Source organism: Toxorhynchites rutilus, chromosome 3, assembly GCF_029784135.1.
Source record: "Toxorhynchites rutilus septentrionalis strain SRP chromosome 3, ASM2978413v1, whole genome shotgun sequence".
In the NCBI taxonomy this organism is placed as follows: Eukaryota; Metazoa; Arthropoda; class Insecta; order Diptera; family Culicidae; genus Toxorhynchites; species Toxorhynchites rutilus.
The window spans coordinates 303,276,715-303,348,803 of record NC_073746.1 but is presented as its reverse complement, the minus strand read 5'-3'; the positions used below and the strand labels follow the sequence as shown (position 1 = coordinate 303,348,803).

General features: G+C 38.4%; 2 protein-coding genes across 2 annotated transcripts; both read right to left on the bottom strand.

Annotated features, from left to right (window-relative positions):
- Positions 1-26,940: 26,940 nt before the first annotated feature.
- On the bottom strand, positions 26,941-49,285 carry LOC129774376 (uncharacterized). The gene is made up of 3 exons (XM_055778110.1): positions 48,391-49,285; positions 27,122-27,143; positions 26,941-27,079 (listed from the first exon to the last, which is right to left on the bottom strand). Exons 1-3 carry the CDS (start codon positions 49,283-49,285, stop codon positions 26,941-26,943), a joined length of 1,056 nt encoding a protein of 351 aa, XP_055634085.1.
- Positions 49,286-49,298: 13 nt separating this feature from the next.
- LOC129774372 (uncharacterized) lies at positions 49,299-50,118 on the bottom strand. The gene is made up of 2 exons (XM_055778105.1): positions 49,567-50,118; positions 49,299-49,496 (listed from the first exon to the last, which is right to left on the bottom strand). Exons 1-2 carry the CDS (start codon positions 50,116-50,118, stop codon positions 49,299-49,301), a joined length of 750 nt encoding a protein of 249 aa, XP_055634080.1.
- Positions 50,119-72,089: the final 21,971 nt, after the last annotated feature.

Genomic DNA, 72,089 nt, shown 5'->3' with positions numbered 1-72,089 from the left:
GTCGAACGAAAAAGAGCGCCGTGAATTAATCCTGCGCGCTCATTTCGAGAATCCGGAGTTGTCACATCGGGACATCGGTAAGATGCTGGGAATCGTCCAATCCACGGTCAGCAGAGTACTAAAACGATACTTCGAGAACCTAACCATCGACCGGAAGGTGATGAACGGCAAAAATGGATGCTCCGTCAGTGAAAAAGATCACAAGCACGTAGTTAAGCAGTTTAGACGTGATCCGAGAATTTCGGTCCGGGATGTCGCCAATAAGCTGAATTTGTCAAGTTCATTCGTCCAGCGGACCAAGCAGCGGGAGGGCCTTCGTACATACAAGGTTCAGAAGGCTCCTAACCGCGACGAAAGGCAAAACATGGTGGGGAAGACGCGAGCCCGGAAGCTGTACACCGAAATGCTGACGAAGCCGCATTGCCTGGTAATGGACGACGAAACCTACGTCAAAGCGGACTTTCGTCAGCTGCCGGGCCTGTTGTTCTTCTCCACAGAGGACAAATTCAGCGTTCCGGAGGAGATTCGCAAGCAGAAACTATCCAAGTTTGCCAAAAAGTACATGGTGTGGCAAGCGATCTGCTCTTGCGGAAAGCGGAGCGCCCCCTTCGTGATGACCGGCACGGTAAACGGGCAAGTTTACCTTAAGGAGTGCCTACAGAAGCGCTTACTACCACTATTGAAGCAGCACGAGGGCCCGACCATCTTCTGGCCGGATCTCGCTTCGTGCCACTATTCAAAGGATATGTTGGAGTGGTACGAAGCCAACGGGGTCACCTTCGTGCCAAAGGAAATGAACCCGCCCAACGCGCCGGAGCTTCGCCCAATAGAGAAATATTGGGCGATTATGAAGCAGGCCCTCCGGAAGAACCCAAAAGTTGTCAAATCGGAGGCGGACTTCAAGAGAAAATGGATTTCTGTTCAAAAAAAACTACAACCTGACGTTGTACAGAACCTTATGGACGGGGTAAAGAGGAAGGTGCGAGCATACGAGTTGTTTAATAGTTTTTATTTTACTGTCTAAAATTTTCAAAAGGATCGGTCTACTGGGCGAATTTCTACAGCGTTTTTTCCGTGATGCAATTTGATGTGACACACCCTTTACAATCAAACAAATTGACCTATTGACCAGGCTAGAAACAACAGCCACAGCAACAGCAGCAACGGGTACATCAGCAGCATCTGCATCAGCAGTAACATCAATTAGCTTTTAGGAATGGAGTCATGGGACCAGAAGGATGGAATACATAGGAGTAAACAGAAACGTAATAGGAATCTGCAATCTGTCAAGAAACAGACGAACTATAAGCTATAAGCGAACTATAATCTCTCATTATTTCGTTACATTTTCAATTTTTTAGATTTTCATTTCTTATTCAGCCATTCCATGCCAAACCAAGTGTAGCAGCTCTCAGATTTCCATGAAAGGGCCTGGCGGGTAAGGGAGTAAAAGTGCCCCCAAACCAAATCACTAGCTGTATGGCAAATATTGTATAGGATATTAAATAAGAAATTTTGACGGTTTATTTGAACCCCTATGTGGTTTAACATAGGATCTATAGTGAAAAACGTACTTTTTCGTTTATTTCACGCCATCCTCAAAAGCTTCGAGATAAAAATTTGACAAAAATGTGCATCTTACTACGGTGTATCAAGAAAAATTTCATCATAAATTTTAGCACAAAAAAAAATATTGAAATTTTGAAAAAAAATTATTTTGGATTTAGAGATTCAATACTACTCTAATTCATATTTAAATGTGTTCCTACGGCTTTTCTAGATATGTGTGATTTTTTTCAGATTTTTTTCAGTGTTGCACGCTACAATTTTTTTTTATATTTCCAAAGAGTCTGAGTGGATAAGGGAATGAAAAGTCCCCCAAACCAAATCACCAGCTGCATGGGAAATATTGTATAGCGTACTAAATAAAACATTTTGGCAGTAGAACCATATATTTAAGTCCTTATACGAGGGTCACTATTTATATTTCGGGAATAGGAACAAAACAAATAGTTAAGCTGCGAATATATTTTTATTGTTTTTCAAAGTACTCGCCACGATGATCGATACACTTTTGCATGCGCTTAAACCAATTTTCAAAGCATTTAATCCAATCGACACGAACCTTTTTTTGAGCGATTGTCAAATTATGTGGGATCCAACGTGAACATAATTTTCGCACAACTAAGTGTTCATGTAAAATCGGTTACATGACGATCTTGCTTAATCATTTCGTGCACAGCATCGATATTTTCTGGCACTACAGTCGATTTTGGACGACCTTCACGAAACTCGTCGGACAGCGAACTACGACCACGATTGAATTCACTATACCAGCGATACACAGTGGTTTTTGATGGAGCTTCATCGCCAAAAGTCAAATTAAGTTGATTGACGCACTCTTGTTGTGATAATCCACGTCGAAAGTCGTAAAAAATCATCGCACGAAAATGTTCACGATTCAGTTCCATTTTTTTGCCGAGACCAAACTTTCAACTAAATATAAAATAAACAAATAGCATCCGTATGACAAAATGTTCTGAGTACGTATATCGTCAAAAATGTCAAACTTTACGATGGAACCGTCAGATGGACTCACATGACATCAGTGTTGCCAATTCCCGAAATATAAATAGTGACCCTCGTATGATACACCATAGGTTCTATGGTGAAAAATGCACCTTTTCGTTTTTTTTACGCCATTCTCAATAGCTTTGAGACAAAGATATGAAAAAATACTCTAAGGTATATCTTACTAAGGTGTATCGATAAATATCTTCAAACTATTTTTTCATCAAAAAATCTAATAATAAAAAAAATAAATACGCAGTACAAAATATTTTTATATATTTTCTGGCATTTCCAAATTTTGAAAAAAAAAATACTTTGAGACCAACTTCTGCTCTAATTTTTATTTAAATGCGTTCGTATGTGTCTTTTTTTCTACATGTGGCGCAATTTCCCTAAATTAATAAGAGCATTGCTAGACACATTAGACATTATTATTTTTATTTTCTTGAAATCGATTATTATATTGTATTCGTGGTTTTCAATTGTGAGATTGAAATAAAAAAAGTCACAGAAGGGTTGTGTCCAAGACACGACCGCATAGTTGACGTAGGATTCCATTAGGTTGTCTGTTGATTTTGGATATGTTCGAGAAATTACATCGTTAAACTCTTTGATAATGATTTGGTGACCCTCAAAAGGGTCGTTTTGTTTGGTTTTTTGGTATTGTTTTCTCACTCCACCAATGTTTACCGTGTGATGATGACAGAAGGATGGTGAACTGTCATTGGATGGTGCCAATGGACCAATACCGAACACAATTATCAATTTTTCTCATCAGTAAAAACATGTTACTTTAATATAGAGAAAACATCTTTGAAATGGAAAATGTATTTTCATTTATAATTTTTACTTTCTGAGTGTTTATTTAACCCAATGCGAATTTTAAATGCACTAACAATACCTAATACTATACGTAGAGCATATGGGAAATCACTTTTTCTAATATTTCTTCACTTTTCCATTAATTCTCGCGGTATAAACCTTCCTTGGGTGAAAATGAACACAACAAAATACAGCTTAAACCAAACGACCCGTTCTCGAGCGGGAACACACCTTGGTTTTTATTTATGAACATTGGAGTAAATCGTTTGATATATCAAGGCATTTTCAACACAACTGCTACCATATACAATTTTACAATTACACTTGTATTAAATTTTTCACAATACACGATCGGCCATTGATATGAAATTTCACCAAGCAACCAACGTTAAAGTTCCAAAATTAAATTTTATTTGCTAGAATTATTCGTATTACTCACCTTACTTGCAATACAAAAATGCCCTCGACTTGCATATATTTGCAATGCCGATTTCCCCAGGCAGCTTGGTTTTGATGTCTCTGTTAGGGACCCGCCGCATGTGTCATCAATTTCGACCAATCAGAAGTGGGTATTTCCGTTAGGATAGGGGTTGAGATTTTTCAATTTTTCGATGGTTAGTTTCAAGACATATATTATTTTCTTCCATATAACAAATTGTTGTAGAGTGCCGAAATCGATTGACGCAAAAATTTCATCAATACATCATTAAATGACTGAGTAATAAGCGTTTGAAATTGGACAATTTTCACGATGTACTCGATTTTCGATTTTTAATTTGTACCCTAATATGTTCCCGAAAGACGTAATCCTACGTCAAAAAATAAAGAGCAAATTCGGTTTTTTAAGTGTTCTTCTCATTAATCCGAATGATCTTTCCACAAGGACTTTATTTTTTTCTCCATGAGCTCTATTGTACTGCTGACACATATGAATTTGGTAAACCATCTAAATCCGATGTAAAGATAATCTCATATATTTTACGAGAAAAACAATTGTATAGCGCAATGCTCTAAATATACCGACAAAATTTAGATGAAAAACAAAATTTAAAAAATATTAGAGCAGTAATGAGTCTCTAAATTCAAAATAAATTAAAAATGCCCTAAGGCCAAAAAAACAATTTTTTTTCGCGCAATCCTTTTAAAAATCCAAGAAAAAATTACGCTATATGTGGAAAAAAACAACACATACGGACGCATTTAAATAAAAATTAGAGTAAAATTGGGTCTCAGAGTAATTTTTTTTTCAGAATTTCCAAATGCCTGAAAATATATATAATTTTTTTTTGTACCGTGAAAAACACTCTAAAAAATCTGAAAAAATCAATCATGCCCAAAATAGACGTAGGAAGAAAATTTAATACAAACTAGAGTAGTATTGAATCTCACAATAAAAAAAAATAAAATTTAATTTAAAATGAAAATAAAAATTAATTTAAAATTTTTTCAGTGTTTGATTTTCTGATGGAAAAATTGTTTGAAAATATTGATCGATACACCTAAGTAAGATGTACTTTCAGTATTTTATTCATATATGTCTCAAAGCTATTGGCGAATGGCGTGAAAAAAACGAAAACGTGCATTATTCACCATAGATCCTATGGTGTATCATATAAGGACTCAAATATATGGTACTAGTGCCAAAATGTTTTATTTAGTACCCTATACAATATTTTCCATGCAGCTGGTAATTTGGCTTCGGGGACTTTTCACTCCCTTACTCAGCCAGACTCTTTGGAAATATAAAAAAAAATATTTTTTTGTGCCGCGCAACACTGAAAAAAATCTGAAAAAAATCACACATGTCTAAAAAAGTCGTAGAAACACATTTAAATATGAATTAGAGTAGTACTGAATCTCTAAATCCCAACAATTTTTTTTTCAAAATTTCTATATTTTTTTTTCATAATTTTTCTCGATACACCGTAGTTAGATGCACATTCAGTATTTTTTTTTCAAATTTTTATCTCGAAGCTTTTGAGGATGGTGTGAAATAAACGAAAAAGTACGTTTTTCACTATAGATCCTATGTTAAACCACATAGGGGTTCAAATAAACCGCCAAAATTTCTTAGGATATTAACACATTAAGGACCGTACGTTTTGGGGCACACTTGTACGCTTCATTTGTTCGGATTCCACGAATGAGATCGTTTTCATCGGCGTGGATGAGACGAAGACGAGCCATCGGTAGGCCTTGTTAGATTCTTGGCAGACCAAGGATTTAACCATCAAGTGTAGAAAACACGGATTATATCGTGATCCATCCGGCATGCAAAACACGAGAAATCTCGTGAGCGGTCCGCAATGTGTTAAATACAATATTTACCATTCAGCTAGTGATTTGGTTTGGGGGCACTTTTTACTCCCTTACCCAGCCAGGCCCTTTGGTCGTTTGGATTCTTATCGCAAAATATGAGACCCGTTTTTCTTCATTTTTTCGTTAGGGAGACCATTTTCATTTAGGGTGGTCCAAAAAATCATTTTTTTCCACTTTTTCCAAAAAATAACTTTTTCAAAAAATCATAACTTTTGAAACACTGAACCGATTTAGGTGATCGGCATATCAAATTGAAGCCAATGAGCCTTTTATTAAAAAATATTGAACTTGCAAAAAAAATTGATTTTATTTTCCTAATTATTGATTCTACTCATTTTTTACACAAAATATCTCGATATCAAAGATACAATTTTTTTCGTTTTTCAGATATGATTTTTCAAAGTTAACTGGTGGTCCGAAAAATTATTTTTCCCCTTTTATCCAAACATGACTTTTTGAAAAAATTAATAACACTTGAACTACTGAACCGATTTAGATGATCGACATATTAAATTGAAGCCAATAAGCTAACCTTCTCTGAAAAAAATATCACACTTGCGGGAAGATTGGATTCTAGTTGGATAGGTTTAGTCTAGCAACATAGGAATACTGAATTAATGAACATATACCTACGTCAAATGATGTGACATATTTAAAATAAGTAAAAAAAAATGAAATTACATAATTGAAAATAATAGAATATGTACCCATTTGGTATCCTGAGTATGCAATATGGGTACCGTAAAATTCCACTAAATTCATCAGCTGTTGAACGTCAATAGACATTCAAGCAACTAGGCTATAAAGAACATGAAATCATCTAACTTTTTTTTTTAATTTTTACTTACTTACGTTTTGTTTTTAATGTTTTCATGGTGTACTATATTCTATTAGTCAAATCATTTAATTTGATACCGATATTGAGAGGCTTGCAAAAAATAAATAGTTGAAAATCTTGTGGTGGGAACTTTTTTGGATTTATGATGTTCATAATGAGTTCTCCAAGTCAATTCTGTTCATTAAATAAACATTTCCCAATTAACTGGAAAAATGACGAGTAATCTGATCTGCCAAATTTGGTAAACAAATGCCCAACAAATGTTTTCAATTAAATTACCAAAATGGCGAGGTAAATTGAAATTGATTATTGAAATCTGAAAATGAGTGAACTCGATTTAATTCTAAATAATGTATCAAAACATTGACCAAAAACACTTATTACATTTGACACTATGGAAGTTATTCTGAAATTTGGATTTCTCAATTGAAGATCCAACAAGCAAAAAAAAGTAATCTAACTTACGGCATAAATGTGTTCCCCGACACATGGTTACCCTACCATTCACAGTTTATCCCATATACAATATGACAAATCACCAACAGAAGCACACTTCGCAGACACGGACGGAACGCACATGGCGCGCAAGAACCTGTTACATCGCCGTGATTGATCTAGCTGTAAGGCAAGCAAGCAGAATACTCCTCAACTGGTCCCGAGCGGACCCCGTTATGAACACATTATTGATCGATTGATCGGTGGACCGAGGTCAAATATATACACACACGAAACCTAATTACAAACATTCCACCCGCCGACTGCGCGGGAATGGTTCCCTTCGAGAGCCAATCAAGAATCAAACGTTTTCTAATATCCCATATCAACCGATGTGGCATTTTGACACATTTTGCCCCGCTCGACCGCTGCGAGAGGGAAAAAAAAAACAACGCCGGGAATCACGAATCATATTCGTCGTTCGATATCACATCTGAAGGGCTGGAACTAAACGCAGACCGGCCGGCGTATCATTTCTTGATTAGTTTTTGTCAGTCAACAACGTCTTGCCACCGCCGCTTCTTTCCCCCGGAATCATAAAGTTCAGCTGACTGACATACCATCGATCCGTGTGAGACCGATCGTGCCATAATTAAACTGTCGAAACTGATTTCAAATCCAAGAGATTTCTCCTCCTTTTCTTGTGCGAGATTTTCTCCCGGGGATGGATTGATACATTGGAAAATATATCCTCCGGCGGACTGTGTTCAATGACGCGGGGGTGAACCCACCGATTGTCGACCAGATGCTGGACGAGACCTCGGGTTGCTCGGCGGATTGGCGATAATGGGTCACGCTGCCACATGCGGAAACAAATGATACTAAACATACGAAGATTCGCGTTGAATTAAAGCTCAATCGAGTGCGCGGCTTTGCAACGCCTCAACCCGCTGTCGGTGATGAGGAATGGGAGACGCGGCAGAGGCTGGTGCTCGAATTGGAAACGTCAATCACTCGCCGGGACAGAGATTGGATGGGATCGGATTGGATGCTGGAACGAAAGACCGATACCAAGAAGCGCTGGCCGTTCGGATATGATCCGATTTTTCTCATGATTTTTTTTTTCTGGTGCCTGTATCATCACACGAGAACAACTTTTGATTGACTTTTCATTAAAAGCGTGTAACGATCCTCAAATGAGTCGCCGATTGTAAAATACTCACAGTCAAATTACCGTCCCAGCGGACATTTGATTGCATCCAGAAGCGCCACACTGTCGTCACCTGGCGTGGCATTAAAATGCACTGCTAATGGTCCATTTGTGTCCCAACAGGCATCGATCAATTATCGGCTATCGAACGTCGTAAATCAACCGGCGATCGTAAATTAACCGACAGCCCGAGGGAGTGATTTAAGGCAGGATCCTCGAGTGGAATGGGTCAAAGCAAACGATCAATAAAATGGTCTTACATGTACAAGGAACAATTTTATGGCCCGGTTCGTCAATGGGACGCACATCTCGCCGCTCGAGTTCAGGTAATTGATTTACAACTTCTCGGTTGAGGCCGCAGTCCGAAAGGATTTGGGCTTTGAGTTCGTTACAAAAAAAAGTTTATTACTCCGAAGCCGAAGCCGAGACAGCGCAATTGAAGTGGAAAAAATGTGTTCTCCGAGTTGAATTACCGCCTCGATCTAATGGAGTTTTATTTCGTTCTAGATTTCCGGCCTCGTTGACGCCAAAGTGGGTTAATGAATGATCCTAATGGTGTCTCGGTTCTAGATTAAGCGCGACTTTTCGGCGAGAGCATCGTTGGTTTATAATTTTTCGAGAATTTTGGGGGCCTCTCGAGCGCAGCGGCGGTGCCAGTGCCAGTATCCATTTGTTTGAAAATCAATGGCCATAAATTAATTTTATTGCCCATTAACCCGATATTTGATTATAATCATTTGATTTATTCTATTTATTTATGTTCACTCACTCGCCGAGGCGCGATCCGTGCGAGATTCTCATATAAATTACGCGCTCCGGTTCGGCCGATTGTGGATCCCCACCTCCGGAATTATCAGTGAAAGGGGTGGGGGGGTTAATGGAGAGCATAGTGGCGAGAGTAGGACTAAATTATTGAACTTTCATGTTCTTTCATTTTTATGTGCTGATATAGATACCACAGCTGTTGAAAGTATCACCACATCAATATTTTCACTTGCTCAATGTTGTGTGAGCCACCGTGACCATCAATTTCAATTAGGTTCGTTAATGGCTGTTCTTAATGAGTCTTTCAGGAGAAACTACTAGAATATGCCGAAAATAACGCAAACCTCAATTCTTCCAGCTATATTGAGTCGGAAGGTTTTGATGAGATTTATACAAAGTTGGTTTCACTCCACAAATGAGCTAATTCATCAGATCGCATGTGAAGTCTGAGGTATTTCTAATCGTGGGTCACTGATAAGTCTAAACACGAGACCATTCCAGTCGAATAGCTCTGTGTGGTTAAGAAATCTTGATATTCAAGAAAAAAAGTCAAAGAATTTTCATACACCATTTGAGATATTTTTTGAATTTATAATGCGCAAACAGTGAATGATTTTTGGAAAAATCCGCGTCATGCTCTTATTTTTTAGCCTACTTAATAACCAATTTGCTTATTTTATTGCATCAGCAATTCGCTATTTTTCATTCATAGATCGCTAATGTTTTGGACGCTCAGATTCCAAGATATCGTCATTGACCAACTTACCCCTATGACCAACTAGCCCCGCCCTACCCTACATGTCTTTATCTTTTTGGTGTATTTCTCTCTCTCTCTCTCTCTCTCTCTCAACAGAACAGAACAAGGTGGAATACACCTCTACCGCTATCATGATGTCTCGTCATTTGTTATTGTCAATCTTTTTTTTTGCTTCTTCTATGAATAATCCAAATGATAACAATAAAAAAAACTTCGGGTTCCGGCAGCCTCTCTCTGTCGGAAAAAACCTCCATAGAGATCGACTCTAGGAGTTTTGAAGAGGATGAAGTACTAAGTGACGCACCTGTGGATGTTCAGTCATGCTCCTCTTCCATCCTCAATACTCCGACTCGTTGTGAGTCGCTAGAGGATGATAGTGACGAATGTAGCGTCACTACAAAAACTGAATCTAAAGTTGTAGATTCAGTCGAGGTCCAGTCTTCGTGGAAAAAGAACCTCACCAAGGGTCAGAGAAGGAAACTGAAGAACTTGGTCGCAGCTGGGATTCCTGCAAAGGAAGCTCGGCTGCAAGCACTGAGTCAGCATATCTCTGGGCCAACAAAACGCCCCCGAGGATCGGAGCTAGCTAGTAGTGATGAAAAACCGATTCCTAAAAAAATAGAAGCAAAATCTCTGCCCCCGACAAAGATCGGGGCAAAATGAGCAGAAAAAAGTTGCACATAACACGCTTCAAAACAATACCACAACAACCACTATCGAATCTGGAATGTCCTTCAAAGAAGCCTTAGAGCAGATCAAAGTTGGTATTCTCCCGGAGAACTATCCCAACACTGAACTGTCTACAGCTCAACTAGATTCCATTCAGAGTGCTCTACTCACTGCAATAGAGCAACAAAGAAATGAACCAGTGAAACCCAAGTTTTTCAACTGCTCATATAAGTCGGTTTATCTAACCCTTTCTTGTAAAGACCATCAAACTTCGGAATGGTTGAAGAAAGTGGTTCCCATGATATCCCTAGAAGATAACATAAAACGGGTTGCTCTAGACGCAAAAAATATTCCGCGTCCAGAGATTCTTCATGCCTTTTTTTCCACAAAGTGCAACATACAGCGACGGGAGACTCAAAAGCCTCATTGAGCTTGAGCTTGAGCTTGAGCTTGGGTAGACTGTACAATTCGTAGTTGCTCTACGTGATTGACCTGAACCAACCAAATTGCACAAAGAACACACAGAATGACGCTTGGAACTAGCAAATCATTCTCGTTGTGCAATTTTCGGTGATTCGAGCTTTAAATGGTCAATAACGACGCCGGTCACGTCCTTACAGTCACCAGGGGAAGGGAAGAAATGTTAGTATGATACTCGCCGCCCGAAGGCCAGAAGGGTCGCCTCTATAGCGTGGTTCCCTAGCGTTTATCGTGGGAGGGATAGTTGTTAGTGGAGAGAGGTAAAAATCAGGATTCACTGAGGTGAGTAATATGATTATGTAAACGCAAACTATCGACCACTCGACGAAACAAAAATCCGAAAACAGCATGTGTTACAATTCGCGGCAAAGATTATGGTATCCTGAGATGGAAAACCTGTCAAAAAGATTGGACCAGCTTTCATTGTAGTATTCATCGCACGTTCTTTTTATCGAAATTCCATCACTCCGGCGGAGATTTAACTGCGGGGAACCTAAGAAGGTAACCGAGAGAATTCCTCTAAAGCCAATCGAGCCGGCAATATGTTCCTATTCTGTATCGAACTCAAACCGCGACGACGGATTGTTATTTTTCGGAAACCTGAAAAGGTCACCGAGAAAAAAACAAAACACATCGAGTAAGAGAGGCATCGAGTTAGAGAGGTATCGTGTTATGGAGAGAAGAATGCTTGTAAAATCGAAGGTGCCATGAAATCCATCGAGTTAGGGAAAATATCGAGATACAGAACATCGAGTTAGGGAGAGTTGACTGTAATTCCATTTGACACCGATATTGAGTGGATTGCATTGCAAATACATAGTGTGTTCTCCAAGTCCAGTTCGTTCGTTTGATACACATATCTCAGGCAACCTTTTTTCTCAGATGATATGGAATCAGCTATTTTGTAGCGGCGGCCAAATTGGATTTTTCAAGATAAGTAGTTTTAAAATGACAGCAATAATAAAGGTGTTTTATAAATTCGGTCAGTTCCTATTGGTGAAATTTCTATTTATGAGGGACTATCCTACAGACATACAAACAGTTCAAGCTTAATAAAACGGTTTAATAAAGTAATTTGTTATTCTGGTGATTGCGGCCATCTTGGATTTTGAATTATCGGGTTTTGAGAAAATATGTAGCCCGCCATTTGGTAGTGACAGCCATCGTGGATTTGTATTTATCATAAATAACTGTGTTCTAATAATCAAGTCCTTTCATTTGATACCCATATTAATGAAGTTTTGAGAAAATATATAGTCCGCCATTTTGTAGTGGCAGCCATCTTGACTTTGTATTTTTCATAAATAACTGTGTTCTACTAGTGAAGCCACTTTATTTGATACCCATATTAACGGGGTTTTGACGTGATATGTAGTCCGACATTTGGTTGTGGCAGCCATCTTGGATTTGCATTATTCATAAATAACCGTATTCTACTAGTCAAGCCTTTTCATTTGATACCCATGTTGATGGGGTTTTGGAAAACCCATATCAATGAGGTTTTGAGAAAATATGTGATCCGCCATTATGTAGCGGCCGCCATCTTGGATTTTCAAGATCACGAAATACGCAGTTTTATAATTACTACCGAGATAAAGGTGTGTTCCAAATTTTCGATCAATCGGTCAACAGAAAGGGGGTCAAATTTCTATTAATGTGGGTCAGCGCTACAAACGAACATGTTACAAACATACAAACATACAAACATACAAACAGATTACAGGGCAAGCTAAATAAAACCGTTTAAAAATTACTCGATAACAATGAGAACCTTATTTTCTGCAGACGAAAATTTGCACCGAGCTGCTCTTTGTAGATTATTGTTTCGTTTTTATTTACAGTTTTAACAGTAAGGTCATCTACACACTAGGCAACTTAGGTTGGAAACCAACTTAACGAATGTCGCAAAAAAGTTGAGAGCATGTTTAATCAAATGGGAGCATGCACACTAAGCAACTGGCAACTTAGGTCGGACCAACTTTTTTGATTCAACCTAAAGGGTGTGTCACATCAAATTGCATCACGGAAAAAACGCTGTAGAAATTTAATTTTTAGGAATTATATCTTCAGCTTTCGCTTATAATCAGATAAGAGTGTATAGATCACGTTGGCCCTGCTTCACTGTCAATTTTTCGTAAATTTGGAAAAATGTCGTCGAACGAAAAAGAGCGTCGTGAATTAATCCTGCGCACTCATTTCGAGAATCCGGAGTTGTCACATCGGGACATCGGTAAGATGCTGGGAATCGTCCAATCCACGGTCAGCAGAGTACTAAAACGATACTTCGAGAACCTAACCATCGACCGGAAGGTGAAAAACGGTAAAAATGGATGCTCCGTCAGTGAAAAAGATCACAAGCGCGTAGTTAAGTAGTTTAGACGTGATCCTAGAAGTTCGGTCCGGGATGTCGCCAATAAGCTGAATTTGTCAAGTTCATTCGTCCAGCGGACCAAGCAGCGGGAGGGCCTGCGTACATACAAGGTTCAGAAGGCTCCTAACCGCGACGAAAGGCAAAACATGGTGGGGAAGACGCGAGCCCGCAAGCTGTACACCGAAATGCTGACGAAGCCGCATTGCCTGGTAATGGACGACGAAACCTACGTCAAAGCGGACTTTCGTCAGCTGCCGGGCCTGTTGTTCTTCTCCGCAGAGGACAAATTCAGCGTTCCGGAGGAGATTCGCAAGCAGAAACTATCCAAGTTTGCCAAAAAGTACATGGTGTATCAAGCGATCTGCTCTTGCGGAAAGCGGAGCGCCCTCTTCGTGATGACCGGCACGGTAAACGGGCAGGTTTACCTTAAGGAGTGCCTACAGAAGCGCTTACTACCACTATTGAAGCAGCATGAGGGCCCGACCATCTTCTGGCCGGATCTCGCTTCGTGCCACTATTCAAAGGACGTGTTGGAGTGGTACGAACCCAACGGGGTCACCTTCGTGCCAAAGGAAATGAACCCGCCCAACGCGCCGGAGCTTCGCCCAATAGAGAAATATTGGGCGATTATGAAGCAGACCCTCCGGAAGAACCCAAAAGTTGTCAAATCAGAGGCGGACTTCAAGAGAAAATGGATTTCTGTTCAAAAAAAAAACTACAACCTGACGTTGTACAGAACCTTATGGACGGGGTAAAGAGGAAGGTGCGAGCTTACGGGCTTGGGCTCGAAGTATGAATAAAAAGAAAATGCCAAAAGTTGTTTAATAGTTTTTATTTTACTGTCTAAAATTTTCAAAAGGATCGGTCTACTGGGCGAATTTCTACAGCGTTTTTTCCGTGATGTAATTTGATGTGAGTAGTGAGTAGTTTTTTTTAACAGAAATCCATTTTCTCTTGAAGTCCGCCTCCGATTTGACAGCTTTTGGGTTCTTCCGGAGGGCCTGCTTCATAATCGCCCAATATTTCTCTATTGGGCGAAGCTCCGGCGCGTTGGGCGGGTTCATTTCCTTTGGCACGAAGGTGACCCCGTTGGCTTCGTACCACTCCAACACGTCCTTTGAATAGTGGCACGAAGCGAGATCCGGCCAGAAGATGGTCGGGCCCTCATGCTGCTTCAATAGTGGTAGTAAGCGCTTCTGTAGGCACTCCTTAAGGTAAACCTGCCCGTTTACCGTGCCGGTCATCACGAAGGGGGCGCTCCGCTTTCCGCAAGAGCAGATCGCTTGCCACACCATGTACTTTTTGGCAAACTTGGATAGTTTCTGCTTGCGAATCTCCTCCGGAACACTAAATTTGTCCTCTGCGGAGAAGAACAACAGGCCCGGCAGCTGATGAAAGTCTGCTTTGACGTAGGTTTCGTCGTCCATTACCAGGCAATGCGGCTTCGTCAGCATTTCGGTGTACAGCTTCCGGGCTCGCGTCTTCCCCACCATATTTTGCCTTTTGTCGCGGTTCTAGGAGCCTTCTGAACCTTGTATGTACGCAGGCCCTCCCGCTGCTTGGTCCGCTGGACGAATGAACTTGACAAATTCAGCTTATTGGCGACATCCCGGACCGAAATTCTCGGATCACGTCTAAACTGCTTAACTACGCGCTTGTGATCTTTTTCACTGACGGAGCATCCATTTTTGCCGTTCATCACCTTCCGGTCGATGGTTAGGTTCTCGAAGTATCGTTTTAGTACTCTGCTGACCGTGGATTGGACGATTCCCAGCATCTTACCGATGTCCCGATGTGACAACTCCGGATTCTCGAAATGAGTGCACAGGTTTAATTCACGACGTTCTTTTTCGTTCGACGACATTTTTCCAAATTTACGAAAAATTGACAGTGAAGCATGGTCAACGTGATCTATACACTCTTATCTGATTATAAGCGAAAGCTGAAGATATAATTCCTAAAAATGAAATTTCTACAGCGTTTTTTCCGTGATGCAATTTGATGTGACACACCCTTTATATAGAACATTCATTGAACTTACCCTGAGGTTTTGAAGTTTATTTCAATAAATGTGAAAAATATATATTTTGCGCGACAACGAACTAGATTTTATGAGTTTAGAAATGAAGTAATAAATGTGCTATGAGGGTGGACTAGATAGATTTAAATGGCAAAAAATATAATGGATAACTCTAATTTGTCAATTTTTTACAAATAACTCAGTTTGTTTATTTCAGCTTTGAAGTTTTGGCTAATTATTGTGAAACGGTACGTAACCAGAAAACCTTTTATTTTTTTTACAATGAACTTCTTTTTCCTTTATTGATATTATCTTTTACAGTTGTCAGTTTAACAATAATATCCGTGAATCAAAGATCTTACTAATTAACTAAAGTACTATCCTAACTTAAACCTAAGGTTAGCAAATGCCGTTTACCTGCGGCAACCTCAGGATTATTTACAATAACATAAAACCAAGTACAGTCTCATTCACACTTACCCACACATGCATCCATTTATACAGTCACTGAATGGTTTTTTTAACAAATATTTAAATATGTTCTAAAATGAACATCAAATGCTTGTCTCCGGTTCCATTGTTCTTCACGAATAAAGTTTTTAAAATTTTTTAGACTTTCAATGCCAATGTTCTCAAAATTCGTTAGATTGAACGCCATCGCTTCTACTGTAAGCCACAATGCAGCTTTGCTTTTACAATCTCTATCGCCAATATGTAAGGATAAAATTTCATCAGGACTATTTATTCTTATTTTCATTCGAGTACGAATAATCATTGCTACCCAATTCCAGACATTACTTGCGAAGCCACACGTCTCAATTCGATGTTGCATTGTATCGCACGCGCCACACGCCTCACAATTTGAATCGGAAATACCAGCAATTCTATGTCTGAACATTTTACTTTTAGTTGGAACCAAATCATTCAAGATAACAAACAATGATGTTTTAGCGGATGTTGACAGAACATTTTTACTTATATTTCGCAATATCGTTTCCCAATCTACATTTGGCAAATCGCTTTGAATTCTAGGCACAGTGTTTAATTCATTGATCAGATCCCAATATATTAACTTAGTTGAGTTTAATGTTCGTTGCTGTTTTAATTTGTCTGCAATCTTCAGCCATTCTCTTGTGTTTCTAGTGACATTGCTGTTAGGCATTTGATTCAGTATAAAATCGTCGATATTCAGATTTGGATTTTTTTTCGAATACAGTACATTTTTTATGAAGAGGCTTTTTGCTTTGCACTCGACATCTTCTAAGGATAACCCTCCTTTATAAACTGGGAGATAGAGTTGATTTTTGGCAACACTATAGAATTGTCCTTTCCATAAGAATCTAAAACAAATTTGTCTGATTTGAGCGATATGCTTGTTGTTCGGTGGATAAATTTGTGCTGTATACCAGAGTTTTGACAGTATTAACGTGTTTAAAATGACTGTTTTTTGGAAGAGGTTTAAATTCCTTCTGCAATTCATTGAAATTGAATAATTCAGTTTAGCTATGAGATCGTTGTAATTACTGTCAACTGTCAAGTTGAAATTCTTATGAAACTTAACTCCAAGAATTTTGAGTCCGTCAACCTCCTTAATCAAATGTGGTCCTGAACTACAATTGCTAAACCTCAAAAATTGTGATTTAACAATGTTCAACTTTATTTTAGCATAATTACTAAAGTAGTTGACTAGTTCTAAAACCTTGTCGAACTCGTGATTATTTCTAATTAGAACGTTGATGTCATCCGCGTACGCAACTACCTTGACAAAGTAGTTACTAATCAGACAGCCATCAACAGCGTCGTGGAGCATACGTATCAACGGTTCTATGTATAAACAAAATAGAGCCATGCTTAGGGGACAACCTTGCCTGACAGAACTTTCTATTTTAAAAGAGTTTGTCAAAAATCCATTAAATAATACCTTTGAGGTAGCGTTTTTGTAAAGTCTTTTTAGACAGTTTACAAACATTTCAGGAAATTTGAATTTCTCAAGAACCTTCCATAAAAAATCATGATCTACACGGTCGAATGCTTTTTCTAGATCAATACTCAGAAGCATTACTTTGAAGTGTTTAGATTGTTTAGCTTTCAATACAACATTTCTCAAGGTACGTAGGTTATTAATACACGATTTCTCTGTAATACATGCCGATTGGCCAGCACCAATGAGCTTACTCAATAAAGGTTGCAATCTTGTCCATAAAATTTTTGTGAACAATTTGCAGTCCGTATTAATCATACTTATAGGACGACGATTGTTCAGATCGTGGGTATCACCTTTTTTAGGCACCAACGTTATGATTCCTTCAGAAAACGGTTGAGCTGGATATTCACCCTGAGAAAAGTATTTGTTAAAAAGAACCAGAAGATCGTCTTTAAGTACATCATAACATTTTTTATAGAAAACGTATGTCAGTCCATCCGGTCCTGGCGCAGAATTTTTCGTTGCATTTTTAATAACAATGTCAAGTTCTGACAACTCTATAGGTTTAACCAAATTGTTGCAGTCTTCTATATTTACATAGTTTAAAACGTTTTGAGCATTTGAATCTGAATCAATTTGTTTTTTGTAAATATCAGAATAATATTCAAATATCGCGTTTTTCAAAATTCGTGGGTCCGATGTTAGGACACCATTTATTTTTAGGGTCGAAGCATTCGAAGTTGTTGATTTTTTTATTCTATCTGAGATTTGAAATAAGCTTAGTTTTTCATCCTCCAGTATATTGCGACTGTTTATAGTATATCTATAAAACAATAGTTTCCTCTGTTCTATTTCCATCAGTTTTAATTTAACTATTTTCATTTCGCCGTCAACCGATCTATTTTGTTTTTGTTCAATAAACAGTTCATTCAAGCAACTGTAGTAAAAGTTCTTCTCTCTATTTATTTCATAATTTCGCACAAACGACTCGTTTTTAAAGAATTTTTTAACACCAGATTTAAAATCCTTATTCCACCAAAGGTTCAGATTGTTGTACGAGTTCCGTGTTTTCAACCGATTAATCATTTCCACAAATCTCTGCATAACATCTTCATCATTTAAAAAATGTGGGTTCAGTTTCCAATATCCTCGACCTGAACAAACTATACTTTGATTTTGACAATTAGAAACCTTCAAAATCACACTGTGGTGATCGGAGAACGATAGCGGAATTGTTATAACACTTTGAACATTTTTTATGAATTCCAACGAAGCATAAAATCGATCAATACGAGACTTTGATGCGCCTCTGACAAAAGTGAAAATAGTTTGTTTCTTCAGAATAAATTTTTCTACGTCTTTTAATTCAAGAGAATCGGTTAAATTCTTCAAGCCAGCGGAAAAATTATTTCCTGAACCAGTCATATCATCCGCGGTTAGCACACAATTAAAGTCGCCAACAAGGACATTTTCTTTGCCGTGAGCCAAGTGGATTAGAATATCTTCAGTGAATAAAATTTCTCTATCCTTCTTGAACCCACTTCCTGAATGGGCATAAACATTAATATAATTGGTCGAATCTATGGTAACGGAAGAGATTCGTCCATTCACGTTTAACATAACGTTAGAAAATACTAAATTATTGCGCAGAACTATCCCTGTACCCTTCCCGTCTTCACTTATGTTGACAATCGCAGTATGAGTGGTCAAAAAGGAAAAATTTTCGAAAGCTAATTCTTGCAAAAATATTATGTCCAAATCATATTTCCAAATAAAGTCCTTGAGAAGCGACCTTTTTACAGAAGAGCTGATGGCGTTCAAGTTGATTGTGGCAAGATTACGAACAAATGGCATGAGTTTATAACAATTCGTTTCTTAAATACACACAAATTCGATCTATGTATGATTTCGTTTCCCTTTACCTGTATGCAGACTCCGTGATCTCTCTCTACGAGATAGCTGCGAGAGCAGGTTCTCCATCTTTTGTGCATCGTTCGTTGTTTTGGTCCGACAGCGTCCTCTTTCTGGTGATTGTTTTTCAATCGGATTTTCTCGTTCGGTCGATGGCTGTTTAGAAAACTCCATGCTCTCTTCCTTACCCTCCTTGCTTCCATCTGCTGGTAACACGCTTGAAGCTGAACCGGTCGATTTACTGTGGTCCTCAGGTTCATTGTTAATGTTCGAAGATTTTCTATTGTTTTCCAATGGTAGTGGTGTCATGTTCAGTTGTGGAGAACTATTGTTTAAGCTTTTTGAGTTGTTCGCAACTGCACCCGCAACCATAGCACTATACGAAGCAGTATTTGTAGCTGGATTGAAACTGGCTGCTTTTGGACACTCGGCCTTGAGATGACCTTCCATCTTACAATGGAAGCACCTGTTCTTTAATCCCTCGTAGAATACACGTGCCTTGAAGTGTCCAATGTATAAACTAGCCGGAATTTCTTTGGCTATTTCCATGTGAACGCCGCGTATTCCACTGTACACTGTGTAATCGTAGCTTGTTGGATACCTTTCACGCACATGTTGTCGTATTGCGCCAAATTGGCTAAGCACAGCGGCGATGTCCTTATCATCGGTTTCGGGGGGTAAATTAAAGATTCTTACATATCTGAAGAGTCGGCTCGCCACCTCCAGTCGCACAACTGTTCTTCCTCCATCATTATATTCGAACGGGTATTCTTCTTCGATTCCAGAGACAAAACGCTCAAAATCTGGCTCGTCGAGAAACTTGATATAGAAACAACGGTCGTATTCATCCTTGTAGATCGAGTGCACTTCTGAGGCTGGAACCTTAAGAGCATTTGCCGTGAAACGGATCACATCTAGATGGCCAGGTGCCTTAACACCGCTCGAGAAAGCTATTTTCACTGTATTCTTACGAGCTTTATTCATTTTCCTTTTATCTATTCAATGAATAGATTCCGCTTATTGTTAAAATAGGTGCACTGAATGTGCTACAAAGGCTTTTTGTGGTCTTCCAATAAAAGCGTGTTATCACTTCAACGTTCGAGCGATCACTGACTTCGATTGTGAAAAACAAGCGAGTTAATGACACCGAGACAAAAGTCCCTAAGTCCCTAATATATACACCCATTTCATGCTAAACCAATATAGTGGTTCTAAGATTTTTGTGAAAAGTGTTACATGATATATCGATCATCTAAATCGGTCTAGTTAAAAAGTTATGAATTATTAAGAAAGGTCATCTTCGGAAAAAAAGGAGGAAAAGTTGATTTTTCGGACCACCATAAAATGAAAATGTCTAATATTTTACGATGAGGAATAAAACTACCAATTTTCATGAAAATCTGACTATATCGTTTTGGCATGGAATTCAATTTCGTGCTTGACCCATTCTCACCCCCGTTTTGTGCTTGATTCATTCTCAGTGTACATAAGAGATTATTTCGAAAATATTGAAATTGAAATGGAAAACAATTTTTGATGTTCAAAATCAGTAATGACTCATCTGGCAAGACTTTAAAGAAATTCTATCCAATATTTACAATTTTCGTAGTTCTGTATAATGCTGAGCATGAGATTTTTTCTGAGGTGTTATATGATGGCTATTTAAACTTTGATGAATTGTTAAATAATAACTATTTGTACTACAGTTAAGTATTATGCATTGGAAGTTGTGGAGATATGTCTCCTATTAAACGGCTCACAGCTTTAAAAAATATTCGCAATATTTGTCAAGATACTACTAATAGTAATTTCCTCCATCTTTGACCCAATTTCACCCCCATCGACGGGTGAAATAATATCTTCAAAATGTCTTCACAAAATCGAATGTTCTCGCAGTAAGTTCAATGTCTTCAAAATGGAAACATGTCTTTAATCCTTGCATCTCGGGCTGCAGCACTTCCGGAAAAAGTACATCAAGGAATGCCATACAAACAGATTTTAGTGCAAATTGTATTTCAAAGGTTCCGTTTTGATTTCATTGTAGAGTTTTAAAAAGTTGCGCATACAAAATGCAAAAATAAAATACTTTTGTTTTCTAATTTCGCTCATATTAAGGAAAATCTCATGTTAAGTTGTATTTTTTTTAAACATTTTTCATAAATTGTCCTCATATGATTTCATTCAGTAGTTGAAGAAACGGCATCACTGCCAGTGTATGATGACGGCTGAAAACTTAACGATTTCATCACGTTTGAGTTGCCTCAATGTGCAGAGCTGAGTTGGAGATGCGATTGATATCGCCAACATATGTCGGGTTGCAGTTGCCCAATGTGTAGATGGCCTAAGGTGTTGATACACTGTATTTAAGGTTTGTATATCATTAAAATTCTAATAAAAATGTAATTTATCAATTGTACCCTCTTTCCTACCCTGTCCGTCTTTCCCGACTTTCCCTAATTTTAAAGCAATCATTTTTGGCATTGCGCGTTGTAGAACAAAATCCGACACACAAAAAATCGCATGAGTGAATTGCATAACCTATATCTGTATGAACTCATCTCTCACCTGGCGAGCAAACACGCTTTTGCCTTTTCTTTTCCTCTTTGGCCTCCTTCGAGACCCAGGAGCATCTGATCTTCCAATTCCACCGAGGATACAACAGTGGAAAAACGACCGAACACAATAAACCGATGATTAATAGCGAAATCGGTTCAAACTGTTCGGAACCGGGTACAATCCCGCAAACCCTTTGGGACGGGTGCCGCGGGAAACCCGCCGATTTGAATAACAACCGAGGAAAGTCATACTGTGATCCGATGGCACTTTACATATTAACAATGAAGCGAATAGCTGCTACTGGAAACAGCACGGCGTTGGCCCCCCGTCCATCCGGAGGAGTCCAAACCAAACTCGGCCGTTTGTTCTGATCTGGATCGACGACGACGACGGTGACCAGGGGGAACCCAAGGAGGTGAAGAAAAATGTGATCCCGCGGACATAATGCGGTCATTATAGCACTGTGTTCTCTTGTTTTCCCACTCTCGGTCGTTGTTTGGTTTGGTCGGAGGACCCCCCACGTCGGGTATAGATTTTAGGTTCGGTGAATTGTGAATTATTATTGACCATTTTTTACGCCACCGGAGGTTTGGAATTCCCGCGCGTGAGCGGAACATGCCGTTGACCTGCTGCTCGATGGGATCAATGAAAAATTGGAACAGTATTTAACTTTGAGTCGGGAACGGGGGAGTTACCACTGGAAACTCAGCGTGTAACTCACGTGCACTCAACTATCCCAAGCTGACTTGCATTCCCACATGCTTACAAATCTATCAATCTCCACATACTTTGTTCGAATGTGTATTCACCGTTTCCACAAACGCCGCCACCTTCCGAACGTTTCCACCCATCGGCGGACCGAAGTATGCGTGTTCGACCTGGACCGTAAAACACACATCGAACCTATCCATCCGATTCGGTGCACGCCTTTCTCTTCAATCTGCCATCCATCGATTGCCCGATTGGTTCCTTCGCGTGGTCAGTCTCGGATCGATTAAATTTAAAATCAATCCCCCATTTGGTGCCTCTTCTCGCTCTTCGTGCTCTTTGTGTCGGTCGACGGCGAGGGCATGGCTTAGTTCGATCCGATTCATCGCGCACCGGTCGCAGTTACTCGTGTGTCGTGTCGTCGTCGTCTACATGTATTCCAGCGGCCAACAGACTTCGATCCGGTTCGATGTGTTCGATTGGTCGTTCCCTCCACCGATGAGCGATGGGCAATGATGGGGAACACCGAACTCCCTCTCTTTCTGTCCGGCCCTTTTCCATCATCTATTCAACAAGAAGGGGGAAAAACGATGCCGCCGATGCGTGGAGAAGTCATGTAAAAATCACAAACGTCGTCTGCATTCATTAATCTCTCTCTTAATGTGAGTATGTGTGTGTGTGGTCTTTTATCTTGACGCCATGGGTTCTCCCGAAGAAAGATAGTTCCAGTCGAGCGCTCATTAATGGCTTATTGATTTTCGCGTGCGCTATTAGCATACCCATTCCATTACGCCCCCTTACAAACGAAACAAAAAAGCTTAATCGATAGTTGGTTGGATGGCGTAAATCATCGGAAATTTATTGGAGTCCATTAGTCGGCGAGCCGAATGTTTTCTTAGTTCAGAAATGATAATTGTCTATTAATTACATTGATTTATTGTAATGATGTCATTAACAACGTGCACTTCGTGCCAGATTCTCCACGATCAAACCAATCTGTGGCGATATATATACTTTTTGTATTGATGCTGGGAACGTTTGCTCTGCGTTTATAAGCTGACAAAGTTTTGGACTATTCGGAATGTTCGCGACGATTTTTGACGTGGGACTACGTCTAACCGGAGTATATGAGGGGTAAAATGCAAACCTAAACACAGAACATGCAGGAAAAAATGAAAGATTCCGAATGCTTATAACTCTAACATTTCTTACTGGATCGGGAAGATGTTTGCATCAACTGATAAGGAATATTTCTACGCATCTATCGCAATTAATAAAATGTTATTTTTCATTAGATAAACATTTGATTAGCTGTAAAATGTTAAGCGTTATCTAAACGCTCCAACTACCTCGTTTTGATTTGTCCGATTTACGGTTTCTCCAACACATCCATCATAACCAAGCAGTCTTGGGCAGGGTTGCCAATAATATTTTTAAAAAAACTGGAAGATTGCTCTTAAGAAAACTGGATCCCGCGAAATCGTTTTACTTTAAGAAGTTCGGTTTTGATTTATCTAAAATCATTTTTTTATACTTATTCCAATGTCCGAGAAATACTATTCCCTTCAAAGCGTATAGTAGATCATAAAATAGCAAAATAACGTTTTCCACCACTCGAACATTAATGTGAAACAACATTTGAGGATCTTTTCTTCTAAAACCTCTAAAAAACATGGTTTTATTAAAACTTAAAAAATTTCGTTTTTATTTGCTCGACAATGAGATTAATTGACGTACACGGTTTGTGGTTATAGATTACTGCATCAAACCTAACCTGAATTTCCTGTTCTTTTCCTTCTCGAATGTTTACATTTCTGTAGTGCTTTTTGACCATCTTCATAGCTATTGTAAGTTGCGGCTAGCTCAGTGGTACTGGTTTGTATGTATAATTACCTCAGGGTCGGCTCTTACCTAGGAACGAGGTGGACTCACGAATACAACGGAAGCTGTTGGTGATGGATATGATAAGAATATGATCGTAATAAGAACAGAATGGTAAGTATATTTTTTTAAATTTATTATATATTTTTTCCTTTCTTTTCAGGTTAGTAGGTTAGAAAATCGTTGCGGCCGAACAGGAACAGGTTGAATGCAGGTAAGTATGTTGGTTGATAATAGAGAGAGAGGGTTTCTGTGGTTTTTTTTTTATTCTACTCACAGTGCCCGTACACGGAGATCGGTCTCATCGGTCCAAGTGACGATGAGCGGGGGCTTGGCACGACCAGACCTCACCGCACTGCAACCTCCGAAACGTTCGACCGACTCACCCGTATACGTGTGGAGCAGCGATAACGTTGGGGGCTCGCTGACCACCGGCGTTTTCTCCGAGGTACCTCTTCCGTCGTTTGAATCCAGCGAGGAGGGTGAATGTCGCCCGACTTGTGCGGTTCCTAGGACGTGCAACTCCTTCTTCCCTTATTGTCACTCGCACTTCACTCAAAAAGTACAACTTTAATTTTGACGATTTTTCGGTATAATTTCTTCGACGGTCGGTGAGTTAAGACCGATTCGAGCCTTCCAAATCTTCCTTTACGGCTCGAATCCCTCTTTTACCTCTCTCCTCCTTCCTATCTCTCTATCCGCTTCCTCTCTCTCTCTCTCCATATGAATCTTAAGCTCCTTTTATCGTCCTTTAGGACTAAAGATCTCTCTGTCGATTGTGAGGAATCATTGTTAAGGATTGTTAATTTTTTTACAAAGATTCTTTTTTTTAATTCGCGATGCAGCATGCAATGCCTTACATGTAGGTAGGAAGTCATGGGATGTGAGTAAGTGTTAGTAAGATTAAGGGATTTGAACTCACTCTTCCATTCTTACCATAGATTCAATGGTTCGTTTTTTTGTGGCGGTTTATTTTTATTTTTAAACCGTAACACTATCTTTATCGCACTCACGAAGAATATGAAATAAAAACTTTACCTGCGAATGACGGATCTCTATAGTAGCAAGTCCGAATAAGAACATCCCAAAGCCCATAAGGAGAACGGTTGTAAGTTGCTATTCGTGGCTACTACCTAGAGAAAGATAACTCTCCGTTGCGATTGAAGTTCGATGCAGAGTACGCGCGATTGATAACGGACCATATTGCAGGGAATATTGGATTTAGAGGAGTTCTCAGGTTATCAAAAAATAACTCTCCTCCGTCCCGATGAGACTCCTATAAAGCGTACGCGCGGTGCATAATATCTTCAGGTTCAGGTTTCTAGAGGAGTTCTCTCGGATTCTCAGGTTTCCAAAAGATAACTCTCCCCTTCCAGATTAGAGTTCGATATATCGCCGGTCCGATTAGTTTTAGAGTTCTTCTGGTTATCATTACAGGTTTCCTAATAATAACTCTCCGCCGTCGCGAATGGAGTTCTATAAAGTGTATACGCTATGAATAACACCGGGATGATTGATTTTCGAGAAGTTCTCTCAATTACCTTCTCAGGTTTCCCACAATTAATTTTCCATCTTTGCGATTGGATTTCGATGGCCGATGTATAGCCGATCCAATAAATTGTACAGGTTTTCCTTTTCAGGTTACCTAAGAATAATCTTTCCCGCATATTGTAACACATGAGATTTTCGGATTTTCATTTCCTCAAATGGTCGATTGATGTAAACGGATGTAAACGGAAGGAAGATTATTTGGTTTTTATGTTCATATCAAATTCACCCCGCGTTACGCGGGACAGTCCCGCATTTCAACAAAATGTCCCGCGTAAGATTACGTCCCGCGAAACGTCCCGCATTTGGCAAAAGGAACGAAAATGTCCCGCGATATTAATATATTTCAATATTACAATTTGATCTTGTTGATTTTCTTAAATGGATGAACCTCAGAATAACACTTTTATATGGCAGATTGATCAAGAGCGCTTCCGATACATTCAACGATTAATACGTTGAGTTGGTTTCATCACACCGACAGTGGACTTTAGAGAGTTTAAAGAGTATCAACTGGAAACGACAGCAACAAAATTGGAAAATGATTTTTATCAATGCCCCCTATTGATCCGCAGGGACCGACGTGAGCCAGACGAAAAGTACATCTTTGGTCCCTTTTGGTTAGGACTTAACGAGTTAAATAAGCCGGAAGAACTAAGTGTATACTGTATATATACAGGAAGAGGGTTGTTTGATGAAATATCGCAAATGAAGCGCCGAGCGGCCTTACGGAAGTCATGGCCGATGAAAAGACCATTCGCCCAAAAGTTTTCTATCGGTCGCAGCTGAGGGATGTTGGAAAGGTTGGAGGTCTTCACGACAATGTTTATCTCCAGCCGATCCATTATCCATTCTCCAGTGATCTTTTGGCATAATGTTCCGATCCCAGGTTCGGCATAAAGGCCACATCACCTTCGCCACTTTCGGCAAGGACTTCGTACTCGATCCCCGTTTACCATATGACTCGGAAGAAGAGCGGCTTGGACGTTCCCTTCTCGTCTGTCAGAGAAGGACCTTCTTCGAGAACTTGATATTCGACGTCATCGCTTACCTGGGGAACGTACCCGGTCCCCTGTCATTCGTTGAATTCTAGCATCAAGTACGTCTCGTCTTTCATTATGAGCACGAAAAGAAATTTTTCACCAGCACCTGAAGCTACTCATTCTGGGTGACTGCCTGCTGCTCAGATACGGCCGGTTTCGTCTGAAGCTTCCGCAGAAAAATGTTTATTTTGGCCAGCTTCTCCAGCCGGTTGCTTCGATCTCCCGGCTCAAGGAGGGACAGGGAGAGGATGCTGTAAATACCAGATTAGTTATATCTGGCGGCCATAAAGTGCCTCAGGATGTCCAACTCCTTTGCTGTGGGGTGGAACAGGTAGATTGAAAAAATCATCAAGTTGCTTGTTGTGTAGTAGGCTTGTTTTGTTGTAGGCTTAATGAACGTAATATTTAAGGAAAATTTGTTCAATTAAATTATTTTTTGTTTTTTTATATCGCCATCCGAAAATAGTCCATTATTTTTAATACATACGATAACACTAAAATCGATGAAAAATGGATTGGGATTTTCGAGAAAATTGTAGAATTTGAATCTTGCTTGCCAGACTTAAATGCTCTGTCTGAGCGAGTGATTTTCAGGCGTAAACAAAATCCAAATCACCGAAAAATCACAACTGAATGACGATACTTAGCAAGAAATAACACAAACCAGGTTTAATTGCAAGGGCACATGTTAAGAGTTTCATAAAAAAATGAGACTCTCTAAACTATGTTTTATTTTCACATAACCTATATATGTATATAACGTATTGTTTTTTGTGTCCCGCGTTAGACCTCTGACCATCTGGTCACTTTAATTTTAGGTATACTTTTTATTGTTATGGACATTGTAGATCAATTGGTCTGAACTTCAGAATGTTTTGGAGGACCTAGAATATATAATATTTATATAAACTTAAAGATATTGTAGCACATTGCTGCTTGGTAAGGCACCACACGCACTGCGCGCTAATCGTATTGATTTTCGGATGTTTAAGCAGGAGAAAAATAACACTGAGAGTGCGTAAGAAAAGAAAAGAAACACTTTGAATCGATCGAACGAAAAATGTAAAAAAACAAAATTGGCCAAGGAATAGGAAGGATGAGGAAGGTATAATGTTTATGCATAATGAATATATTTTACAAAAATTTGGTAAAATGAAGCAACCGTAGAGAAAAACTGGATAAAACTGGACAATATTTTAAAAAACTGGGAGATTTCAGAGTTTAACTGTTTAACTGGATCAAGGAACATTGGCAACGCTGGTCTTGGGGAAATCGGCATTGTAAATACATGAAAGGATGGGGACTTTTGTTCTCACCGAAATATGTTCCCTGATACAGATTTCAAAACCAAGCAGTGTTGGAGAAATCGGCATTGCAAATACATGAAAATGGGGGAAGCTTTTGTTCCCATCGAAATGTGTTTCCCTAACACAGACTTCTAATCCATGGAGCATGTGGAAATTGGCATTGCAAATTCATGCAAGTCGGGAGTATTTTTGTTCCGATTGAAATGTGTTTCCCCAACACAGACTTCAGAATAAAAGTGTCTGAGAGAATCGGCATTGCAAATTCGTGCAAGTCGGGGGCATTTTTGTTCCGACTGATATGTACTTCCCTAACACAGACTTCAAAACAAAGGTGTCTGGGGAAATCGGCTTTGCAAATAAATGAATACTGCGAGTACTTTTGTACTCGCTTGCCTTTGTGCAGACTAGACACGGTTTTCTAAACTTAGGAACCTGGGATAATCGTGCAGACATTAGAGGCGAATGAACTTTCAAATTCAAAGCTTCTATAGTATAAAAAAGTCACAGGAGGGTTGTGTCCGAGACACGACCGCATAATTGACGTAGGATTCCGTTAGGTTATCTGTTGATTTTGGATAATTACATCGTTAAACTCCTTGATAATGATTAGGTGGACCTGAAAAAGGCCTTTTTGTTTGGTTGTTGGGTATTGTTTGTTCATTCCACCAGTGTTTACCGAGTGATGATGACAGAAGGATGGTAAACAGTCGTTGGATGGTGCGTATCAGATAAAAGATACCGAAGCGGAACGAGATATAATGAGAATCGCCCTCTATGATCCTAGACGAGATGCTTCTTGTGATATGTATTGATGAAATAAAGAAAACAAATTCACCAATGTAATATAAGATAATTATTAATACCGAACACAATTATCAATTTTTCTTATCAGTAAAAACATGTTACTTTAATATAGCGAAAATATATTTGAAATGGGAAAGGTAATTTTCTTTTATGATTTTTACTTTCTGATTGTTTATTCAACCCAATGCGAATTTTAATTGGACTAACAATACCTAATACTATATGTACACCTAATACTATATGTACTACTAGCTAACCTGGCAAACTTCGTCCCGCCCATTTACTTGATTAATTCTCGAGTAATGCAGAAATTTGTGTTTTATTTGCATGGCAGCCACCCCTAAGAGAGGGGGGAGGGGTATCTAACCACCATAGAAACATTCATTGCACCCTAAAGTTTCCATATGCCTAATTTGGTTTAATTTGCTTGATTAATTCTCGGGTAATGCAAAAATTTTTGTTTCATTTGTACGGCAGCCCCCTCTAAGAGAGGGGGAAGGGGTATCTTAACACCATAGAAACATTTATTGCATCCTAAAACCTCCACATGCCAAATTTGATTTCATTTGCTTGATTAATTCTCGAGTAATGCAGAAATTTGTGTTTCATTTGTATGGCAGCCCCCCCTTTGAGTGGGGGAAGGACTGTCTAACCATCATAGAAACATTTATTGCACCCTAAAACTTTCACATGCCAACTTTGGTTTCGTTTGCTTGGTTAATTTCCGAATAATGCAGAAGTTTGTGTTTCATTTGTATGGCAGCCCCCCCCTTAGAGAGGGGGGAGGGGTCTCAAAATATCACGAAAACCTTCCCCGGCCCCAAAAACCCCTACATACCAATTTTCATGTCGATCGATTCAGTAGTTTCCGAGTCTATAAGAATCAGACAGACAGACAGACATCACTCCATTTTTATATATATAAATAAATAGATATGTAGTGAGACTCTATGTTGTACGGGAAAGGGTTAACACAACGGCTATCGTATACAATTTTACACCTACCCTTGTGCTAAATTTTTCACAATACACGATCGGACATTGATATTGAGTTTCACGAAGCAACCAACACTAAAGTTCCAAATTTAAATCTTATTTGCTAGAATTATTCGTATCACTCTTCTTATTTGCAATATAAAAATGCCCCCGACTTTCATGTATTTGCAATGCCGATTTCCATCAGGCAACTTGGTTTTGATGTCTGTTAGGGAACCGCCGCATGTGTCGTCAATTTCGACCAATCAGAAGTGGGTATTTTCGTTAGAATAGGGGTTGAGATTTTTCAATTGTTTGATAGTTAGTTTAATGATATATATTATTTTATTCAATATAAAAAATTGTTATGGAGTGCCGAAATCGATTGACCCAAAAATTTCATCAATCCGTCATGAAATGACTGAGCAATAAGCGTTTGAAATTGGACAATTTTCACGATGTGCTCGATTCTTGATTTTCAATTTGTACCCCAATATGTTCCCGAAAGACGTAATCCTACGTCAAAATAGAAGTTGAAGTTGTTGATTCATGCAAGCCGGAGATACTTCTCACACGGAGTACAAAAGCGGGTACGAACACAACGCTTTGGCTCGGTTATTCAAGATTGCATTGAAGGATATGCCTTCATATCTTCTGCTCACTGAATTTCTACGCATACCATTTGATGATTAGGTAAAAAGTTGATAAACATTTGCTGCGATAACGCCTATTGATTAAACAATAAGCGTTCGACGTAGGGTAGGGCGGGGCTAGTTGGCCATTTTTGAATAAATTTGGTTATAACTTTGTAGTACGAAGTTTTGCGTTAGAATGTTATGTACCACAATGAAGCTTACCTTTTACCCTTTCAATGAAAAATAACCAGAGAAGCAATTATTTTACATTTTTCTTTTATTTAACGTCTATGTATTTCAGAATGCCAGGTTTGAAGACATTTGATTTTGTGAAGACATTATGAAATATGTGAAGAAATTTCAGTATAATAGCGTACGTGGATTTTTAAAAGATATTATTTCCATGAAATTCTAACTATTGGCCGCAAATATCGTCAAAAAAGTAGGGCTATAGTCTCAGCGATCGAAACGGTCCGAATACATATTCTCTCTAGAAGACATTAGATCATTTGCGCTCGAAAATTCGAATGATTTTGACATTGAACTTCTATTATTCTGGCCCTACTATACAATAGATTAACCTAGATCTTTCAAACGTCCACTTCACAAATCGAAGGTCTTCCGGTTACATGCCTTTTCTACAATTAGTTTCATGGATATGGTTTGAGTTACCACCAAAATTTCAGAGCTTAAATAAACAAATAGAGTTATCACAGTTCCGTTTTTGTGTGAAAAACTTTCCTCCGATATTATGATGAAGACATTTTCTCGTACCATGTCAAGACTTTTGAAAAAAATCACCTGGCATCCCTGCGACGCACAACCGCTTGCATTCTTGCTTGCATTTGTTTTGATGACATTTGTACGGTTCGCCCCAAAGTATATAGAAATAGCCTCCAGGTATGCTACATTACTCAATGCATTATTGTAAGTTCTGATATTCAATGTTAGCGTTTATTATATTCAATGAAAATTTTACAACAAAACATATAAATATGACAATTATATTGCAAGTGGTTTGTGTGGCGTTTGTCTCGTTTCAAATACACTGCGTTTAGCAGTAAAAACATATGCCTTCTATATTTGTTTATAGTTTATAACAGCATACCTGAAAATTTTATTTGCGTTGCTCTCAAACGATCAATTTGTGTGACCAACTAGCCTCTATATATAAAAAAAAAGTCACAGGAGGGTTGTGTCCGAGACACGACCGCATAATTGACGTAGGATTCCGTTAGGTTATCTGTTGATTTTGGATAATTACATCGTTAAACTCTTTTATAATGATTAGGTGGACCTGAAAAGGGCCGTTTTGTTTGGTTGTTGGGTATTTGTTCATTCCACCAGTGTTTAACGGGTGATGATGACAGAAGGATGATAAAAAGTCGTTGGATGGTGCGTATCAGAAAAAGGATACCGAAGTGGAACGATATATTATGAGAACCGCCCTCTATAATCCTAGACGAGATGCCTCTTGTGATATGTATTGATGAAATAAAGAAAAAAAATTCACCAATTTAATATAAGATAATTATTAATACCGAACACAATTATCAATTTTTCTTATCAGTAAAAACATGTTACTTTAATATAGCGAAAATATATTGACGTAGGACTACGTCTCACCGGAAGATATAGGGGGTGAAATGGAAATCTAGGCACTGAACAAGTAGGAAAAAAATGCAAGATTTGGAACGCTTATAACTCGAGGATTTCTCAATAGATCGCAAAGGTTTTTGCATCAATTGATAGGAAATATATCTACGCATCTATCATAACGAATCACATTTCATTTTTCTTGAGATAAATAATTAAATATTTGTTAAATATCAAGCATTGTCTGGGCAACGGGCAACCAGAGCAGCAGCGAAATAGAATGAAGCACAATTGGAAAGGAAAAAGAAAAAAAATAAACGAAACATTGGTCGCAGTCTCACACATGCGTAATTCTCGAGCCAGCCAGTCAGCTTAAAAATCCCCGCTCCGCTGCCGTAACGATCATTCTTTGTGTGGACACCGACTGGACAACATCGTTGCTGGACGAGCTGGACGGCGAGGGATCGAGTGCCTTTCTCAAGGCAAGAGGGTGGAGGTGGTAGCGCTGGAGTAAAAGTAGAGTAGAGTTTTCAAAGGGCCTTTCTCAAGGCTAGAGACGAATGAACTGCAAAAGTTTAAAGTCTCTATAATACAAGACCTTCCTTACCTTCTTTCCGTAACGATCATTCTCATTCAAACCGTACACCACATCAGTTCGCATCACAACACATCAACAAACCAACCCAAGCAGCCATGTCTGGATATGGCAAAGGAGGAAAAGTGAAGGGAAAGGCAAAATCCCGCTCGAACCGTGTTGATCTGGAGTTCCCCGCAAGGGTAGCTAGGCCGAGCGCGTTAGTACCAGTGCACCAGTCCACCTAGCCGGCGTTATATAGTTTCGGCCGCCGAAGTGATTGAGTTGGCTGGCAAAGCTGCTCGCGACGATAAGAAAAGCCGCATTCAGAACAGACCACATTCGATTCGGTGGACATCAAGACAACAACAGGCAGTTGCAGCGAGTGGCGAGTGGCAAACGCAATCGCAAAAAGGCAGTTGGCAGCAGAAGAAAAAAGTTTGTTCTTTTTACAATCTGCTTTGGTGGCAAATCCTGAACAAGGCGACATCGAGGGCGTTTGAAATGGTTTTTTTTCAAACCCACGAGTACAAAGTTTTCTAAATTGGAACTATTCCATAAAACACGGTGCTGTTCAGGGCCATTAAATCTTTCAAAAAAGAGTTTACGAAATACAGTTCAATGCATTCTTAAATATTATCCAAAATAATAATAAAACACAAATTGATTTTTTCATAATTTGTTTACCAGGATATGATGAGTATGAGAATTTGGCAGTTGTGCTGAGCTTATTGATGGTTGGGGACTTTCTCGATTATTCAATTTTCACCAATTCTTAAATTGCTTACAGATTGAAAGTACAGTAATTTACATTTAGTTCGACATTTAGCTAATTGGACGGACCTGTAATTTTTGTAAACATAGAGTTCGGGGTCCAAGATATGACCCAACATGTCCCAAGTTGGATGGGAAGAAATTTTCCAACTGTGAATCCTGTGGCGAGTGGCAAACGCAATCGCTAAGCAGGAATGTTTAGCTGAACAAGATGGGTATATCGAGTGATAACAAAAGAATAAACTCTTTAGATTAAAGATGATTTTGTGGTCCTGAAAAGGACCCTTTTTAGTGTTTGCTTCCGAATCAGCAGTCGGAAAACGCTCTTTATTTGGAGCTGGTACACTTCTTCACCGCTTTGGTACCTTCGGAAACCGCATGCAAGTTCACCGGGCAGCAACAGATTGATTGCGATCTGAATTTTCCACGCCGTAATGGTTGACCGCTTATTGTAGTGGGTCAGACGCGGGGCTTCCGCTACGATACGCTCAAAGATGTATTGACGAAGCTCAAGACGCTCATCGCCTTCGATGAGAAACCGGTGTCGGAATGATCCTGATCCAGCACCTTATGATGTATATAGCATATAATTCCTTCTCCTCCTTCTTGTCGGTTTCCGAGATATTCTTCTGCGCCGTGCCGAACTTTTTGGTGGCTTTTCCATTATTCCACTAGTCTTCGGTGCCTTCGTGTTTGTTAGAAACAACTGCATGTGAATCTAACGAGCGAACAAATCGTAATGAATGTATTTTTTTTGCCATCGCTGCCTTTTAACGCTCATTCGTTCGTCTGGTTGGACTCGCCCCTTTGGCTGAGTCTGCTGATTTGTCTCTATCCCGTGAGCGTGTACCGCCAAAGTAGAAAACGCGCGGACCCGTTGAAAAATATATCATTCTCTTTCAAACTGTAAATCAGTGTGGTTGTATAGCATCGTTTCACATCACATCGCATCAATCGATTGGTGTCGGAGCACCAGTATACCTAATAGCGGTTATAGAATTTCGGCCACCGGGGTGCTCGAGCTGGCTTGCAAAGCTGCTCACGACAATAAGAAAACCCGCCAACAGAACAGAGCACATTCGGTTCGGTGGCAACAACTAGTTTCAGCGAGTGGCAAACGCAATAGCAAAACGGCAGCAGGTAGAAGAAGGAAAAAGTTTGTTTATACAGACTGCTTTGGTGGCAAAACCAGCCACCGTAAAACACGGCGCTTTTCAGGGCCATTAAACCTTTCAAAGAAGAGTTATTAAAAGTTTTACACAATACATTTCACAATGCATTCTAAAGTGACATAATATGACATATAATATAAACCGATTTATTTTGTTTATGCTTGTTCTTGAGCTTATTGGTGGCTGAGGTCTTTTAAATTGATCATTCAGTTTTCACAAACCCATACATGGTGCCCGGCGTTGAACATTTAATAAGTACAAAGCCTTCAGAAAAAAATCAAGAATCAAGTTTGTAAAAAAAAAAAACGCAAAAACACAACACCAAATGTTCTTTTCAGAACCCTCAACATGTTCATAAAGAGTACAGTACAGTAAACTAATCCATTTTTCAGGTAGATAGGTAGGTATTCACGTAGGAGAAGAAAATAAAACAATATATTTGAAATATATATTTAGCAAAAGCTGTCCCGTTCGTGTAGTCCTACGTCACTCCGGTTATGTCCCCGACATTACCCACCCGTCTTTTTGAAATTGGAAAGGTAATTTTATAATTTTTACTTTCTGATTGTTTATTCAACCCAATGCGAATTTTAATTGAACTAACAATACCTAATACTATATGTACACCTAATACTATATGTACTATATGTAATGAGACTCTATGTTGTACGGGAAAGGGTTAACACAACGGCTATAGTATACAATTTTACACCTACCATTGTGCTAAATTTTTCAAAATACACACGAAATACACGACATTGATATGGAGTTTCACGAAGCAACCAACATTAAAGTTCCAAATTTAAATTTTATTTGCTAGAATTATTCGTATCACTCTTCTTACTTGCAATATAAAAATGTCCCCGACTTTCATGTATTTTCAATGCCGATTTCCATCAGGCAGCTTGGTTCTGATGTCTTTGTTAGGGAATCGCCGCATGTGTCGTCAAGTTCGACCAATCAGAAGTGGGTATTTCCGTTAGGATAGGGGTTGAGATTTTTCAATTGTTTGATAGTTAGTTTAATGATATATATTATTTTATTCAATATAAAAAATTGTTATGGAGTGCCGAAATCGATTGACGCAAAAATTTCATCAATCCATCATAAAATGACTGAGCAATAAGCGTTTGAAATTGGACAATTTTCGCGATGTGCTCGATTCTCGATTTTCAATTTGTACCCCAATATGTTCCCGAAAGACGTAATCCTACGTCAAAAATATTCATGAAAATTCAACAAAAATAATTTTAAAAACGATTTCCATTAACACTTGAATCTAATACGTACAATGAAGCTTCGTTTTACGTTTGAGCCGATTTTTTTCATGGTTATTAACCAGTTTTAGAACACATTTCATAATGCGCAAACCGTGAACTTTGGCAAAATCGGAACCATGTCCGTATTTTTTAACCTACTTAATAAAAAGTTTTTCCGATTTGCTTATTTTTTTGTATCAGCAATTCGCTATTTTTCATCCATAGATCGCTAATTTTTTGGACGCTCAGATTCCCAGATATTCTCACTGACCAACTTACCCATATGACCAACTAGCCCCGCCCTACCCTAAATGCCAAAATCGAAACTGAGTACCTGAAGTTCATCTCATCTAGCAAATTCACGGTTCGAGAAGTACGTCCACTTGAGAGATGTCAACTTCAGAGGGAAATGTAAAATTGAATAATCGTTTGATAATCCTTCCGTTCACATTTTTTCGCCTAGGCATCATACGAAACGTAAAAAGACTGTCCTTAAATTCACTTCTAACGGAGAACATAATCTAACACAATGTATGAATGACCTTACATGGCATTTATTCAATCTCTTTATTCACAAAGCAAATATATTGTATTCGATTGAATTCGGAAATTGTTTCATTCAATCAAAAATTTAATCAATACAAACAAATGATTGCTAAGCTAAGTTAGTCCCACGTCAACTTTGCGGTTATATCATAGATATAACCCACCCATTTTTTGGAATAAATTGAAATCATCATTAAATCATCTAATCCTTCTGCGCAGAAGGTTGAGCCTCAGCTATAACAAACCTATTGGTCTTTGCTCGTTTCAGACTCTACTTTCCTTCAACTGGCTTCGCATCAAAAAGTACGCAACTTACAACGATTTTCAATTTGCAAATTTCAATTGCAAAACATTTGAATCAGTGAGATTAAATAACATTTAGAAATAAGACGGCGTGGCAAACTTTATTTTTCCTATGAATTAAATTAAAGCTCTCCATCCGCACTCCAATTCATTCTTATAAATACACCAAACAGATATATCTTGAATCATCATCTTCATTTTTGAAAAATCTACTGGATTGACTAGATTGACTAAATTGACACCAGAACAATCCCAAAAAGATTTTCGACCAAAAATTTTGACATAGGACTATGTCTTTGATTTCTATATAGGGGGGTCACTCTACGAAAAATGTAACAATTTATTAAGAGTTTTCAAACGCATAATACTCGAAATGGTTATTGCGACATATGTTGTGTTATATATAGTTGGACAGGAAATTTATCCAGATTTTTTTTTGTTTGGAACATGAACAGTGAATATAGCAAAAAAAGTTAACAATTTGACGATTTAATTGGGTATGTTTTCTTTCGGTTGCACTATCCACTCGCTTCCTCCCCGATGCAACGAGCAATCTTTTTGCCTAAATTCGGGCATTAGCTCATAATGTGAGTTGATGAGTAAAATGAATTATTCTCCATTTACCGATAATAGGCATTAATTTTATATTATATTGTATGTTGTACAATCAATTTGTGCTCAATTCATGTTTTTATCGTGTAGGTCTCACTTCTAACAATTTGTGTAATTGTGGTCCAGGATGTCATGATATCGAGTATGTTGTTTGGTTATGTAAAAAGGCAATCAATGAAATTAAATGGCTGCTGATTTAGAAGATCGGAAGGGTATACCCACTTAAATCAGATGCTTGAGTAGTCACGATCTTACAGGGCTATAAAGTTATTACAAACAATGTTCCGGACAACGTGGTAACGAAGGAGATAATGCTATTTTTATCTATAATGTATTTTTGTAATCATAGATTGATTTGACTCAGGCTTATATTTATGTAGGTCTTAACTATTTAGACTTGTGTTTAAAAATGGTACATGATGACTCTTTGTCTTCTTCTGCATGATTGAATAAACAGAAGAAAAGGGTAGTAATGGCTTTAATGGTATTTTTGTGTACATTTTTGAACAGAATGCGGTACCGAATTCTACCACGTTATGTCATCTAACCCGTTTAAAGGATACAAGTACATACAGGAAACAGTTTTTCCAGGGCATCCATTTGATGTATCAAATGAGAAGAAAATACAGATTTTGTACAATGGAAAACTCAATTTAAATGCAATTACTACACAATCACAGTCCTATGTCAAGATCCCGTCCATGCCCCTAGGCTCAGACCCATCAAATTTTTCTCGAGATAACACCATATCTCGACGTTTTTTGCATTTTAAAGCAATTTGACATCGAAGAAAAAATTCGATTTTCTAAATTTTCTTTACTCTCCCCTTGGAAGATTTTCGAGGATGAAAAACTCATAAATCGGATTGAGATGAAACTTTGCGCAGGTACATGGTCGGTTTTTGAAATTTGACATGACCATTTTCGCTGCCACCCTAGCGTGGATGCATAGTTTCAAACTAGGACTTTATCCTAGGACTAATCGTTCTCGAGATATAACCAACTTAATATACAGTCATTCCATGCCAAACCGATATAGTGGTTCTCAGATTCTCGTCAAAAGTAGTAATTTTGTTCTTTATCGCAAAACATTAGACCCGTGATTAGGGATTGGATGACTTTTCCGTGTGCTGGTTTTTCGGAGGGCTCAGCGAACATGTATTTCACCAATTGGTTGTCGAAGTGAATATTAACACATATTTTATTCTAACACATATTATTCTAGTCACATAAATTACATGAATGTTACAGAAAAAGACTACAATCAAACGTACAAAACTATGTGGACATGCTGATGGATTCCGACCGACTAGTTCTTTTTCCAACTGTTATTATTGCCTATCATCGATGAATTCCCTATTGTTTTTTTTTTGTGAATTACCGATATTCGTAAATGGTGATGGGATAAACTCACAGCATCTCATATCGACATCCGGAGGATGATATGCCTAAACACCCGTATTTTTTGACCAAATCAGGCCAAATCAGAAAACAGGTCACGTTTTTATGAAATATAGCAAACGTTAATAACTATTTTTGCAGCGAACGGATTGATTTGTTTAATATGCTATACATTCCAATCCCACATTTTGTATACGGTTTAAATTGATGAAAATTGGAAGCGTTCCCATTTCCCCATACATTTGTTCTGTCCATTTGTGTGCTTTCCCGAACAGAGCTGACAATAACTGGCAACTCATGCAGCCGCTAGAATGGAAACAACGAAGGGGGATAGCGAAAAGAGAATATTTGCGAAGTAAACTCCACCCTTGCATAGTAAGTAAGCTATCGCTAGCGCATAAGTAAAGGGTGTGTCACATCAAATTGCATCACGGTAAAAACGCTGTAGAAATTCACCCAGTAGACCGATCCTTTTGAAAATTTTAGACAGTAAAATAAAAACTATTAAACAACTTTTGGCATTTTCTTTTTATTCATACTTCGAGCCCAAGCCCGTATGCTCGCACCTTCCTCTTTACCCCGTCCATAAGGTTCTGTACAACGTCAGGTTGTAGTTTTTTTTGAACAGAAATCCATTTTCTCTTGAAGTCCGCCTCCGATTTGACAACTTTTGGGTTCTTCCGGAGGGCCTGCTTCATAATCGCCCAACATTTCTCTATTGGGTGAAGCTCCGGCGCGTTGGGCGGGTTCATTTCCTTTGGCACGAAGGTGACCCCGTTGGCTTCGTACCACTCCAACACGTCCTTTGAATAGTGGCACGAAGCGAGATCCGGCCAGAAGATGGTCGGGCCCTCGTGCTGCTTCAATAGTGGTAGTAAGCGCTTCTGTAGGCACTCCTTAAGGTAAACCTGCCCGTTTACCGTGCCGGTCATCACGAAGGGGGCGCTCCGCTTTCCGCAAGAGCAGATCGCTTGCCACACCATGTACGTTTTGGCAAACTTGGATAGTTTCTGCTTGCGAATCTCCTCCGGAACGCTGAATTTGTCCTCTGCGGAGAAGAACAACAGGCCCGGCAGCTGACGAAAGTCCGCTTTGATGTAGGTTTCGTCGTCCATTACCAGGCAATGCGGCTTCGTCAGCATTTCGGTGTACAGCTTCTGGGCTCGCGTCTTCCCCACCATGTTTTGCCTTTCGTCGCGGTTAGGAGCCTTCTGAACCTTGTATGTACGCAGGCCCTCCCGCTGCTTGGTCCGCTGGACGAATGAACTTGACAAATTCAGCTTATTGGCGACATCCCGGACCGAACTTCTCGGATCACGTCTAAACTGCTTAACTACGCGCTTGTGATCTTTTTCACTGACGGAGCATCCATTTTTGCCGTTCTTCACCTTCCGGTCGATGGTTAGGTTCTCGAAGTATCGTTTTAGTACTCTGCTGACCGTGGATTGGACGATTCCCAGCATCTTACCGATGTCCCGATGTGACAACTCCGGATTCTCGAAATGAGTGCACAGGTTTAATTCACGACGTTCTTTTTCGTTCGACGACATTTTTCCAAATTTACGAAAAATTTACAGTGAAGCATGGCCAACGTGATCTATACACTCTTATCTGATTATAAGCGAAAGCTGAAGATATAATTCCTAAAAATTAAATTTCTACAGCGTTTTTTCCGTGATGCAATTTGATGTGACACACCCTTTATTGCATCTCCTCTGAGGAAAATTCTCAGAATCTTTCTGTGCCCGAAACAACAAAGGTCACTTATTATGCTCGTTTTGTGTTTTATGTTTCCCTTCGAGCTGTGAACGCTAGCGAATATTTCACTTGAAGTGGATCTGGCATTGCAAGAGAAGAGTGGAAATTATTATAGGTCGATTCTAGCCATTAGTGTTTGGCTTTGTGTGTGTTGCTTGTTTTCGTTGCCACATCAGCTCTCTTCTGATGCAACAAGCTCCTAGCTTTGTTGACGGTTTTGACGGAAAGTCGATGAACGATTTTTCATAAACGGTCATTCTCGCGATGTTTCATTTTTATCGCTGCAACTGTGTGCATCTGTTAGACGCGTGTTTGATGCTTGTTGAATGTACGAAAGATACCTCTCGTTAAATACTCAGTACAATACGTGCATTGATATAAAGAAACGAATTGCGACATATGACTAATTAGTGTACTGTTCTCGCAAAAGCAAGAAAGAATCGTTGCTTCTCGAGATGATTCTGCAAAACCACGCAAGCCATTAACCTTTTTCAGGGTCCCTGGAACTTTCGACTAAAGAGTTATTTATGAAATTTCGACGTATTCGCAAATAATATCCGAAATGATGAACCAACAAATTAAAAAAAAAAAAAGGTTTGCGTAGTTCTACGTCCTAAGCGGTTGTGTCTGGGATACCTCTCGAATTTTTAATTTTTTTATTAGGGTTCGCATTGCCAGTTTAGGGTGGTCCAAAAAATAATTTTTTTCCACTTTTCCCCAAAAATGTTTTTTTTTGAATTCATAACTTATGAATCACTGAACCGATTTGGATGATCGATATATCAAACTGAAGCCAATGAGCTAGACTTTCAATAGAAAATATTGCATTTGCAAAAAAATGGATATTATTTTCGAAATTATAAATTGTAGTCGTTTTTTGTTATTTTCATAGCATTGGACTAGAGAGCGCTATATTACATCAGATAGTGTTCAAAAGTCAGCAACATTAAACGTGCCAGGGAAGGCAATTTTAATTCGTCAATTGTTTTACAGCAAACCGAAAGTCTAGCATTCGGTGGTAGACGCTGCACATCTGGTTTCTTCAAAAACGCGAAGGTACTGCAAAGCTTGGGGTTCGTTGACAAATTTATCAATCGGGAAACGGGAATAAGTTTTCCAGTCGTATTTGGGTTATTGGTAAGTATATGCAGTATGTATATTCTCTGTGGAAATGTGGAGCCCGAATTTCTAACCATATCAAATGTTCAATGCATACGAGAGCGGCTTATGCTTAAGTTGTTCCGTCGACAACATACAGTGACTCAAACTCGTAATCATACCCCTCCATACAGATCTTTTTTCACCACGTTTGAAAGTCGAAAACAAGTTTTCGAAATATTCTATTTAATCAGCTCAATACCAAATTTTATTAACCTTACCAACCAGCTTTGATTTGATTCTTATAACGTTCATGTAGGACCTCGCCATACTGAGATGTTTTGGTTTGAATGGAAAATTACCCCTTCGTTTTTGACGACGAATAATTCGAAAAACAATGATCGCATTGCGAATGGAAAGGTAGTTTTGAAAATGCAAATTTTTTTTTTATGCAAAAGTTTCATTTGTTGCTTTAACAAAAACCATTTTTTTTGCGTTTTGCATTTTTTTAAAGTGTCGCACATATTAATTGGAATGTTCAACAATCATCGATTTTTTAATAACTTTAACGATCTGCCTGTTTACGACAAAGAATCGATAAATCCGCGGATGGTGTGATGTTTGTTCAAGGGCTGGTTTTTTCATCAGCTTGTTTTTTTTTCTTTTTTTTCTTTATTATAGTGATTTTCAACACAATTCGGCTGGTTCGTCACTTTTACTTCCATTTTTGGAAGAATGTCGGGAGTGAGAATTGAACTCGTGATCTCTGCGTGAGAGGTATGGATGTTACCGCTACGCCTCGTCTCTCGGCTTGTCTCTCGGATGATACATTTTTTGGAGCCTGATTAAGCCATCCTTAAGGTGAAGGTGGAAGCTAGCCACAAATGGCGCTCATTTCTTTCATCTCCCTCCCTCACTCCTCGCCCGAAAATCAATTTATCGATTACTCGATTACTCACAAGATATTCAATTTTCATCTGCTGTCGCACTGTATAGTGAAAAACGTCGGAAAACTCGAGCAAGTGCTCCGAAAGTTAAATTTTCATTTTTCAATCTTCGGCAATGGTTTTGTTTGTATTGATGAAAGCATCGTTATTTTTTCGACACTAATGCCAGACAACATCATCGAAACAGCTAAAAAAAACACTCAATAAAATGTTATTCCTGAGTCATAGCGTTTGATGTCATGAAAATAGAATAAAATTGTGTTGATATCAATACAATTATTATTTTTACGTTTAATGGGTCTTCTTCTTCTTCTTTTTGGCTTTAAGAGGGTATAAACTTTTCAGTTCATTCGCCTCTAGTTTAATAATGTAATAATGTAAGTTTTGGCAACTTTAACATTGTGTAAGAAAATTGTATTGCAGAGCTCGGAACACTGCTACGGTTGCCTATGCTTTCGAAAATAGTAAACGGAAAAGTATAACATTCAATCAAAATGCCTCGACCAACGAAGAGAAGGGTTAAGGCTCTCCAACGTGAATATGTGAAAACAATACGATCAACGAAGGAAAATATCAAAGAATCATCAACATCGAGTTACTATGTGGAAGAACTTGTTAATACCAAAAGAGCCACAATTCACATGTGTTATAAATTTGTTCATGTTACGCTCGCGTATAATCAGAATTTTACTTCATATGCAAATGCACCTTCTATATATATATTTATTTTTGCAATTGTTCATCGGAACATATCGTTCATACATTTTACTTTAGCATTGAATTCTCGCGTAACTTTTGAAAAGGTCCTATGTAACATTCACATCAACTCGAGAAAAACGAAGTTAAAGACCGGAACATTGTTCCGCAAATCGATTTTTATCACTACTTTTACCACTGGCAGCCAATAATACCTTTGAAAAACCAATCGTAACTGTTGTACTGTGTTTTTAGTTTGAAATTGAAGCCTCCGAGCTAGAAATGTTACATTGGACGTTTTGACTGACAGCTTTGTACATTGGACGAATCACGTTGCACAATGAAAATTTGAAAACAACTACTGAACAACGATCCAAACACTTGCACTTCGTGCTAAAAGCAGATCTTTATTGTTATCACTCGTAGAATTGCACTAAAAACGGTATTTACACCCGAAAATAACAAAAACTCAAATTGTCCAAAGTGCAAATTCGTGTTGTTTTGATTGCGTTGTTACTACGGACGTATCGAGCGTCAGAGGAAAGTGGCGTCCGAAGTAACAGTTGAGTGCTTAAAATTAGAATCTGTACATTGGACATATTTTGTATCGGTGATAAAAAGGTGAAAAGTATAGATACTGCGCCATGCGTTCAATGATTGAGAGCTAATGATGTGCATCCATTAACCCGATTTGTTTACATTTGTTACTTAGGACCTTTTCAAAAGTTACGCGAGAATTGTATTTTTTTCAAATATATTCAAAGACTCGTGTCAAAGAAGCGCCTCACAGTATGATAAGTGAATTGATATATTTACGTGTGCTTTGATCTACTCTCACAAACACTATTACCCCATTTTTACACGTGGGTTTACCTATTCTACTACAATGGCTAGCTTCCACCTTCACCTTAAAGCCGTTCTTGTTCTCGATAAACTCTCGGAACTTTACAGTGCAGAGAAACTACGACGATTGATGGAGCCATATTTATAAGTTTTGCCTCCCAACTCCACCAACCGATCCGTATTACAAGAAAGTCTGAAAAGCATTGCGAATGAAATTAACCAACTGGATATGAATGATGAAGAAGACACCGAGTTTGAGGAAAAAATCGCTACGAAAGTGTTCAACCCATCCGCTAATATTCACTCTTGCACTTTAAAAAAGATGATGACGAAATCCTTCGAATTTCGGCATCAGTTGGTTCGGAAGATGAAAATCTTAATGAAAATGTTATGATTAAGGACGATGAAGAGCAAGTTGGTCTCATAATGCGCGGTGTGCTTTGCGAAAGATTAACCTGAATAGCATTGCATGTAGAAAAACTCGAAAAGTGTTCTGATATCATCTTTGGGAAGGTTATGTCTCTTTACCTTCAATCTACTGTATGAAGGAAAAATTACGAGAAAAGCTGGCATCAATTACTAGTTCGATTTTATCATCATTATTCACTAACCATACTCAAATAAGTAAGTTGTAAGGTACAATTCTATACAACGTAAAATTTTGAATGTAAAATGAACGTTATATAGAAGTTTCCCTGTAATTGTACTGGTGGGGTGAAATCGACAGTGAAATGTTAGTGATGGAAAGAGTATTGAACCCTTTTACTCTCTCTTTGTTCTATTTCAATTGTTGGACAGACAAATGATGAGAGAGAGAGAGTAAAATTATTTATCTCGTGAGAGATAACCTTCTACGCTTCGTATATTTATAACGCAAATATTATCTTTATCCATTTTTATATACAAAGAAAAATGGATTTCTGTCTGTCTGTCTGATTCTTATGGACTCGGAAACTACTGAACCGATATACATGAAAATTGGTATGTAGGGGTTTTTGGGGCCGGGCAAGGTTTTCGTGATAGTTTGAGACCCCTCCTCCCTCTATAAGTGGGGGCTGCCATACAAATTAAACACAAATTTCTACATTACTCGGGAATTAATCAAGCAAATGAAACCAAATTAGGCATATTTAGGTTTTAGTGTGCAATAAATGTTTCTATGGTGGTAAGACTCTCTACCCCCTTCTCTAAGGGGGTGGTGGGGGATGCGGGGTGTTCTGCCATACAAATGAAACACAAATTTCTGCATTACTCGAGAATTAATCAAGCAAATGGAACCAAATTTTGCATGTGGAGGTTTCAGGATGTAATAAGTATTTCTATGGTGGTTAGACACTCCTCCCGCTTTCTAAGGGTGGGCTGCCATACAATTGAAACACAAATTTCCGCATAACTCGAAAACTCATCAAGCAAATGGAGCCAAATTTGGCATGTGATGGTTTTAAGGGGCACGAAACATTTCTATGGTGAATATTCTCCTCCCCTTCTCCAAAGGGGGCTGCCATACAAACGAAACACAAACTTCTGCATAACTCGAGAACCAATCAAGCGCAATTTGGAATGTGAGTGTTTTTGGGTATGAACAATGTTTCTATGATGGTATGACACCCCTCCCTCCTCTGGAATGGAGAGGGGTCCCATAAAAATATTACACATATTTCAATCAAAAATGTTCCAAAGAAACATGACAATCGAAAATTTTCGGCAAACTCTGGAGGAAAAAGGAAGGAAAATTCGAAAAATTAAATTCCCATATGTTCTACAACTACATAGTGACAAGTGCTGTTAGTCCATTCGATGTTTGCGCTAGCGAAATTGATCTTTGTTCGAAACTGGAAATGGATTTTAATGTGATGAAAGGCACCCTTATATCTTCTTCTATCTATACAAATAAAAAAGGATCGCCGGATGTGTTGATAAGAGCAGAACTCGAGGAAGGAATTGTCCGCTTTAGGGCTGTTTTTGTTCTATCATATTTTCTGTATAAAACATTTATTCCATGTAACAGAGAAACATGTTATTTGCATGTGGATGAATAATCTTGCACGAGAATTGTGTTTGAAAATAATCTGATATTATAATGATGAGTTTTGTTAGAAATACTAGGAATTTTATAGTAAAAGGTAAGTTCAACGGGGTCGAATAGAAGATCAATCAATGGACAGTTCTGCGATTGGACTCATGAACTTGCTCATAGTGAAATATAACGTGAATGTTTGAAGGTATTGATAACAAAAACCAAACCTTGGGCGGGACGAAGTTTGCCGGGTCAGCTGGTGTCATGTATGGCGCAATATCCTCCAAAGCAAGAAAAAAAAGCTATTTCCACAATTTACGTTTACAGATGAATCTCGATTTCATATTTACACACCTGTTATGTTTGGTTCCGGGACTATCCGAAATATAATTAAATTTGTGGATAACTGAAGATAATGATAGATATATTTCTCAGTTCTCAGACACACAAAACACATTTAGCTATGGAGAACTAATTTATTGCATTACAAAATAAATGCGAATGAAATATTATTGCAAATTTTACATTACCTTGCCGGGTGTCTCGTGATGTATCAGGAATAGAGTGCCAATAAAAATGGTCATCTTGAATTTCAAAAAGTTACCCCTTAAAAAATTTGCACCCGTTTTTTCAAGGTAGTGATCATTTTACGTTTTGCCTCGTATTCCGAAAAAAAAACCAAAAAAAAACATTTTTTTTTCAAGATGACAGTAGATCTCGACGTTTCATGCCATTTTAAGAGATTTGGCATCAAATATTTTTTGAAAACCCCTTGGGTGATTTTTCGATTTTTAAAAAACTCGGAATTTCGGACGTTTTCTCGAGTTCCGTAAAACTAAAACAAAGAATATTTTTACATCCATTATATCATTATTTGTTCATCTATCTTTTAACAATATAACAAAAATTTAAGGGAGAAAAAATATACATAACTAGAATAGTTAAGAGCTGATGAAATGAGAAGGTTCAAGAAAAAGTTGTGCCATGGCGTACACGATGCCAACCCTTCTGGTTATCTGAAACAAAAAAATCTAACAGATTTTAAATCAGTAAAGATGCTGCTATCGCATGAACCCCGGACAAGTCAAAAATATCTTTTTTGACAAAATGGCGGCCGTTTGAAAAACAAAACGCGGTTTCCAATGCGATAGAGAGATGCCTGCAGATTTTTTTTGTATCCCATTTTTTTATTTATTAGGCTCATTAGCATTTTATCTATAGCAGAGCCGGGTTTTTATCGTGTACATGTACATATGTTTAAGTTTCTATAAATTGTAAATTACACAGTATTAGTAGTAGCCATTTCTGTTTTTCTGTTCCATTTCATTATGGTAAATTACACTGTAGTAGCCATTTAGGCGTAAGGGTATTCTATCTGTTCTTCCATTGTTCAGCAGACTGATGCCTGCAGATTGTATCCATATAAATTCGACATGAATAGGTTCAGTAGAACTTGTAAAAATCGTGTAGGGGAAAGTAGGTAAAGACGGACACCCTAAGGTGTAATCTCAATTTTTACACATATATAGCTTTCACGATCGCAGTTGTTGTACAAATTGAAACATCAGGTCCTTTTCTATCATAATTACCGTTGATACTAGTAAATGTATTCCAACATTGATGTATTCTGGGTCATTGAAAAAAATGCATCGAAATACTATTTCTTCACATGGTCGGGAAAGACGGACATCTGGAATGGATAAGACGGACACTAAGGTGGGAAAGATGGACACTTACGGAAAAGTTGTAGGTTTTGTACGTATTTTAGTGTTTTCAGCATTGGGGAGTGTTCTTGAATTACGCTACGATTCGAAAGGCTACTCATGTTGTTCGTGGACAGTTTCATCCTTGGAAGGGAACGACAGAAGAGGTCAAATACATACACTCCATGCCAAAATTCTGGATTTTTGCGGGCCATTGTCCTCGCAAATGAAGGAAAAGGATCTGAAATAGCCAACAACCTGTCCACGCATATTTTAAATGACCACCTAGGAAGACGATAATTCATTTGTAAAGTTTAATGATACACTTAAAAATATTTCAAAACGAAAGTTTATTAATAAAGCATTAAAAACAATTCATCGATGGTTTAAGTTCATTTGAGTATTTAAATTAATTCAATTTTCAGTGGGAATAAAAAAAACAAGAAGAAAAGAAGAATCAAGAGTGGTTCTGACAAATAGTTGCAGCAGAAGTAAAGCATTCAGCGTGTAACCATGAAAGGCATTGTAAGCATATTGTCCAACCTGGCCCGAAATCTGAATCAGAAAACTGGCTTCCGCATTTCTCGCATAGATTATCAGATGAGGTGTCCCCTTTGCCCTTATTTTGCTTAGGCTTCTTCGGAGAGCGTTGTTTTTGTTCTTTTTTGATGGATTTAATGTCTTTCGATGCTTTCGCCTTCAAAGTGTCAGCGTATTGAGCAGAAGTTATGTCAGCTGCCTTTTCTGCTTGGCGTTTTCTCTTCGTGACTCTCGGGGTGACCATTTTCGGTAACGGAAGTATGATGGACGGAGATATTTCAAACACCGGGTTATTGGCCGTTGAGATGCTGTCCGGTTCTGCGAAATCAGCCATGATGCCTTCGGGAAGCACTTGAACTTCTTTATCCTCACAGGAAATGCGGTTTACGGTCGATTGACTAGGCGCACCTTCAAGATGCAATCGAAACGTATCTTCTTCACGAAGAATCTCAGGATCGGGTTGATCAGTCACCGTGGCCGGGGCAAAGTCATCATCGGAAAAAATATTGCGATAAAATGGCCAAATTCCTGTTTTTTCGAACCCATTCTCAGCAATTTCCGTAGTAGCCGCCTTGATGAATGCAGGTTTCATGAGCTCGGCAACGTCATATTGGCTGACGACTTTACCTGGATTCTGTTGTAGGAAACGCTCTACTTCCTGTGCGTAGTACGTCTTGAAAGATGCCATTAAGGATACATCAAGCGGTTGAAGTTTGTTGCTAGTGTGAGGTGGTAAAACTAGAACCTTAACAAAGTTAGCTCTAGCTTTCTCGGTAAAAGCTAGGTTCTTCGTGTGCGACGAGTGGCCATCAATTATGAGCAAGGCAGGACTGACTTCAGAAGGTTTTACATGCTCCAAAAAGTGATCGAACCACTCATTGAATATTTCGACCGTCATGTTACCCGATGCATTACAGGCAAATTTGCTTCCCTTTCTTCAAAGCTTCGTGCATCCGCATGCGAAGAAAACTGAAGAACGGCGGAAGGTGCTGTCCGGTTGCGGACATGCACATTACTGCCGTAGCTGTTTCTCCGCGTTCCGCAGATGTAATACCACCAACCTGTTTTTTGCCTTTCAATGCCGCTACCTTAGACTTATTCGGAGGAACCTGTGAGAAAGTATGAATAAAAAATTAAACTGATTTTTAAACTAACTACAATGCCAAAACAAATACTAACGGTACAAACACTAGTCTCATCGGCGTTCAAAACACGATCTTGTGTCAATTTGGGATCTTTCAGCGCTTCTTCCAGCAAATCGTAAAACGCGGTTACTGCTGGCTTATTGAAGCCTCTGGCTCGGGCGGCAGAGGTAGCTTCAGGTTTATGGAACGACAATTTGGGATTTCGTTTCAGAAAATTGCTTAGCCAACCTTTTCCAGCCATCTTGGTAGAGTTGTTGAACGGGTGTGGCAATCCATTTTTTTCGGCCAGATCAAAAGCAAGCTTTCGAACATTAGTCATCGTTATTCCATAGAACCTCTTTTCCAAATCCAACAGATGTTGTACCAGCTCCTCTTCTTGTTGAGAATTGAATACGGAATCAAGAGGTCCTAGCCGAGTTGATACAGTTGGACTTGTGAGGTGGCGAATCAGTGTGGATCTTGGAATTGCGTATCTTCTTGCTGCTGTCTTCATCGGCGATCCACTTTTTACAGCCTTAATGGCTTGTTCCAACTGCTGAGCGGTCCATGACTGCCGGTTACTCTTGCGCTTGTAATTTGTAGGCATCTTCATAGTAAAACCAAAAAGTTTTGTTAAATACCCTAGGAAAATACTAGTGTCCGTCTTTCCTTACCTTAATGTGTCCGTCTTGCCCGAACTGGCAGCTTTTTTTTCGAATGACCGTAGCGCTTCCTATAAGCGTTGAAAAACCTCTGATTTATCACAGGATAGTTAATGATGGACTAAATAAACACTTACCCGTTGGAGGAACACGTAAAAAACAAAAAAATCACGAACTTTTCGCTATTTTCTACGGAGTAAAAATTACATCGAATGGTGCACCCGCGAAGATAATTTTTGTTTTGTTTGACAAGCTTGACAGTTCGCTCGCTGGAAATCAACAGTGTGTCTCGAAAGTATTGATACACTTTATTGAAAGTATTTGCATAACTAAAATATTTCAACAAATTTTAGTTAATGAAATATTAAAAGTGTCCATCTTACCCGCAGTGTCCGTCTTTACCTACTTTCCCCAACGCCATTTTGAATAAAACTAGTTTCGAGAAAAACGCGTTTGAAGTTTATTGTTATGGCCATACCAGGTTAGATACCACTTCACTAAAATGACTCTAACTAAATAATATGATTTTCGATATGTCCTTTCTAGGACATAGTCTTGAATGCCTAAACTACATAAATATGAAAGAAAAAAAATTGATATTTTTCAAATTTCTAGACTAGAATACTGCCTTAACACATCGCGGCCCACGATCACGATTTTTCTTGTGTTTCGCGTTCCGTCTATTACGGATGGATCACGAAATAACCCATGTTTTCTACACTTAATGTCAAATCCTTGGTCTGCCAAGAATCTAACAAGGCCTACCGATGGATCGTCTTCGTCTCATCCACACCGAAGGAAACCATCTCATTTGTGGAATACGAACAAATGAAGCATAAAAGTTTTTCCCAAAACGAGCGGTCCTTAATGTGTTAAAACGTGTCTATCGTTATCTACTAGAATAGATTTTTGAATTAATATGTGTAGTGCAAGTTGAAATCTTTGTGTCGTTGTGGCGGTTATTTCACCTATTCACAATAAATAAAAAAGCAAAAAAAAAATAAAGACTTATATTATGCTGACTTCTGCACTTTCTAGACGTAAAGCAATGACATCTAGACCATTTTGGCCACATCTCCCACATCTTCCATTAGGAATCCCAAGTGATAACGCTATGTAATGATGCATAGACATAGACGGATGTTCAACACTTTTGTGTAGAATTTTCACTATTGGTATTGGTTACAAGGATTTATGGACAAACATATAGTATACAGTCAATTTACTTTGGATAAATTCATCTGTATCATAGTATAGAAAAAAAAATAGAAATAACTAAAATTAATTCTGTGAACTAGATCTATCGCCAAAGGAAACTTTTAGACTTCACCTTCACTATACTATATTTAGGAATTATTAGTCTATTCGGAACGAATTCCTTTAGGTTATTATGTATACAAATATACAAACGGAACATAAAATTGTACCATTACACGCGTTTATTTGGACTATCCTGCTCCAGAGGACCTCCCCGGAGTACAACAACCGATCGTCCAATTTATCGGTCAATTACATCGAAACAGTTAAACGGAACTGGTCCATACAAAGGCTCTCGTTCTAAAGTTCAAGCAAAGAGAAACAAAACAAACATCCACTACAGAGAAGCCGCCGGCAATAAAATCGAACCTCGGAAATTATGGCGATTATTGCTTAAACGAAACGGATTGGGACTTATTCAGATTGTGTTGTTTGGATTCCCATCTGTTATAAGCCGCCGCTGGATCGTCAAGTGCATTGGCTCGGGTAAATCTCCAGCGCTCAATCTCAGCTACTGTTTAATTTTGTTTATGATTCGTCCCATTCCATCCCTCCACCCCTTTCACCCTTTTAACTCACAGGCTTGAAAACTCTTCCCGCGTCAATCAACTCGCTGCCGGAAAGCCCTCAGACGAGTTAGAGAGCGAAATAAAAACAATAAACAACGATAAATAGTGTTTTATTTCTTCCAAACAGCGCACTTGTCCGAGTGCCGAGAAGCCGGCTTCTTGACTACCGGCGGCCCGTTTTCCAATTCCTCGGTATCGATCAAAACGATTCGGGCGGCATAGTTAATTCGATCGTTAAAGCATAACAGAGGCAGCAGCAAACAGAACGCGCCCCGTAATTGAGGTATTAAACCCGCTCTGCGTGAGCATTTAGGCACCGATTGCCGGACGCAATTTCTTCCAATCTTCGCGCGTGATTGATTATAAGCGATGATGATTTTTATTTTGTTTCTCCACTCGCGGGTCGCCACGTCCAGTAGCTATGTGTGCTGATTGAAGTGGGGGCTTCTGGAGAAATCGCGCGATTGTCGATTGTAGAGTGGAAAAGCGGTCACTCCTAGAGTGAACCAGTCGAACGCCGGCCTAAGTGGGAGATGATCGATTGATTCTCGACTCCCGATTGCTACGGACAGTAATTGATTTCCGAAGAAAAGGAACAGCGCGAAGAACAACGAAAGCTGGGCGCGCTGGGATTCAATCGGCTGTGTCTTCCACGCTTAATATAATTTATTACATTTTATCTGATTATGATCGACTGCCGAATGGTGTTCCGCTTGATTGCCGGGTGCTTGGCTTGTTGGACCGGCCACCACTTGACTGGTCGAGGGGCCGCACACACACACGCACTTGGGGAATTAGGCAGCCTGTCGGATCCGGTTAATGTGTGATAAGTTGCCACTAAGTTGGGCGTAATTACCGGGGGCTGACGGTTGGATGCTGGAATCTCCCGATTCCTACGATTGCTCTTCCCGAAGAACGCTCAATCATTCGATAGTGACAGCGACGAGCGTATGGAGGGGTTATCGCAGCAGGCGCTAGCCGGGTAGTGCTGCTGACTTTTAGCTTGCGCTCTTTCGCTACTCTATAAACGCATTTTGGTGCCTTCAGTTCCTGTTTATACGAATAAATGGCTTAAGAGCCGTGAAAAATGAATTAACGGGTGTTAAATAAAAAATGAGATTTTTTTCAATACCTTTCAGTAACTCAAATAAAGAGCGTAGAATTTTCTTTCTCTAAGAAAATTGCTCTTTGGGCTCCCTAGAAACAGTAGGCGTGTTTGGTTTTGCTAGTTTGAATTTAGTCAAAGCAAAGATGGCGTCGAAACAGCACGTGCTCCGCGAACGCAGTGTACGGTTCTACGAAACGCATTTCCAACAAGGAAAAGTTCACGGTGGCACATTTTAAGGAATAAAATGTACCTGCCAGTACGGTATATCGTATCCTGGGTTCCCTGAACGTAGAGCGGAAGGAAGTGGTCGTCCGGTGACGATAATGACGAAGCAGAGGAAGACATCGTTAAAGAAGCTGTTTGACAACAAGGACGCAACCAGCCTGCGTGACGCCGGTCGGAAATATGGCTGCTCCCACGTATTGATCCATCGGACCCTCAAGATGGAAGGAATCGTCTGCAGGAAGAAGACGAGGTCGCCGGAGTACACGGAGGAGCAGATGGAGACGGTTAAATCACAGTGTCGGTGGATGACCAAAAAATACCGCGGGACGTCTTTCGTTCTGGACGACGAAAGCTATTTTCCGCTGTCCAAAACGCATATTCCAGGAAATGATAATTACTACTCCAGCGACAAGTCATCCACACCGCCTGAAGTGAAATACAAGTTCAAGCACAAGATTGAAAAAAAGGTTATGTTGTACATCGCCACCGGGGCATTTCAAAGCCTTGGTTTAAGCCGAGTGGTCTGGCAATCAACCAACAAATCTATCGAGAAGAGTGCCTCGATAAAATCCTGCTGCCGTTCCTGAACGAGCATCACGCGGATGGGAAGTACGTCTTCTGGCCGGACAAGGCGTCTTCCCATTACATCAAGAAGACGTTCTTATTAAATATCCTATACAATATTAGCCATACAGCTGGTGATTTGGTTTGGGGGCACTTTTTACTCCCTTACCCGGCCAGGCCCTTTGTGTTTATTTTATATGGCAGCCCCCCTAGAGAGGAGAGAGGGGTCTCAAACTATCACGAAAACCTTTCCCGGCCCCCAAAACCCATACATATCAATTTTCATGTTAATCGATTCAGTAGTTTCCGAGTCCATAAGAATCAGACAGACAGAAATCCATTTATATATATATATATATATATATATATATATATATATATATATATATATATATATCTATATATATATATATATATATATATATATATATATATATATATATGTATATATATATATATATATATATATATATATATATATATATATATATATATATATATATATATATATATATATATATATATATATATATATATATATATATATATATATATATATATATATATATATATATATATATATATATATATACATATATATATATGTATATATACAGATATTTCGTCAATGTAACAATTATTTGGAGTTTTAAAAACTGCCTCTCTATTTGCGATACGATAATTGTTTATTGAACGATTAATCATCAAAGATTTTTTCATCCAAACAACAATATCTCTGAAAGGGCCTACGTTATGGAAATCAAATGAAAACTGCATGATAAGGCTAATTGAATTTGCTATTTAATTAGTTGGCAAAAAAATGTGTTGAGTATACAAAAATAACATTACTAACTATCTAAAATTGTTAATTTATTTGAAATAATCATATTTACTGTGTAAAGGTTAGACAACATTTTGCTGTTTGCGATGTTGTTGTAATCAGGCTCGAAATCATTAGAAAATAATTTATTGAAATAATTAGGTTGACTGCACGACACATCCTGGAATATTGGATCACCACTGTAATCGGGAGATCTCTGTAAAACCATCAGCTACTTAGTTTTTTTTTCAAAATTGGAAAGCACGATACAGCATGATTTTATAAAAAAAACATATATATTTTTTGCGAACTACTGAAAATAATTATCAATATGACGAGTTTTTGGTCAATTCCATTTGCGGTCATGGCTACAGCTTTGTTCCACAAAATGTAGTTCAATCTCATCATAGGAATGTGCAACAGGCTACCATTTATCCTTTTGAAGTATACTTTTGCGAAAGAATGCAGGATGAACACTTCAATTTTATAATAATTTCTCCAGACTTGAAACATGGCTTCATGTTCGCAACCTTGTTTATTTCTGAAACGATTACTTTTCTCATCTATATATATATATATATATATATATATATATATATATATATATATATATATATATATATATATATATATATATATATATACTGTCTGTCTGTCTGTCTGCCTGATTCTTATGGACTCGGAAACTACTGAACCGATCAACATGAAAATTGTTATGTAGGGGTTTTTGGGGCCGGGGAAGGTTTTCGTGATAGTTTGAGACCCCTCCCCGCTCTATAAGTGGAGGGCTGTCATACAAATTAAACACAAATTTCTACATTACTCGGGAATTTATTAAGCAAATGAAACGAAATTTGTCATATGGAGGTTTTGGGGTGCTATGAATGATTCTATGGTGGTTAGACACTCCTCATACAAATGAAACTTAAATTTCTGTATTACTCAGGAATTTTTCAAGAAAATGAAACCTAATTTGGCATATTGAGGTCTTAGGGTGCAATAAGTGTTTTAATGGTGGTTAGATACTCCACCCACCTCCCAAAGGGGGGGGGGGGAGGTTTCTGTGTTCTGCCATACTAATGAAACACAAATTCTGCATTACTCGAGCCAGCAAAATTGATCTTTGTTCGAAACTAGAAATGGATTTTAATGTGATGAAACGCACTCCTATATCTTCTTCTATTTATACAAAAATAAAAGAATCGCCGGATGTGTTGATAAGAGCAGAACTCGAGAAAGGAATTATCCGATTTAGGGCTGTCTTTATTCTATCATATTTTCTGTATAAACATTTATTCCATGTAACGGAGAAACATGTTTGTTGGGGGATTCAGGTTCGTGGGTTGAGTACTACCTCCAATAGCTCCAAAGATGCACCATTAAGCACTGGAACGTACCTTTGGTCCTACGTTGTGAAATTTTTAATTTGTCCAAACTTAATTCCTTCCTTCCTATTGAATACCGTCCTTTCCCAATCCTTCACGAATCCTGTTGTCCGCTTTCCTTTTCCTCCATAGACTTCCAACTCCAACCAATTAGTTTTCAATATATACAAATTTATTAGAACCACTTTTCAATTTTGTCACGATAATATAATTTTTGTATTTTTACAGTCTTTATTCCTTGGTGATCGGTCGAATACTGATCACTATAGCAATTCTATCTCCCTTTTTACATGGTCTATTGAGTTTCGTTCGTGTTCGGTCTATTGCTATAATTTTCTGAGGTATTGTGAGTGTAGCTTATCTGTGTTATTTGTATAACAGTTTGTACAGGGTGGTCATTTTGTGTGTCATTTCAGTCTTGAAATTAATGTTTGATTTTAATTTGTTACATTTAAGTTCACGATGGCTAAATATGCAAACAATGTTATTTGCAAGTGGTTGAACAATCTTGAACGAGAATTGTGTCTCAAAATAATCTGATATTATAATGATGAATGTAACAAAAAAATAAAAAGGAATTGTGGATATTGATGGGCAAATATGTTTAGAAGTGTTGTGAATAGAATTTTTTAAAGTACAAGAATGCATATAATTAAAGTTTCATTGTATATCATTATAATGATTCCAATGTTTGAAAGCAATACCTAATTTTCAACAGGGTAGAAATATATGTATAACTGAACATAAAGATTATTGTGCTGCAGAATTGATTAATTAGATTCATATCCTAAAAAATATTTGAGCAGCACATTTTTAAGATATGACATTTTGGAAATGCAGGCTTTTTCGAAGTTCATACCATAGTAACATCCTCGTTAATTGCGAATCTATTGTATTTTTTTTTTGTTTCGGATTACCAGAAGGGCTGAAATCGTGTGCGTCGAGGCACAATTTTTTCTTATCAGCCCCCCGCCTTATCAATCGCAACTTTTTTGAATTTTTGATATTTTTCTGTTTAATTAATTTAAATTCTTTAAAATTGATAAACTAATAATGAAATCATGGATAGTGAAAATATAATCTGTTTTATTTGTTCAGAGCCACCTCATTGAAGAAGTACGGGTTTTTATCTCAAAAAATGATAATAGAAAAACTGTGGCCTCAATATATAGTAAATTTTGAGTAGGTTTTTAGAGACATACATTTTAATATCAACTTTCATGATACAAAATATTGGTATTTGTTCCTGTGTGAAATTCTTTCATGTCGCAATGATTGGTACATTAGTATTGTTTGTAAACCTAATTTCTAGTTCAATTTCATAGCCAGGAATGTTTGTTATTTTTGAAAATTTTGAAAAATACAGAATAAATTTGAAAACCATTCCTCCAAATCACACGCGAAACTGTCCCCTCCAACAACAGAAAACACTCAATTAGCGAGTGTTAATATAATTATGCTCGGGGCTGCAAATTGACCGCACATTCCGACGCTTGTACTTGTCCCAGTGTTTGATCTCGCATCCGCAGGAGGACACCACTCGGGGCGGACGCCGATGTATTTCAGGCGTATCGGCGAATGAGTTTCGATTCGTGACTTGCCTGTGAGAACATCAAAGCCGGCTCGAAGTGAAGTGTTTGGGTGATTTATTCACTCGCGCGCACTTCGTTGTAGGTAAATCGACGGACAAGTGCGAGAAATTAATCATTGGGTTTGTCCCGCGGATGCTGCGTGTGTGTGTGTGTGTGTGTGAGTGTGCGCCTAGTAATGGAGGGAACACCAATTAGTCCACGATCGCGGTTAAGTTTTCGATGATCTCAATCGCGGTTAATTGGGGGAAAGGGGCTGAAATGCGATAAAGTAATGCTCTCTGAATAAACACATCTCATTCTTGGCGATGGGTGCGATTGCCGTCAATTGCCTGTGACCATGACTGTCAACGTGAAAGCGAACGTCACATTCTGTTTTCGAGAGTTTATTTGTCAAATTAATTCTGGGTGTGGACCGCTGTTTCATATCTTGACTTCCAACTTGTTTCGAACCCAACACAATATGTCCCATTCAACGTGCGATCGCGACAAATGGTCGAAACGATCAGTTTTACGACTTCAACGAGCGACAAATTGATTCAACATCTATTCTCATCCCATCCTCACAGTCTGCACCTCTGGATGCCATAAAAGTTATTTAAATTTTATTCCACTATCCCCTATCAACAGGTTGTCTCGTTGTTCTCCACCCGAGTCGCACATTTGTTGTTTTGGGAGTTTTACACCTTTCACCTAGCCCAGTCGATAGATCTATGGACTTGAGGAGGGAGAACAAAAAAGCGCACACTCAAACATAGTCACACACACGCACACGCACCCAAAGGGGAATTCGAAAAGGCGTTAAACTATAAAAATTTCAATATCCGCTATAAATCAAGCAACTGTTAATGCCTTTCGTATGTGCGTTACTTTCGGGGAACAAAACCCATTCATCTCGCAGAAGACTTTCCCGTTGAGTCTCTCCCCTCCTACACTTCCGCTACCAACCCCTACGCTATCGATCCCAGTGAGTGCGCGGGTGAATGCGAGATGATTCAGAAGCGTCTCTGACGTGTTTTTATTTTGGGTGCTTTATTGAGCGTGACTAATCTCCTATCGGTGGGCTTCCATCTTCGGTAATCCGACGCTTCGGTCCAGGTAATTCCGGGAACTCGTGTCGCTGCGAGGAACAGATTTGGAGATTTGAAGAGAGTTTTATTGGGTCCGCAGCGTTGTGGATCGGAATTGATAATGAGGTGCGATTGGGAGATACTCGTCTTGGAAATTATTCGATCGTCAAGTACCCTGCCTCCACTTTCATCGCAGAGCAAGAGCAGAGCAGGGCAACGGAGCGCAAAAGCCACAAAAAGGTCACAGCTCATTTTTCACCACATCACCAGCTTCGGGTTCCAGCCGACGATCGGCAAAACATTAAAGGATTCAAAAGCTGAAAGTGAAAAATCTCCTTCGGTCTGTTGCATCCCGAAAAAAACAGCACCATACCTTGAGATGCTGAGAGTGAAAAATTAGTTTGCGAGAATCTGTCGATATTACGCTTTCTTCGGACTCCGGCCACTTTGTGGTCGGAAGGGATGATAAATTTTTCGATTCTCTTCGGTTGTGCGCTTCAGGTGCTCAGCATGTTCGATTACGATTGCTTTCTGTGAACGCATTACGCCTAGGTTAAGCTGAGGTCAGTGCTGACAATAGTATTGATTGGGAACATTCGTATTGCGTGGATGGCTTCGGGCTGGCACTAATGCTGGCAATAATGTCTGTAAGGATAAACTGACCCGCTCGCCGTTTCTCTATCTCGAGCGGTTGAAATGAGCCGCAGTGCTGACGGATCAATTACACACACGAATACTCGATGCACAGAATTCGTTCCTCTGAGGTCGCGCGGTTCGCAGCCGTGGCTTGGAGACCCAGAAGAAGCTCTTGGCGGGTCGGTCGAAATTCCCGACCCATGTGTTCTGTCGTGTTCGGTTGCTGATTAATTGGTGCGACAAGATTTACGAGTGCGAAAGCGAACACGAAAGCGGAACTCGGAGAGTGTGATAATGAATGGAGCTGATCGCTGCCGACGGCGTGCGAAATCGCTACACAGCTAATGCAAATGATGCGCAGTGTTCGCGATGTGTTATTAGAGAATGGAATCGTAACTCCGAGCTTCAACAGGATAGAAACGTCTGCACGGAGAGTGACGAAGGGATCATAACTGCAGCTAAAAGTGATTTTACTGAATCCCAACAATTTTTTTTTTAATTAAACATTTGTTTTATCCGAAAGAAACAATAGTTTTCACATGACATAGTTAGTTATTCTCTCATTTAAACATCTCTCCGGGAAAAACAGTGGAAAGTTATATTTTTTTATCGATAACCATTGTCATTCTCTCGTTGTATGGTGATTCGAATGTTTAGGATCGAATACCAAAAGGAAGAGACAAACATTTGAATTCGTGGGATGTGGTGGGCAAATTTGGGGGTTGGACTAGAAAACTAGGACTAGAAAAGAACTTTCTTTGTACTTCTTGTTCGTTTCATTCATCATTCTTCTAAAAATCTGGACGTATTTTATGAATATCTCAAATAAATGTTGATTCACTTTTTATTTGTTACTAGCTGACCCGTCAAACTTCGTCCAGCCATTCCATTCACGTTTTCTTACTAAGCGTTGTTCATGGGTCCAATCGCAGAATTACTCATTGATTGATCTTCTTATCTACTACTAAAATTACCTTTTACTATAAAATTTCTAGTACTTCTACCAAAACTCGACATTATAATATCAGATTATTTTCAGACACAATTCTCGTTCAAGATTTTTCAACCACTTGCAAATAACATGTTTCTCCGCTACTTTACGGTACGTTACGCTACTGGTGTAGTGTCTAACCACCATAGAATCATTTTCTGCACCCTTAAACCTCCATATGCCTAATTTAGTTTCATTTGCTTGATAAATTCGCGAGTAATGTAGAAATTTGTGTTTCATTTGTATGGCAGCTCCCCCTTAGAGAGGGGATGGAGTGTCTAACCACCATAGAAACATTTATTGCACCCTTAAACCTCCATATGCCTAATTCGGTTTCATTTGCTTGATTAATTCTCGAGTAATGCAGAAATTTGTTTTTCATTTGTATGGCAGAGAGGGGGGTGGGGTCTCAAATGTCACGAAAACCTTCCCCGGCCCCAAAAACCCCCTACATACCAATTTTCATGTCGATCGGTTCAGTAGTTTCCGAGTCCATAAGAATCAGAAAGACAGAAAGACAGACAGACATCACTCCATTTATATATATATATATATATATATATATATATATATATATATATATATATATATATAGATTGAAATTGTTGTTTTTCACATTTAACTGCTCCTTTTTTACATTTCCACTCTTCAAATTGTTCTGAGGGATCCTGAAATATTTATCGTCATAACGATTCTAAAATTGAGAACCCTCATAACACTAGCACTCTCCGTTTTAGAAATAAAATGTCTTCATTTCTAAAAACGCGTAATAAATTTGGCGAGGAGTTCCATTTTAACACATTCTACTTATTGTGAAGAAATTATAGAGTAATCTGTATCTTTCTATAGAACGACACACAATATTTGTATTTCTTGCGACGTGATAGCGATTGTTGATATAGTTTCAACTTTCCTCAAAAATCAACAAAATTAAGCAAAATTTTGGGATTTGTGATCCTCATTATTTACTAAGAAAACCTGAAAGTGTAGATTTTCGAACTGAAGTTAGTTCAAAAACTAAAAATTTCCTTATTTTCAATACAAAAAGCTTGCTTTCTTGCTTTGCGTCATTTGTAAACCGAACCCAGTTCTCATTTGAGCAAGTGTAGAAACATAGAAACAGTAGAAACTAGAAAGACTTCTTTTCAAAAATGTCATTGAAAATGATGCGAATCTTGTCTCTGTTTTGAATGAAAAATAATTTTCGTTCCATTTTATTTTATCGATTAATAGCTGACCTAGTAAACTTCGTCTCGTCTAAAATTTATATTTTGTTATCAATAACTTCAAACATTCACGTTTTCTTGCTAAGCGACCGTTCATGGATCCAATCGCAGAACTGTTCATTGAATGATCTTCTAATCGACCCTTCAAAATTACCTTTTATTATATAATTCTTAGTACTTCTACCAAAACTGATCATTATAATATCAAATTATTTTCAGGCACAATTCTCGTTCAAGACTTTTCAACCTTTTGCGAATAACATGTTTCTCCGTTACATGGAATAAATGTTTGATACAGAAAATATGATAGAATAAAGACAGCCCTAAATCCGACAATTCCTTCCAAGAGTTTTGCTCTTAGCAACACATTCGGTTATCCATCCTTGTTTGGTATAGATAGAAGAAGCTATAGGAGTGCGTTTCATCACCTGTAATCCATTTCCAGTGTCGAACACAGATCAATTTCGTTGGTGCAAACATCAAATGGACGAACAACGCTTGTCACTATGTAATTGTAGAACATATGAGAAATGAATTTCCCGAAATGTCCCCTTTTTCCTTCTGAGTTTTTCGAAAATTTTCAATCTTCATGTTTGGTTGGAATATGTTTGGCTGAAATATAGGTAATAATATTATGAGACCGCCTAACCATTCCAGAGGAGGGAGGGGTGTCATACCAACATAGAAACATTTCTCGTACCCAAAAACCCTCAAATCCCAAATTTGGCTTGATTAGTTCTCGATTTATGCAGAAGTTTGTGTTTCATTTGTATGGCAGCTTCGAATTTGCTACAATTTGCTTAATTAGTTGTCGAGCTATGAAACGCCCCCCCCCCCTCCTTTATTAGAGATGGGGGAGGAGTGTCGAACCACCATAGAAATATTTCGTGCCCTCTAAAACCTCCGCATGCCAAATTTGGTTCCTTTTGCTTTATTGATTCTCGAGTTATGCATCTTGTTTTTTCATTTTCATTATGAAATATCCGAAATATCATTTTTTCCACTTTTTCCCGAGAATGACTTTTTTCAAAAAATCATAACTTTTGATCCACTGAACCGATTTAGATGATCGACATGTCAAATTGAAGCCAATAAGCTATTATTAATTCACGAATTTTTGAAAAAAAGAGGAAAAAGTTGATATTTTGGACAATCCTAAAATGTAAATGGACATCCTTACGAAAAAATAAAAAAATACGTGTCTAATGTTTTACGATAAATAACAAAATGACCACGAAAATGGATTTTATTTTCGTAATTACTTATTGTAGTCTGTTTTTATTGTTTTCGTGGCTTTGGAGTAGAGGGCGCCATAATTTTTTATATATATTTTTTTAAAGCTGAGGATTTTTTACATAACATATCTCGATATCAGAGATGTTATTTTTTTTCGTTTTTGAGATATGATTTTTCAAAGTTAATCGGTGGTCCGAAAAATAATTTTTGCCGAAGTTATGAATTTTTGTAGTGCAAAAAAGGAGAAAACATTGTTTTTTTGAATCATCGGTTGACTATGAAAAACCATAACTCAAAAACGAAAAAAAATAGCATCTTTGATATCGAGATATGTCATGTAAAAAATCGTCAGCTTCCGAGAAAGAAAAAAAATAAAAATATATAGCGTCCTCTAGTCCAAAGCCATCAAGCAATACAAACGACTACAAGCAAGCTACAACGAAAATGAAATCCATGTTTTTGCACTTTCAATATTTATTAATGAAGGCTGTCTCATTGCCTTCAATTTGATATGTCGATCATTTAAATCGGTTCAGTGGTTCAAAAGTCATTTGTGGTCATTTTGTTGTTTATCGTAAAACATTAGACCCGATTTTTTTAGGGTGCCAAAAAATCAACTTTTTTTCCTTTTTTTTCCAAAAATGACTATTTTCAAATATCCACTAGCTTAGGCTAGCTCATTGCCTACAATTTTATATGTCGATTATCTAAATCGGTTCAGTAGTTCAAAAGTTATGAATTTTTTAAAAGAAAATTTTAGGAAAAAAAGAGGAAAAAGTTGATTTTTTGGACCACCCTATAATGGAAACGATAACTGATAACCACTATGTCGATTTGACATGGAATGACTGTATATTAGGGTGGCGATGGATGTGTGGAATAAATTTCATCATCGAATTTCAAAAACCGATCATGTACATTTTGTTTATTGGCCCATAGAAATGACCTGTGCAAAGTTTCAGCTCAATCGGACATTAATTAGGGGTGCCTCAAAAGTGCTCAAAGTTTTGACTTTTTTGATTCTCGAAAATCTTCCAAGGGGGAAAAAGGAAATTTGGAAAATCGAAATTTTTTTCGATGCCAAATAATTTAAAAATGCATAAAACGTCGAGATACGGTGTCATCCTGAAAAAAAATTTTGCCCGAAAATCGACCTTCTGGGACTTAGCCTGAGCTAGAATACCGCCTTAAGCAGCAAAATTTTCAGGTAGGAAATGCAGTCGTGATTTTTATGAAGTACGAATATAACATAAAACTGGCCGAATTTCAGTCAAATCGGAAATGGTTTGGGGTACAGAATATATAATTGACCTCATCCTAAACAAAAATAAATATCGCTTGAAAAGAAAAACAAATACGAGGGTCACTATTTATATTTCGGGAATTGGCAACACTGATGTCATGTGAGTCCATCTGACGGTTCCATCGTAAAGTTTGACATTTTTGACGATATACGTACTCAGAACATTTTGTCATACGGACGCTATTTGTTTATTTTATATTTAGTTGAAAGTTTGGTCTCGGCAAAAAAATGGAACTGAATCGTGAACATTTTCGTGCGATGATTTTTTACGACTTTCGACGTGGATTATCACAGTGCGTCAGTCAACTTAATTTTGGACTTGAAGCGATGAAGGCGATGAAGCTCCATCAAAAACCACTGTGAATCGCTGGTATAGTGAATTCAATCGTGGTCGTAGTTCGCTGTCCGACGAGTTTCGTGAAGGTCGTCCAAAATCGACTGTAGTGCCAGAAAACATCGATGCTGTGCACGAAATGATTGAGCAAGATCGTCATGTAACCGATTTTACATGAACACTTAGTTGTGCGAAAATTATGTTCACGTTGGATCCCACATAATTTGACAATCGCTCAAAAAAAAGGCTCGTGTCGATTGGAATAAATGCTTTGAAAATTGGTTTAAGCGCATGCAAAAGTGTATCGATCATCGTGGCGAGTACTTTGAAAAACAATAAAAATATATTCGCAGCTTAACTATTTGTTTTTGTTCCTATTCCCGAAATATAAATAGTGACCCTCGTAACAGGTTGTGTTCAGAACTTCATCTATAAAGGACTATGAAACTGTTTAATCAAATTTGTTGGTTCATCTCTCCAGATATTATTATAGAAAGGATCGAACTTTTTGAAATAAGTCTCCAGAAGAAAATTTTGGTGGCCCTGAAAAGAATCGATGTTTTGTTTGATTCTGTAGATAATTGGGGTCGGTGTTAAGTCAGAGAGGACCAAGTCGCAAAATTTAAAATTTCGAGTTATTGATTACATTTGGTTAAGCATTATGTAAGCTACATACCAAATTTATCAGATTTGGAAAATCACGCATACAGCTGGAATAATGGATCGAAATTTTTATGATCGATCAACGAAAATCCCTCATAGTATGCAGTCAGAGCGGACCATGTACCATTTATCATGGGGAAATGGCTCTATATCATGTGCAGACAGAGTGGACCATGTGACATTCATTTGTATATTAAATTTAAACAATTTCCAATCGCCGAATTCAAACCAACAACATTTTTTATTGAAGCTAAAGGTATCTTGTCGAAATGTACGTAAACCCGTTAGTGTAAGATGTACACATTTTGAGTATATTAAATAAATAAACTTGGCTGAACGGATCAGTGAAAAATGCTGGTCTTCAGTGTGAATGATCGCAAAATGTAGAGTGCGATTTAGGCTGCAGCGATGACAATGAATTCAAATTTGACGATTCTATTGACGAATACTGTCTAGGATGATTGAAAATGGGAAGTTTATGTTTAACATGTTTGCCGTGCAATCATATTCACACCAGCAGTAGATGGCAGAATATTATGCTGAACGCAAACAAATGTTTATGCAGTTCCAAACTCACAATCCTTCTTGCTCTAATTTTCATAGCAGAATGGCACACTTTGACTCACAAATGTTAATTGATTGAGAAATATTTCGAAATTGTTCAGTCATAGTGAACCAACTCTTAAAAAATGCTTCATTTGGTTCAGTCAGAATGGACCATGTTAGTATAGGCGGCCAAATAACTGCCTTTTTTGGGATGATACTTGATGTTTTTTTTACAACTATCATACGTCAAAGTATTGCCAGAGAATAGCCAACACTTCTGAGAAAAATATTGAACGAACAAATAAAATGCTTTGATAATTGCAGAGCATTAAACTTTATGTTCGTTTTTCTCGAAATCATAAAAATGTCACATGGTCCGGTCTGACTTACCACCGACCAATTGTAGAACCAGAAACATGAACGAATCAGATTCGTTCATGTATCTGGTTCAACAATCAACTCTTAGTTCGATAATTTCCTCCATCCTCTTCCGAAATAATTTAGGATACCAATTTTGTAGTCATGATTGTAATCGTGGTTTCAGTATTAGCCCTAAATATTTTTTAAAGTTTTCCAATGTTTCAAATGGATTTTCATGTGAATTTCAACGTTGTCTTTTGACCTAGAATCATCTCATTACGCGAAAAGGTCTTTGGACGAAATGCGGCGTCTCTCAATATCTCAATAGGAGGAGGACTCCCTCTAACCTCTAACCTCTCTAATGGAATACGATCAATTGAAATTTTTAAGTAAATTTTAAGAGAACGATCTATCCCATCATCTTTGTTGCAAATGACTCGTCTAAATTGATACAAAATGCCAAAAAGGGACCAAAAAATATCCCAACAACTTATTTTTCAATTGCCATGGCTAATGCACTGGCTAATTATCAGACTAGGAAGGATGTCAATATAATTTTGGTAGTTGAATAATAAGTAATGATTAAGATTAATGCAAATCAGATGATTCTATCTCACATTTTTTTCTGGTTTTTTTTGAAGAATATCTGGTGCAATGCGTTTTCGCTGAATGACTTATATCCAATTGAGAAAACTTTCATTGTCGAGCGTTTATGTTTATGATGAAACGACCAATTTATTCAAGACAAAAGTAAAAATGCACACTCCTTTTGGGTGAGGTAGTGAAAATTATTGGGCAAAATAAAATAAAAAAATATCAGCCATTTGATGGGAGAGGTCCGAACATAACTACTGTCCAAATACACTCCACTGGCGACATAACCATTGCCGAGATAACTGTTCAACGAAGTGCAAGGCACGAAGAGGTCCGTGTGATTGATAGCACCCTGAACCGAAACCACCTCTTCCTCAATCTCGGTGAGAACTGGAACCCTGGCAGCAGCAACAACAAAGACACAACAATTAAGGCTGATAATCAGAACAGGTGCAAACCCGAACAGTGGAACTTGCGCACGACCAGCAGATTTCGGAACCCCGATTGCGCCACAGTTGAATCGGAAAGGCTGCTGCTGGGGCCGGAGTGGTTTCGTGGATTCTCGTGGGCAGCCACGAGGTTCAGGGGCACCAGCCGTGGTATAAAGTTGTAAATTTCACCAGCGGATTCAAATTTCGAGGTGAAAGAGGCACTTGTTTGCGCTTAACGCAGGCAGCAAGCGCGAGGGCGAGGGCCTATAAAATTTAAATTAATGTAAATGGTGTCGCTGCTTGAATCAAAGATTGGTTTCGGAAGATAGTGCCGTTGAGTTATTTAAGCGCAAGAGGAAAAAAAAATAATAATAAGTGTAACACCAACCACCAAACGGCAAAGCAGAGGAAAAAGACAATGGATTAATAATCTTTTAGCATGTTGAGTTCGCTCGGGGGAAAACATCTTGTTTGCAATTGGCAACGGTTTTTTATGGTCTTTGTTTGGGTCGGAGAGTCGGCTCGTCTCGGGGTAACAACATGGAGATTTTACGTGGGAATTTGTTAAACAAATCAATCTGATAGCACGAAGCCCGAGCGCGGAGTACGGGGAACCGTTGCCGCGAACCACAAACCTTCATTCGGACGGCGGGGATGACAAAGGACAGGTGCTGCATTTTTATAGGGTTTAATTAGAGTGCGAAACAGGTCAGCCAGCTCGATTCAATTTGCGACTGAATGGCCACCAAATTTGACACTGTCATTTCGAAAAGAGGTAGTAGGTAACGACGGGGAGGAAACAAATGATTCAGCAACAACTTGGGCAACTTCCCAGCTGAAGAGGGAGATTTATTACCAGTCGAATTCCATTGCACCTAATCGGAAACACTCAATCTTGGCGATCGGAGCAGAACCTCGATTCTCGATCCCCGAGTGAAACATGACAACTGGTGCAATCTTCTTCTTCTTCAATGGCACTAACGTTCCTAGAGGAACTTCGCCGTCTCAACGTAGTATTACTTGCGTCATTTTTATTAGTACTTAGTTAAGATTTCTATGCCAAATAACACGCCTTGAATGCATTCTGAGTGGCAAGCTCTAGAATACGCGTGATCACAGTGCAAGTCGGAGGAAATTTATTTGACGAAAAATTCCCCCGACCAGAACGGGAATCGAACCCGAACACCTGGCATGTTAGTTATGACGCTAACCACTCGGCCACGGGTGCACAACTGGTGCAATCTGCAATCAATAAATAATCGGCTCGCGAGTCGATGGCCCAGGAATACACAATTAGCAGAGCAAATTCAATTTATTATGGTCCGCACGATTGATCGGTCTGGCAAGATCCGTGGGAATCAGGGACACTGAAAGATATTTCGATCACGTCCCGGAATGGTCATGTTGATCGGACGACTGTCATCGGATGCAAATTGATCCGATTTCGCGCGCGAAACATTCGATTCGATTCCCAAGCGTTGCGAAGCGATTGTGCAACGGTCGCACTCGCCAGTGAATTCCACACTAATCGCTACCTTTCAATTTCAGACTGGGGCCAGCTTTAATTCGCGGCTTGTTCCGTCAAAAACCTGTATCACTCGGCCAGTCGGTTTGACGCCTGCCAGCGCTATTGCATTCCGATAAATGGACCAATGGTGGCGCTCCTCCCATTAAAAGCAACAAACTAAAAAAAAAAAGAATAAATGAGAGAAACAATCCCAGAACAAAAATCAATCAAATTTCCCCTCTATAATTATTCGCGAATAAAAACAGCAACTCAGTGAATGAAAGACAGCTTCGGTGAAATTGGTTTTCGCTTCAATTTTGTAGGAAGCTCAGCTCCGACGTTTCGGGAAAAGCCAGCTCAAGCAGCGATATGCAAGACATTGATTGGGGAGAAGTTGCAGTTGCCGGACGAATCAAAATGAGGAAATATCATTCGGGAGGCAACATCCAAAAAAAAAAAGGGCAGACACACAGAAATCGTGGCCGATGTCAGTGCTGCATGCCAGCTGAGAGTATTTGTGAAAAGTTATTATTTTCGTTCGACTTCTGACTGATTTAAGACGATCTTGCATAACAATGAACGTGTTTGGTCCTCCCGTGGATACGCGACGGCTCGAGAAGGCAAGCCTTGCGAGTTGGACTGCATGAGCTGGGGATCAAATGAAATCGGAGAGTAGCCACAACTTGATCCCTGGCATGCCGATATGCCCAAAGGCGAGCCCCTCATCGTAAGCGAGCATTTAGGATCATTTTTCCGCGCTCGGTTTGATTCTCTCCGTTGAGCAGTCGTTTTGCCAGCCATGGGGAGGGACATCGCGAATCGTCCGAGAAGCATTTAATTGCGACCTGTCAATCTGGTGAATGGGCAGAACGGTCGGAATCAACTGTGCATCGGCGGCTTCCTCATCGGAACACTGATGGTTCCTTCGGAGGGATTGGTTGACGGAATGCTACGCGGATGATCGGTTGATTGCGGCCGCTAGTGATGGGGATGGGGATGCGATGTATATTGCGGTTTTTATTTATTTATCATCAATATATATATATATATATATATATATATATATATATATATATATATATATATATATATATATATATATATATATATATATATATATATATATATATATATATATATATATATATATATATATATATATATATATATATATATATATATATATATATATATATATATATATATATATATATATATATATATATAGAGAAAAATTCTGAATAATTTCCATTTCTATTTTGTCTTAAATTTGGCATCAAAGTACAAATAACCTCAATCTCCTATTTTTAATCGCGATTTTAGTATTTTGGTATAAATAATATCCAAATAACCGACCCGTAGTTTTGTTTTTTAGAGAGAACGAATTTATTTACGTTGTTGAATAACAGATGGCGCTAAGTTCGTTTCATCGAACTTTCGTCCTTACATGCGTCAAGAACCTCTATTCGGCTAAAGCCATACGTATTGCCAGCGAGCTTGAAGACTTTTTGAATAAACATAATTAATTATTGGATTTCTTCATATCATACATGCCCGGTTTGCAAGGTGACAATCATGTTATTGTCATCAATTCTAATAAAACACCGTCTGCAGAACACGTGTATGCGTATGTTGAGTATGTTGTTGAATACATTGCTGGAGTCATCGTAGGCGACTGCACAGCGACGCAAGAAATTGTGATTCGAAGAAGAAACAATAACTCGGAGTTCATCGTTGACACCCACCTTTTTTTTTTTTTTTTTTAATTTTTTATCTGTATTATAGTGACTTTCAACTCATTTGGCTGGTTCGTCACTTTTACTTCCATTTTTGGAAGAATGTCGGGAGTGAGAATTGAACTCGTGACCTTTAGCGTGACACCCACCGTTCAAGCAACGCTCTCCATCTTCTTCTTCAATGGTACTAATGTTCCTAAGGGTGGGTTTAGACTAGTGATATATTCATGTGAAGAAATATGATGAGATTTATCGAAATCGCATCAACCGTTTACACTAGCGTGAACTTCTATAATGAATATATTCATATTTTCGGTGAATTTATTCACCTGAAGTAGAACTGCATCCAACATATGGTGAATTTATTCAAGTTATATATACCTCGAATAACTGTATCATATTTATTCTCACCCGTTTACACCTATTTTCAAGTGAATAAATCCATCTATAGCTATAGATCTCCCTAATGTAAACCCGCCATAATGTTCCTAACGTTCACCATCTCAAGGTAGAATGACTTGCGAACGATATAGAGGTAGAGAGTGAACGACTGCGATTCTAGACGATCAGAAGCGGTGTGAGGAAACAAAACAATGAATGAAATGTAGAACGAACTTCATTACAACGTTACATGTATTCGGTTCCACACCTTGCAGGATGTATTCGACTGGATGGCAGAAGCGAGAATTACATCATATGCACATTTTTAATTTAGATAGTCGACAAAATACGCCCTGAGGAAATCGATAGTGTAATTTTCTCAAAAATTCCAAATGCGTCTATTGATCAACTACTCACCATAATTCAGAAATCCAATCGAGTCAAAATTACCCGAATCGATTGCAATATCGCATTCTGTCATCCGTTCGACTTCGACGGGTTGGGAAAATGTCATCCGGACTTGAAACGCAATGCAAATAGACGACATTGAGCTTCGTGTTCCATTTCTGTGGAGCGTAAATTGTTATGAATTTTCAAGTGAAACGCGCTTTTAAAACAAACATTTTCAATGAAATATGGCTCTATTGTATGTTCTGTGAGTTACACATATAATAAAACATTCTCTGCAGGTAGGGAAAAATCTTGAACGAAAATAGTCTCCGAAAATTATTTTATATATCTGAATAATATTTTGGCTGAAATGCAAGGAGATTTACAGAAAAATAGTTAATTTTGGGTAAGGATTTCGTCTACTAAGTATTTAAACAACATTGAATAAAAATGTTCATTCAAGTTTCAACAACTTAAAATTGCTTTCGGATCTGCTAATGACGAAATATGGTTGATATTGTTACCACAAACATGGTTCATGGCCGTGCGGTGATTTTAAACTGTTATAGCCTTGTCTGGCAGATGGAAAATTTACAATGCATTTTTTTAAAGACTTCAGCAACGACACGACCGCAAGCCGAGGTGGATGTCCAATACATCAACGAAGAAAAACTGATAATGACGGACAATCATTCAAAAAAAAATTAATTAATAATTAAAATTAAATTTAAATTAATAAAAATTGACATGGGAAATCGTTCGGCGGCAGTGCCATATTTGCCTCAGCTGAGCAAAACATTCAATGATCATATTAATGTTGAGTTCTGTGGTTCGATGAAGAGCAGTAAATACATTTGCAACAACGAAATTTATATTGATATCCTATATTTAATTTGTTCACTTTACTACAAAAATATATTCCCTCTTTCATTTTACATTTAATGTTCAAGAGAACAAACATGTCAGATTCGTTAATGAAATACATCGCGAATGGG

What these genes read in the sequence shown, in the direction of transcription:
- LOC129774376 (XM_055778110.1), bottom strand. Translation starts at nt 49,285, where the DNA reads ATGACGGTCGAAATATTCAATGAGTGGTTCGATCACTTTTTGGAGCAT. An exon ending in TGATTCAGATTTCGGGCCAG is followed by an intron (nt 27,144 to 48,390) that starts GTTGGACAATAT and finishes TCCACCCCACAG; the next exon opens with CAAAGGAGTTGGACATCCTG. An exon ending in AAGGAGTTGGACATCCTGAG is followed by an intron (nt 27,080 to 27,121) that starts GCACTTTATGGC and finishes TGGTATTTACAG; the next exon opens with CATCCTCTCCCTGTCCCTCC.
- LOC129774372 (XM_055778105.1), bottom strand. Translation starts at nt 50,118, where the DNA reads ATGCCTACAAATTACAAGCGCAAGAGTAACCGGCAGTCATGGACCGCT. An exon ending in ATGAGACTAGTGTTTGTACC is followed by an intron (nt 49,497 to 49,566) that starts GTTAGTATTTGT and finishes ACTTTCTCACAG; the next exon opens with GTTCCTCCGAATAAGTCTAA.